At 35.1% G+C, this 72,089-nt stretch overlaps 3 protein-coding genes and 1 long non-coding RNA gene across 10 annotated transcripts; 1 reads left to right on the top strand and 3 right to left on the bottom strand.

Moving 5' to 3' along the window:
- Positions 1 to 18,964: 18,964 nt before the first annotated feature.
- On the bottom strand, positions 18,965 to 21,123 carry LOC127118760 (tobamovirus multiplication protein 2B). Its single transcript, XM_051049048.1, has 5 exons — positions 20,780 to 21,123; positions 20,543 to 20,608; positions 20,399 to 20,463; positions 19,735 to 19,825; positions 18,965 to 19,417 (listed from the first exon to the last, which is right to left on the bottom strand). The coding sequence occupies exons 1-5, from the start codon at positions 20,963 to 20,965 to the stop codon at positions 19,397 to 19,399; spliced, it is 429 nt and encodes a 142-aa protein (XP_050905005.1). The 5' UTR covers positions 20,966 to 21,123; the 3' UTR covers positions 18,965 to 19,396.
- Positions 21,124 to 35,398: 14,275 nt separating this feature from the next.
- LOC127118534 (uncharacterized) lies at positions 35,399 to 43,334 on the bottom strand. Of its 7 annotated transcripts, XR_007802267.1 has the most exons (3): positions 42,019 to 43,248; positions 37,097 to 37,263; positions 35,399 to 35,734 (listed from the first exon to the last, which is right to left on the bottom strand). It is a non-coding gene; the product is annotated as an uncharacterized LOC127118534 (long non-coding RNA). The 7 variants fall into 7 exon arrangements; XR_007802261.1 differs by lacking the exon at positions 37,097 to 37,263 and having other exon boundaries at positions 42,019 to 43,334; XR_007802291.1 differs by lacking the exons at positions 35,399 to 35,734; positions 37,097 to 37,263 and adding an exon at positions 37,643 to 37,943 and having other exon boundaries at positions 42,019 to 43,334.
- Positions 43,335 to 46,233: 2,899 nt separating this feature from the next.
- LOC127118439 (uncharacterized) lies at positions 46,234 to 47,143 on the bottom strand. Its single transcript, XM_051048675.1, has one exon. The coding sequence runs from the start codon at positions 46,916 to 46,918 to the stop codon at positions 46,463 to 46,465; it is 456 nt and encodes a 151-aa protein (XP_050904632.1). The 5' UTR covers positions 46,919 to 47,143; the 3' UTR covers positions 46,234 to 46,462.
- A 17,373-nt stretch (positions 47,144 to 64,516) lies between these two features.
- Positions 64,517 to 65,135, top strand: LOC127115339 (uncharacterized). The gene has a single exon (XM_051046915.1). The coding sequence runs from the start codon at positions 64,549 to 64,551 to the stop codon at positions 64,993 to 64,995; it is 447 nt and encodes a 148-aa protein (XP_050902872.1). The 5' UTR covers positions 64,517 to 64,548; the 3' UTR covers positions 64,996 to 65,135.
- Positions 65,136 to 72,089: the final 6,954 nt, after the last annotated feature.

Raw genomic sequence — 72,089 nt, 5'->3', positions numbered from 1 at the left:
AGTTGGGAGTTTACTCCGAATGGTACCACATGCATGACGAGTCGAGTCTCATTTGAGTTGCATTTGATGTTGTCATTGAGTATGATAATGAGTTGATAACTGCCGTTGCTGTATGTGTAATCTGATCTGGGTGATGAAACGTGTTAAATTACTTAGCATTACATGATGAATTATAATGCTTATTACATTGATTGAGAAACTCACCCTTACAGTTATTTTTCAGGTAACGAGCAATGAGTTGAGTAGAAGCTAATGCTTGGAGTCTAGTGTAGTCACTTTAGTGGGTCATGCTCTGATAGATGTAACATCGGGACGGGATGTTTTAATTGTTTATTGTCGGTTGTTGAACTATTTTTCATGTAATATGTTATACATTTTAATTGGTTGACATAAATTCTATCCGCTGCGTATTTATGGAATGTTTTATGGTTGATATAATAAAAGAGCATGACAGATGTTATTTTCGAAGATGTGACACCCTTGAATTGTGTATTTACTCTGATATATATATATATATTTGTTGTTGTTATTTTAATTAAATATTTGGGGTATTTTAGAAGGGTGTTACATTAGTGGTATCAGAGCAGGTCGGTCTGTCCGGCCAGTTGTCGTGTCGTTACTGTCTAACAATTAGGTATTATTACCAATCTAACTTTAAGTTGTGTTGTGTTGATAAGTTGAAATGGCTGGAAGGAATGACGCTGCAATGGCTGCCGCAATGCAAGCAATGGCACAAGCTGTGCAGAACTTGCCAAATGCTGGTGGAGATGCTGGATCACGTAGCTTGGCGACTTTTCAAAGAGAGAATCCGCCGGTGTTTAAAGGGAAGCATGATCCAGATGCAGCCTTGGGATGGTTGAAAGAAATTGAGAGAATCTTCCGTGTTATGGATTGCACTCCAGCTCAGAAGGTTCGGTATGGTACTCACATGCTAGCAGTCGAAGCTGATGACTGGTGGCTAGAGACTCACGAGAGGTTGACCGTGGCAGGTGAAGACATTACTTGGGATGTATTCCGTAGGGAATTCCTGAGAAAGTATTATCCGGAAGATGTCCGTGGTAAGAAGGAAATCGAGTTCCTTGAACTGAAGCAAGGAAACATGTCTGTCACTGATTATGCTGCAAAATTTGTGGAGTTGTCCAAATTTTATCCTCATTACACTGGTGCTGGTGCTGAATTTTCAAAGTGCATCAAGTTTGAGAACGGATTGCGCTCTGAGATTAAGAAGGCTGTTGGGTATCAGAAGATACGCATTTTTACTGAACTGGTTGATAGCTGCAGGATATTTGAGGAAGACAATAATGCTCATTACAAGATTGTCAGTGACCGCAAGGGAAAGCAACATCAAAACCGTGGCAAGCCGTATGATGCCCCAGTTGGAAAAGGGAAACAAGGAGCTGCTCCGGCTCAGAGGACTAGTAGGGGAGGTGCTCCTGCTGGTATAGTTTGCTTCAAATGTGGTCAGGCTGGTCATAAGAGTAATGTATGCACTGCTGAAGTAAAGAGATGTTTTCGTTGTGGTAAGACTGGCCATGCAATAGTTGATTGCAAGCACAAGGAAATGATTTGTTTTAATTGTGGCGAAGAAGGGCATATTGGAAGCCAGTGTCATAAGCCAAAGAAATCTCAGACTGGGAAGGTGTTCGCATTGACCGGAACTCAAACCTCCTGTGAGGACAGACTTATCCGAGGTACATGTTTCATAAATGGTACTCCTTTAATTACTATTATTGATACCGGTGCTACCCACTGTTTTATTTCTGCTAACTGTGCTCGAAGACTGGGTTTAAAATTGTCCGCTTTGGATGGTGAATTGATTGTTGAGACCCCAGCTAAGGGATCAGTAACTACTTCTATGGTATGTTTAAAATGTCCTTTGTCGATCTTCGATAAAGATTTCTATGTTGATTTAGTATGTTTGCAGTTGGATGGGATGGATGTAATTCTTGGTATGAACTGGTTAGAGTATAATTATGTTCATATAAATTGTCATCATAAGTCGGTGAGGTTTTCCACTCCTGAAGAGGAAGGAGTTGACTTATTACCTTTCAGAGAATTGCGAAAATTGATGAAAGAGGGAGCTCAGATGTTTTCTTTGATGGCGACATTGTCGGTTGAAAGTAAAGCTAAGATAGAGGAACTGTTAGTGGTGAAAGAATTCCCTGAAGTTTTTCCTGATGAAATTCCTAGTGTGCCGCCAGAGAGGGAAGTTGAATTTACTATTGATCTGGTACCTGGTACTAGGCCTGTTTCGATGGCACCGTATAGAATGTCGGCATCTGAATTGTATGAATTAAAGAAGCAACTGGAAGACTTACTTGAGAAGAAGTTTATAAGACCAAGTGTGTCGCCGTGGGGAGCTCCAGTGTTGCTAGTAAAGAAGAAAGAGGGTAGTATGAGGCTTTGTATTGATTATAGACAATTGAATAAAGTAACGATCAAGAATAAGTATCCACTGCCGAGGATAGATGATTTGATGGACCAATTAGTGGGTGCTTGTGTGTTCAGCAAAATTGATTTGAGATCGGGCTATCATCAGATCAGAGTGAAAGATGAAGACATCCAGAAGACAGCGTTCAGAACTCGGTATGGACATTATGAGTATTCTGTGATGCCTTTCGGTGTGACTAATGCACCGGGAGTATTTATGGAATACATGAATCGCATTTTCCATACTTATCTGGATCATTTTGTGGTAGTATTTATTGATGATATTTTGATTTACTCTAAGTCAGAAGGAGAGCACAAGGAACATTTGAGATTAGTATTGGAGGTTTTGAAAGATAAAAAATTGTATGCGAAGTTGTCCAAGTGTGAGTTTTGGTTAAGAGAAGTTAGTTTTCTCGGCCATGTAATTTCAGGAAAAGGTATTGCTGTAGATCCTTCCAAGGTAGAAGTTGTATTGCAATGGGAAACTCCTAAGTCGGTCACCAAGATTAGAAGCTTTTTGGGATTAGCTGGATATTATAGAAGATTTATCGAAGGATTTTCTAAGTTAGCACTCCCGTTGACTAAATTAACTTGCAAAGGAAAAGCTTTCGTGTGGGATGTTCAGTGCGAAGAGAGTTTTAATGAATTAAAGAGGAGATTGACGTCGGCGCCGGTTTTGACTTTGCCAAATCCGGGGGAACCGTTTATAATTTACTGTGATGCTTCATTGATGGGTTTGGGAGGTGTGCTCATGCAGAATAATAAAGTAATTGCTTATGCGTCGCGACAGTTGAGAATTCATGAAAAGAACTATCCTACGCATGATCTTGAACTTGCTGCTGTAGTGTTTGCGCTAAAACTTTGGAGGCATTACCTTTATGGTTCCAGATTCGAAGTTTTCAGCGATCATAAAAGTTTGAAGTATCTATTTGACCAGAAAGAGCTGAACATGAGACAACGTAGGTGGTTCGAATTGCTTAAGGATTATGATTTCGGTTTGAATTATCATCCAGGAAAAGCAAATGTTGTGGCCGATGCTTTAAGTAGAAAGACCTTGCATGTGTCAGCAATGATGATTAAGGAGTTGGAATTAATTGAGCAATTTCGGGATATGAGTTTGGTTTGCGAAGTAACACCGCAGAGTGTGATGCTGGAATGCTAAAGATTAATAATGATTTTATGGATAGTATCCGAGAGGCACAGAAGTTGGATGTGAAATTAGTAGATATCCTTAATCGTTGTGGTCAATCAGAGAAGAGTGACTTTAAGATTGATGCGAGAGGTATGCTGAAATTAGGGGAAAGAATTTGTATTCCTGATGACGCGATTTTGAAGAGAAGCATTCTAGAGGAGGGTCATAGAAGCAGTTTGAGTATTCATCCAGGAGCTACTAAAATGTATCAGGATTTAAAGAAATTATTTTGGTGGCCCGGAATGAAAGAAGATGTAGCTCGTTTTGTGTATGCGTGCTTAACTTGTCAGAAGTCGAAGATTGAGCATCAGAAGCCTGCTGGGTTGATGCAACCGTTGGAAGTTCCAGAATGGAAATGGGATAGCATTTCCATGGACTTTGTAACGGGGCTGCCTGCTACCTTACGAGGGCATGATTCGATTTGGGTGATCGTTGATAGGCTCACGAAGTCGGCTCACTTCATACCTATTAACATCACTTACCCAATTGCGAAGTTGGCAGAGATTTACATTCGAGTAGTTGTAAGGTTGCATGGTGTTCCTCTGTGTATTGTGTCGGACAGAGATCCGAGGTTTACGTCGGGATTTTGGAAAAGTTTGCAAGATTCATTGGGATCTAAGTTGAGGTTGAGTTCGGCATATCATCCTCAAACTGATGGCCAAACTGATGGCCAAACTGAGAGGACTATTCAGTCATTGGAAGATTTACTGAGAGCTTGTGTTCTTGAACAAGGAGGTTCATGGGACACTTATCTCCCATTGATCGAGTTCACATACAATAATAGTTACCATTCTAGTATCGGAATGGCGCCTTTTGAAGCATTATATGGTCGTAGATGTAGAACTCCGTTGTGTTGGCACGAATCTGGTGAGGGTGTAGTACTTGGACCAGAGTTAGTTCGAGAAACTACCGAGAAAGTGAAGTTTATCCGGGAGAAGATGAAAGCTTCTCAGAGTAGGCAGAAGAGTTACCATGACAAGCGGAAGAAGGATTTAGAATTTCAAGCTGGTGACCATGTGTTTTTGAGAGTCACGCCTGTGACCGGAGTTGGGAGGGCTTTGAAGTCTAAAAAGCTCACTCCTCGCTTCATTGGTCCGTATCAAATCTTAGAACGAGTTGGAAAAGTTGCTTATCGGGTGGCATTACCACCTAATCTTTCGAATTTGCATGATGTATTCCATGTGTCGCAGCTTCGGAAGTATATCTCAGATCCGTCTCATGTGGTTAGTATGGATGATGTGCAAGTGCGAGATAATTTAACAGTAGAGACAAAGCCTGTACGAGTTGAAGATCGTGAAACAAAGACTCTTCGAGGAAAAGAGATTGTGTTGGTTAAAGTCGTTTGGTTGGGAGCTGCGGGCGAAAGCATGACATGGGAACTTGAGAGTCGGATGAAGGAGTCTTATCCTGAGTTATTTGCTTGAGGTATGTTTTCGAGGACGAAAACTCTTTTAGTAGGGGAGAGTTGTAACACCCCGAATTAAATAAGAGGATTATTTAAATTAAGTTAATAATATATGTAATAATTTAATTAAATAAATTGAATTATTGGATTATTATTATTATTAATATTATTTGGAATAATTAGTGGAAAATATATAAGTTGGATTGTGGAAAAAGGGTTTCATTGTTGGTAAAGAGTTTTCACGTGAAACAGAGCAAACGGCTGAAAGGTGAAAAGTGGAGAAAGGGCAAAGAGGGAGAGCTAGAGAGCAACGGTCGAAGAACGGAAAAGCTTGAAGCTCAGAGATTGCCGGATTATATCAGGTAAGGGGGGTTTATCATCGTTTAATGGGTATTATAGATTAACATGTCATGGGTAGTGATAAGCCGTTAAATTGACCCTAATTGGGATTGTTGGTGCTGAAAATTGTGATGAATAAGTTGTGTTAAACCTGAAATTAAATCGGTAATTGGATGAGTAGTGTTTTCCCGAACGTGTAGCTTTTTACGGAAATTGAATCGGAGGTCCGGAAGTCCTCCAACAGCGGAAAATGCGGAAACTCTGCATTCTGCCTTGTGTTAGCGCAGGAACTGCTGTTTTGTCTGCGTTAACCGGTTAACCCAGGGCGTTAACCGGTTAACACTGTTGTATTTTGTGAAAATGTGCTGTTTTGCCTGCGTTAACCGGTTAACCCAGGGCGTTAACCGGTTAACATTGTTGCGTTTTGCCAGAAAATGTATTTTTACCTGCGTTAACCGGTTAACCCAGGGCGTTAACCGGTTAACACTGTTGGAAATCAGAAAAATTGATATTTTCATGTTGTGAACCTAATTGGCGATTGGTTTAGTATAATTACTTGTGATGAGTAATTTTGTTGGATTGATGTTATAAAATGTTGATCCAAATATGTTGATAAGTTGTATTAAAGTTGTTGAAAATATTGAGTTGTAGGCTTGATGAGCCAAAGTTGATTATTAGTTGATTTTGTTGAAAACGTTGTTGTGTTGATATTATTATTATGTTGTTGACAGTTTAAAGTCGTGTATGCCATGTACATTCATATGCATTAAGTCGGAGCTTTGCTCACACCACGTTGGCCTGGATTGGCAAAATTTTAAGTTGAAAGTTGAAGGCTTATGCCTTGATGCCCACTAAAATGGCAATGATTTAAGTTGGGAGTTTACTCCGAATGGTACCACATGCATGACGAGTCGAGTCTCATTTGAGTTGCATTTGATGTTGTCATTGAGTATGATAATGAGTTGATAACTGCCGTTGCTGTATGTGTAATCTGATCTGGGTGATGAAACGTGTTAAATTACTTAGCATTACATGATGAATTATAATGCTTATTACATTGATTGAGAAACTCACCCTTACAGTTATTTTTCAGGTAACGAGCAATGAGTTGAGTAGAAGCTAATGCTTGGAGTCTAGTGTAGTCACTTTAGTGGGTCATGCTCTGATAGATGTAACATCGGGACGGGATGTTTTAATTGTTTATTGTCGGTTGTTGAACTATTTTTCATGTAATATGTTATACATTTTAATTGGTTGACATAAATTCTATCCGCTGCGTATTTATGGAATGTTTTATGGTTGATATAATAAAGAGCATGACAGATGTTATTTTCGAAGATGTGACACCCTTGAATTGTGTATTTACTCTGATATATATATAATATTTGTTGTTGTTATTTTAATAAATATTTGGGGTATTTTAGAAGGGTGTTACATTAGTGGTATCAGAGCAGGTCGGTCTGTCCGGCCAGTTGTCGTGTCGTTACTGTCTAACAATTAGGTATTATTACCAATCTAACTTTAAGTTGTGTTGTGTTGATAAGTTGAAATGGCTGGAAGGAATGACGCTGCAATGGCTGCCGCAATGCAAGCAATGGCACAAGCTGTGCAGAACTTGCCAAATGCTGGTGGAGATGCTGGATCACGTAGCTTGGCGACTTTTCAAAGAGAGAATCCGCCGGTGTTTAAAGGGAAGCATGATCCAGATGCAGCCTTGGGATGGTTGAAAGAAATTGAGAGAATCTTCCGTGTTATGGATTGCACTCCAGCTCAGAAGGTTCGGTATGGTACTCACATGCTAGCAGTCGAAGCTGATGACTGGTGGCTAGAGACTCACGAGAGGTTGACCGTGGCAGGTGAAGACATTACTTGGGATGTATTCCGTAGGGAATTCCTGAGAAAGTATTATCCGGAAGATGTCCGTGGTAAGAAGGAAATCGAGTTCCTTGAACTGAAGCAAGGAAACATGTCTGTCACTGATTATGCTGCAAAATTTGTGGAGTTGTCCAAATTTTATCCTCATTACACTGGTGCTGGTGCTGAATTTTCAAAGTGCATCAAGTTTGAGAACGGATTGCGCTCTGAGATTAAGAAGGCTGTTGGGTATCAGAAGATACGCATTTTTACTGAACTGGTTGATAGCTGTAGGATATTTGAGGAAGACAATAATGCTCATTACAAGATTGTCAGTGACCGCAAGGGAAAGCAACATCAAAACCGTGGCAAGCCGTATGATGCCCCAGTTGGAAAAGGGAAACAAGGAGCTGCTCCGGCTCAGAGGACTAGTAGGGGAGGTGCTCCTACTGGTATAGTTTGCTTCAAATGTGGTCAGGCTGGTCATAAGAGTAATGTATGCACTGCTGAAGTAAAGAGATGTTTTCGTTGTGGTAAGACTGGCCATGCAATAGTTGATTGCAAGCACAAGGAAATGATTTGTTTTAATTGTGGCGAAGAAGGGCATATTGGAAGCCAGTGTCATAAGCCAAAGAAATCTCAGACTGGGAAGGTGTTCGCATTGACCGGAACTCAAACCTCCTGTGAGGACAGACTTATCCGAGGTACATGTTTCATAAATGGTACTCCTTTAATTACTATTATTGATACCGGTGCTACCCACTGTTTTATTTCTGCTAACTGTGCTCGAAGACTGGGTTTAAAATTGTCCGCTTTGGATGGTGAATTGATTGTTGAGACCCCAGCTAAGGGATCAGTAACTACTTCTATGGTATGTTTAAAATGTCCTTTGTCGATCTTCGATAAAGATTTCTATGTTGATTTAGTATGTTTGCAGTTGGATGGGATGGATGTAATTCTTGGTATGAACTGGTTAGAGTATAATTATGTTCATATAAATTGTCATCATAAGTCGGTGAGGTTTTCCACTCCTGAAGAGGAAGGAGTTGACTTATTACCTTTCAGAGAATTGCGAAAATTGATGAAAGAGGGAGCTCAGATGTTTTCTTTGATGGCGACATTGTCGGTTGAAAGTAAAGCTAAGATAGAGGAACTGTTAGTGGTGAAAGAATTCCCTGAAGTTTTTCCTGATGAAATTCCTAGTGTGCCGCCAGAGAGGGAAGTTGAATTTACTATTGATCTGGTACCTGGTACTAGGCCTGTTTCGATGGCACCGTATAGAATGTCGGCATCTGAATTGTATGAATTAAAGAAGCAACTGGAAGACTTACTTGAGAAGAAGTTTATAAGACCAAGTGTGTCGCCGTGGGGAGCTCCAGTGTTGCTAGTAAAGAAGAAAGAGGGTAGTATGAGGCTTTGTATTGATTATAGACAATTGAATAAAGTAACGATCAAGAATAAGTATCCACTGCCGAGGATAGATGATTTGATGGACCAATTAGTGGGTGCTTGTGTGTTCAGCAAAATTGATTTGAGATCGGGCTATCATCAGATCAGAGTGAAAGATGAAGACATCCAGAAGACAGCGTTCAGAACTCGGTATGGACATTATGAGTATTCTGTGATGCCTTTCGGTGTGACTAATGCACCGGGAGTATTTATGGAATACATGAATCGCATTTTCCATACTTATCTGGATCATTTTGTGGTAGTATTTATTGATGATATTTTGATTTACTCTAAGTCAGAAGGAGAGCACAAGGAACATTTGAGATTAGTATTGGAGGTTTTGAAAGATAAAAAATTGTATGCGAAGTTGTCCAAGTGTGAGTTTTGGTTAAGAGAAGTCAGTTTTCTCGGCCATGTAATTTCAGGAAAAGGTATTGCTGTAGATCCTTCCAAGGTAGAAGCTGTATTGCAATGGGAAACTCCTAAGTCGGTCACCAAGATTAGAAGCTTTTTGGGATTAGCTGGATATTATAGAAGATTTATCGAAGGATTTTCTAAGTTAGCACTCCCGTTGACTAAATTAACTTGCAAAGGAAAAGCTTTCGTGTGGGATGTTCAGTGCGAAGAGAGTTTTAATGAATTAAAGAGGAGATTGACGTCGGCGCCGGTTTTGACTTTGCCAAATCCGGGGGAACCGTTTATAATTTACTGTGATGCTTCATTGATGGGTTTGGGAGGTGTGCTCATGCAGAATAATAAAGTAATTGCTTATGCGTCGCGACAGTTGAGAATTCATGAAAAGAACTATCCTACGCATGATCTTGAACTTGCTGCTGTAGTGTTTGCGCTAAAACTTTGGAGGCATTACCTTTATGGTTCCAGATTCGAAGTTTTCAGCGATCATAAAAGTTTGAAGTATCTATTTGACCAGAAAGAGCTGAACATGAGACAACGTAGGTGGTTCGAATTGCTTAAGGATTATGATTTCGGTTTGAATTATCATCCAGGAAAAGCAAATGTTGTGGCCGATGCTTTAAGTAGAAAGACCTTGCATGTGTCAGCAATGATGATTAAGGAGTTGGAATTAATTGAGCAATTTCGGGATATGAGTTTGGTTTGCGAAGTAACACCGCAGAGTGTGATGCTGGGAATGCTAAAGATTAATAATGATTTTATGGATAGTATCCGAGAGGCACAGAAGTTGGATGTGAAATTAGTAGATATCCTTAATCGTTGTGGTCAATCAGAGAAGAGTGACTTTAAGATTGATGCGAGAGGTGTGCTGAAATTAGGGGAAAGAATTTGTATTCCTGATGACGCGATTTTGAAGAGAAGCATTCTAGAGGAGGGTCATAGAAGCAGTTTGAGTATTCATCCAGGAGCTACTAAAATGTATCAGGATTTAAAGAAATTATTTTGGTGGCCCGGAATGAAAGAAGATGTAGCTCGTTTTGTGTATGCGTGCTTAACTTGTCAGAAGTCGAAGATTGAGCATCAGAAGCCTGCTGGGTTGATGCAACCGTTGGAAGTTCCAGAATGGAAATGGGATAGCATTTCCATGGACTTTGTAACGGGGCTGCCTGCTACCTTACGAGGGCATGATTCGATTTGGGTGATCGTTGATAGGCTCACGAAGTCGGCTCACTTCATACCTATTAACATCACTTACCCAATTGCGAAGTTGGCAGAGATTTACATTCGAGTAGTTGTAAGGTTGCATGGTGTTCCTCTGTGTATTGTGTCGGACAGAGATCCGAGGTTTACGTCGGGATTTTGGAAAAGTTTGCAAGATTCGTTGGGATCTAAGTTGAGGTTGAGTTCGGCATATCATCCTCAAACTGATGGCCAAACTGAGAGGACTATTCAGTCATTGGAAGATTTACTGAGAGCTTGTGTTCTTGAACAAGGAGGTTCATGGGACACTTATCTCCCATTGATCGAGTTCACATACAATAATAGTTACCATTCTAGTATCGGAATGGCGCCTTTTGAAGCATTATATGGTCGTAGATGTAGAACTCCGTTGTGTTGGCACGAATCTGGTGAGGGTGTAGTACTTGGACCAGAGTTAGTTCGAGAAACTACCGAGAAAGTGAAGTTTATCCGGGAGAAGATGAAAGCTTCTCAGAGTAGGCAGAAGAGTTACCATGACAAGCGGAAGAAGGATTTAGAATTTCAAGCTGGTGACCATGTGTTTTTGAGAGTCACGCCTGTGACCGGAGTTGGGAGGGCTTTGAAGTCTAAAAAGCTCACTCCTCGCTTCATTGGTCCGTATCAAATCTTAGAACGAGTTGGAAAAGTTGCTTATCGGGTGGCATTACCACCTAATCTTTCGAATTTGCATGATGTATTCCATGTGTCGCAGCTTCGGAAGTATATCTCAGATCCGTCTCATGTGGTTAGTATGGATGATGTGCAAGTGCGAGATAATTTAACAGTAGAGACAAAGCCTGTACGAGTTGAAGATCGTGAAACAAAGACTCTTCGAGGAAAAGAGATTGTGTTGGTTAAAGTCGTTTGGTTGGGAGCTGCGGGCGAAAGCATGACATGGGAACTTGAGAGTCGGATGAAGGAGTCTTATCCGGAGTTATTTGCTTGAGGTATGTTTTCGAGGACGAAAACTCTTTTAGTAGGGGAGAGTTGTAACACCCCGAATTAAATAAGAGGATTATTTAAATTAAGTTAATAATATATGTAATAATTTAATTAAATAAATTGAATTATTGGATTATTATTATTATTAATATTATTTGGAATAATTAGTGGAAAATATATAAGTTGGATTGTGGAAAAAGGGTTTCATTGTTGGTAAAGAGTTTTCACGTGAAACAGAGCAAACGGCTGAAAGGTGAAAAGTGGAGAAAGGGCAAAGAGGGAGAGCTAGAGAGCAACGGTCGAAGAACGGAAAAGCTTGAAGCTCAGAGATTGCCGGATTATATCAGGTAAGGGGGGTTTATCATCGTTTAATGGGTATTATAGATTAACATGTCATGGGTAGTGATAAGCCGTTAAATTGACCCTAATTGGGATTGTTGGTGCTGAAAATTGTGATGAATAAGTTGTGTTAAACCTGAAATTAAATCGGTAATTGGATGAGTAGTGTTTTCCCGAACGTGTAGCTTTTTACGGAAATTGAATCGGAGGTCCGGAAGTCCTCCAACAGCGGAAAATGCGGAAACTCTGCATTCTGCCTTGTGTTAGCGCAGGAACTGCTGTTTTGTCTGCGTTAACCGGTTAACCCAGGGCGTTAACCGGTTAACACTGTTGTATTTTGTGAAAATGTGCTGTTTTGCCTGCGTTAACCGGTTAACCCAGGGCGTTAACCGGTTAACATTGTTGCGTTTTGCCAGAAAATGTATTTTTACCTGCGTTAACCGGTTAACCCAGGGCGTTAACCGGTTAACACTGTTGGAAATCAGAAAAATTGATATTTTCATGTTGTGAACCTAATTGGCGATTGGTTTAGTATAATTACTTGTGATGAGTAATTTTGTTGGATTGATGTTATAAAATGTTGATCCAAATATGTTGATAAGTTGTATTAAAGTTGTTGAAAATATTGAGTTGTAGGCTTGATGAGCCAAAGTTGATTATTAGTTGATTTTTGTTGAAAACGTTGTTGTGTTGATATTATTATTATGTTGTTGACAGTTTAAAGTCGTGTATGCCATGTACATTCATATGCATTAAGTCGGAGCTTTGCTCACACCACGTTGGCCTGGATTGGCAAAATTTTAAGTTGAAAGTTGAAGGCTTATGCCTTGATGCCCACTAAAATGGCAATGATTTAAGTTGGGAGTTTACTCCGAATGGTACCACATGCATGACGAGTCGAGTCTCATTTGAGTTGTATTTGATGTTGTCATTGAGTATGATAATGAGTTGATAACTGCCGTTGCTGTATGTGTAATCTGATCTGGGTGATGAAACGTGTTAAATTACTTAGCATTACATGATGAATTATAATGCTTATTACATTGATTGAGAAACTCACCCTTACAGTTATTTTTCAGGTAACGAGCAATGAGTTGAGTAGAAGCTAATGCTTGGAGTCTAGTGTAGTCACTTTAGTGGGTCATGCTCTGATAGATGTAACATCGGGACGGGATGTTTTAATTGTTTATTGTCGGTTGTTGAACTATTTTTCATGTAATATGTTATACATTTTAATTGGTTGACATAAATTCTATCCGCTGCGTATTTATGGAATGTTTTATGGTTGATATAATAAAAGAGCATGACAGATGTTATTTTCGAAGATGTGACACCCTTGAATTGTGTATTTACTCTGATATATATATATATATTTGTTGTTGTTATTTTAATTAAATATTTGGGGTATTTTAGAAGGGTGTTACATGAAGCACTATTGTCCGCTTGTCACATAATGAACATGATTCCTTTAAAAACAACTGGTATTTCTCCATATGAGAAATGGAAAGGAAGACCACCAAGTATTGGTTATTTCAGAGTGTGGGGGTGTGTAGCTTATTACAAGAACATGGATCCCAAAAGGACAAAATTGGATCCTCGAGGAATCAGATGTGCCTTCATAGGATATGCACCAAATAGCAAAGCATACAGACTTCTAAATCTAGAGTCTAATGTAATTGTTGAATCCAGAGATGTGGAATTCTTTGAAAATCTCATCACAAAGGATAAGGGACCTGAAAATCCCACAATTGAAGAATCTCGTGACAAAGATTCGACACGAATTGTTGAAACACAATCAGAACCAAGAAGAAGCAAAAGGGCACGAAAAACTAAGGATCTAGGACCAGATGAAATCAATTCCCAACTCATTTCTCTTTATTTAGTTGAAGGAAATAGCAAGAATTATGTTCATAAAATTCCTATTATTCTTCAAGTAGAAGATGATCCTAAAACATACAAGGAAGCAGTGGCTTCTAGGGACGCTTATTTTTGGAAAGATGCTATCTAAGATGAAATGGATTCAATTATGTCAAATCATACTTAGGAACTAGTTGATCTTCCGAAGGGATCAAGGCCCATTGGATGCAAGTGGGTGTTTAGAAAAAAGTATCATAGTAACGGTACATTAAACACCTACAAGGCTAGACTAGTAGCAAAAGGATTTAGACAAAGGAAAGGTGTCGATTAGTTTGACACATATGCACCGGTAGCAAAAACTACGACAATTAGAATCCTGTTTGCACTAGCTTCCTTGAATAACCTTATTGTTCATCAAATGGATGTTAAAACAGCATTCCTAAACAGAGATCTCGATGAGGAGATCTACATGGAGCAACCGGAAGGCTTCATGCTTCCTGGAAATGAACAAAAGGTATGCAAACTTATTAAATCTCTATACGGTTTAAAACAGGCACCAAAATAATTGCATCAAAAATTTGACACCGCCATAATTTCAAATGGGTTTGTTCCAAACTCTTGTGACAAATGCTTGTACACAAAGGTGCGCGGAAGTGTTGTGATATTTCTATGTATATATGTTGATGACATGTTGATTATCAGCAATGAAATGAATGGAATATTAGAAACAAGAATTTTTTTACTTCCACATTCAAGATGAAAGATCTTGGACTAGTTGACACTATACTAGGGATCAAAGTAAAACAAAATAGTGGGGGTTATGAACTTAATCAAACACATTATATTGAGAAAATGTTGGAAAAGTTCAAACACCTAAACTTTAAGGAAGTAAACACTCCATTCGATCCTAGTGTCAAACTTCAAAAGAACAATGGGAGAACCGTGGCACAACTGGAATATGCAAGTGCAATTGGATGTCTAATGTACTTAATGCAATGCACCAAAGTTGTAACACCCCGATAAAAATAAGATAATTATTTAATTTAAGTTAATATTATATTTATTAATTTAATTAAATAATTGGAATTATTGGATTATTATTATTATTATTATTGGAATAATATAATTTGGAGTTGGTATATAAGTTGGAAATAAGAAAAAGAGTCCCATTTGGTAAAGGAAGGGTTTCACGTGAAAAACAGAGAAGCGGCTGAAAAGAGGAAAAGGGCAAAGAGACAGAGCAAGAGGAAGAAGGTTGGAGAAGAGAAAAACTTGAAGCTTAAAGATTCGCCGGATTAACTCAGGTAAGGGGGGTTTATCGTCGTTTAATGGGTATTATGGGTTAATATGTAATGGGTAGTGATGAACCGTTGATTTGACCCTAATTGGAATGTTGAATGCTGAAAAATTGTGTTGGATAATTTGTGTTAAAACTGAAATTGAATCTGTAATTGGATGGGTAGTGATTTTCCGAAAACGTAGCTTCTTACGGAATTGGAATCGGAGGTCCGGAAGTCCTCCAACGGCGGAAAATGCGGAGAATTCTGCATTCTGCTTCGTGTTAGCGCAGGAACAGCTTTCTGTCTTGCGTTAACCGGTTAACCCAGGGTGTTAACCGGTTAACACTGTTATGAATTGTGAAAAATTGTTGTTTCGTCTGCGTTAACCGGTTAACCCAGGGTGTTAACCGGTTAACACTGTTGTGATTTGTGAAAATTACTGTTCTGTTTGCGTTAACCGGTTAACCCAGGGCGTTAACCGGTTAATACTGTTGAGTTTTGCCAGAAAGCGTGTTCTGTCCTGCGTTAACCGGTTAACCCAGGGCGTTAACCGGTTAACACTGTTGGAAATTGGAAAAATTTATATTTTAATGTTGTGAACATAATTGGGAATTGGCCTATATCGGTGTGATATATAGTAGGGATTATTTCCCGTTGTTTTGAGTAGGATAGGTGTTAGTAGAGTGTGCTAATACTGTGACTGAATTATTTGGCATGACATAATATGATTATGTGATAAATATGCTGATGATGTGTGAAAATATGCATAATGTTGTGAATGTATATATTATGTATGTAATTGTGGATGAACTGTTTTATGGCTTAGAGTGTGAGCATATGTCCATTGTGGATTGTTGTTGATGTTGCATGCTAGGTGATTTGGCATAGCATAATGTGGCCTTTATGGTGGTAGCTAATTCCCATGGTGAGGAATTAGTGATGTTAGTCATTTTGGACTGTTGTTGATGTTTGCATGCTAGGTGATTAGCGTGCATAGCATGGCCCTTGGGGTGGTAGCTAATTCCCATGGTGAGGAATTAGTGATGTGAGTCACTAGGTCTCAAATGAGTGGGACTAGTGAGCTTGGTAGCCGTACCTGGATTTGGTCGGTGAAGTTGAACTATATGTTCACGAATAGTCGGTACCGCATGCATGGAGTCTCATTGCATAATGTATGTATGGCGTATAATATGAATGGATGTATTCCAATATTATACGTGTGTTTTGTGTTGGTGTTGAGTATGAATTGAGATTATACGTATGCTTTATGTTGGTGTTGAGTATGATGTTTGAGTTGATGTGCCGTTACTGAATGTGTGTTATGATTAGGGTGATGAAATGTGTTAAATTACTTAACATTGCATGATATTTTATAATGCTTATTATATCGATTGAGGAACTCACCCTTACAACTATTTTTCAGGTAACGAGCAGTGATTGAGTAGGAGCTAGTGCTTGGAGTCTAGTGTAGTTCCTTAGTGGGTCATGCTCTGGTAGATGTAACATCGGGATGGGATGTTTTAAATGTTTTATTGTTGGTTGTGAACCAGTTTACATGTAATATGCTACATGTTTTGCATGATTGATTAAATCTCTATCCGCTGCGTATTGTGCAAATGCTTTATGTTTTGAATTAATAAAAGAGCATGACAGTTATCATGGTGAATGGTGTGAAGTAATTGTGTGACACCCTTAATTGCATATTTACTCTGATTGATATATGTTGTTATTTTAATTAAACTTTTGGGGTTTTTTTAGAAGGGTGTTACACCAAACCTGACATAGCTTTTGCAGTTAGTAAGATGAGTAGATTTACTAGCAATCCAAATGATGAACATTGGAAGGCCATAACTAGGATTTTCGGATATTTGTTAAAGACCAAAAATCTTGGCCTTCATTATGGTAAGTTTCCTGCCATACTAGAAGGATATACCGACGCAAGTTGGATATCAAGTGTTGGAGATTATAAATCTACAACTGGGTGGATATTCACATTAGCTGGAGGTGCGATTTCTTGGAAACGCAAGAAACAAACATGCATTACTCTCTCAACCATGGAATCAGAGTTTGTGGCTCTTGCGTCTGCTGGACAAGAAGCAGAATGGTTGAGGGACCTCTTATTGGAGGTTCCGTTAGCTAAAGACAATGTTGCAAAAGTATTGATACATTATGATAGTCAAGCCACTCTGGCTAGAGCGTTCAGTGAAGTGTATAATGGAAAGTCTAGACACATAGGTCTTAGACACTCTCTCGTGAGAAAAATGATAAAGGATGGGATCATTTCACTAACATATATACAAACAAGCTATAATTTGGCTGATCCATTTACTAAACCACTGGCCAAAGATTTAGTAAAGACTACCTCGAAAGGTATGGGATTAAAACTCCTTGAATAAGGGTTCCGACAATGATAACAACCCAATTTGAAGTTAACACATCTTAACCTAAGATTCAATGGGTAACAATAAGTCATTGATTCAGAAGGTTATGCAACATTCCGCGATAATGTTGACGATTACAAACTGAGGGTTGAGTTTTCAAAGAAACTCTTAATGAAGTTCTATATCAAGGAGGATACGTATCTCAAGAAATAGATACGAATTGAACTTCACCTATATGAACTTCAAGATGGTGCCGTTTTAAGGTGAGAGTTGGAGTTTCTCTCATGAAAAGTTCATGAAAACAGGAAAAGCACATGGTCATAAATAGTGTTAGGCGAGATATGTAGACGAAGAACCTCTAAAAGTGTGTGTATAGCAACGCCGGTCTGATCACATGGGATAATGGTTCAAAGCATAGCTACCTAACGTTCCGATTAGGCTTTGCGTTGTCTTTACTAAGGTTAAGTTCAAATCGAAAGATACCTAACTGTATTACCACTTTTGCTTTCTATATTCTGGAATTGTATTTGTCATTATTAGAATAAGTGGGGGATTGTTGTAATTTATTAAATACAAGTGTGTTCCAAAATGACAAATGGTGGAAGTGAGTTAATGCTAATAAATGCATGAGATAACTCTTCATGAATTTTGAATTTTGAATTTTGAATTTTGAATTCGGAGATTGTAACTCTTCATGAGATGTTGCAAAAGCGAAACCATGCAACTGTTGGTGAAACATGCTGCATGCCAACCATTATGATTATTGGAAAAGGACATTGTTTCACCAAGGGTCGCTACCTTGTGAAACAATATCAACATGGCCTATAAAAGCATAAATCCGGATTCAGAATAAAACACACAAAATCCGAAAATCCTCTAAATAATTCCAGACGCTCTTCGCTGCATTCGGGTTTTCGCCGGTCTTGCGCAAACTCGATAAGGCTGAATTATTCTGGGTATTCCTGCATCAGAACTCTAAGACAATCGAGAGTGCTTGAAACACTATAAGGAAAGTGTTGCGTTCACGATTCAAGCCTGGATCCCTTTAATCTTTCCGAAATTTCTAACATATGTGTGGTTACTAACTAGAAGTTAGTTGATTAGTTAGTAATATGATCCTATATAAATGATTTAGCATGTGTTTGTATTAACAACCAAGTATATCATTTGGAAATAAACTCTCAATCGACTCTAATTTAATTTTAATCCTCACTAATTTCATTTATTCTCTTTATGTTCATTATGCTCATTATTCAATCAAAAGATAAATCAGATGAAGGTGACATATGAAGGATTAAGGTTAATAGTGATATTCGATGAAGGACATATTAGTAATCATTGGTTCAAGATCAGTCGATCCTGATTTCAATATGAGCTTGTAATCTGGATGGTTTGATTTGAATTTAACCGTAACCGATGCGCTGTGTGTGGATTTGCTAACAACCACCTATCCATCCAAATCCTTTGTTTTCTTGGTTGTATGGTTGCAATCAAATAAAACTCATTGAAACAAGGATCATCCGATAACTTGTCTTCAAATAGCAGGATCTAAGATCTTGGCAGGGCTATATCCATTATGAATACATGATAAAATGAATCAAAACATGCCATGGCTCGAGAATTTAAAGTTTTCAATAGCAGAGTTATGTATTGCATTCGCTATACAGAAACAGTTTAAATGTCAAGGGATTGAATCACAAAGCATCTTCATGATCATTGAACTTGGCACTTATTCCTTCCTTCTCTGTATAACAGTGACATATTAAACATTGGGATACAGACATTTATGCTGTCTTAGAGGTGAGTGGCTGCTCTCTGCTCTCGAAAGGGTAAATTGCTCAAGTAAAAAGGAAATTGATTTCAATAAATATGCATCATTTGCACAAAATGAATGGCAAAAGTTCAATTCATCAATATTGAAAAACCAAAAACTACAAACTAAAATTGTGTACACACACATATGTTCACAGTTGTTTTCCATCAATCAGCTAATAGCCTGCCCTTGAACCCCTTGAACCCATTGAACAATGTTCCCAGTCTGAAAATTTGGCCCATTGTCATAACTCAATATTGACAGCTTTCTACAGTTGAATAATCATTTACGTTATCGGAAGGTAGGACAGCACTTTGTTATTTGATTTGCAGACAGACAAGAGAACATAGCTGCTATAATAAAGTCAAGGATGATCAATCGAAAGCTTCTGAAAATTCTGCACGAACTGATCAGAGGTCAAACTTGCAAACAATGAAAGTTCCATTATTAAGTCCCCTGCGATTAGTTTTCTGGTTCATGCTCCTGATAGGGGGAAACAAATAGAAAATGAGCAGTCGTGCTTAGCACCAATTCATTATTAAAAGTTGATCTCACACACATGGTTTTCTTAAAAAAAGTGCCCTTCCATTATTTCTTCTATGACAGATAGATATTGTTTCATTATCGACAACATTAGATTTAGATGAACAACAAATACTTTGCATGTTAAACCCTCCTGACAGCTTCTTGTTCCCAGATTTACCCAATTATAACACATAAATACTCTATATTGAACCTCAATTTCAATCATAAGGCAAATATTCATAACAACATCAGCAACAAACCTGTTATATCCATACCTTATCAAGAACATGAGTCCGGGATAGTGAACTAAGCTGGCTACTTTCCATATTTGCAAGTAACTGAACTACAGTCTTCAGTTGTGGAACACTACAAAAAATTTCAACTCACATCAGCCATTTTAAGAAAATGACATATCATACGCTGATACAAAATTAAAAGAAAAAACTGCAGCACCTTCCAATCAGTTTTGTGAGATAGCAGCTATAGCTTAGCAGAATTTAGTATAGTGTTTTCAAATACCAAAATATAGAGGTGTTATAGTCTTATAGTTTAACACAATCCAAACAAACCGTTATCTTCCGTGATCCGCAACTAACAACACTGCTTCCCGTCGGCAGCCACAATACAATACATATTCAAGATGAACATAACAATTTTAGCACTAAATTAAAGCCCATTCATAATCATAACCTCTATAGCCCCGAACTTCTGAAAAAAGATGTGTATGTGTGTGTCGGTGTCCAAAACCGACACCACACTTATGATTGCATTTAATTTATTCATTTTTTCAAATTATTACCAGTGTTGAAGTGTCAATGTCGGTGTCGTGTTTCTAGTGTTCGTGCTTCATAGATCATAACACTTCAACTGCAGCTTCGGTTCAAAATATGCATATATATGATGAATCATTAATCAATTAGAGAAGAAAAAGATTCTAACTTTTGTAATCCATTTTCCATATGTGCATCCAAAGAAGATATTACCCGAGGCAACTGCTCTAAAACCTGTGCAACAAAACATACACTTTACACAGACTTAAAACATTTTCTCAAATTCACAACCACCATACACTAATCTAATTACCTGTTCTGTGTTCTTGATAGTGGAAACCTTTGCCAATAGGTTCTTGGGAAGCTTAACAAGTTTAGCCTACAAAATACTCAAAACTCAAAACCCTAAAACCAAACAGCAACTATATCACCAACCACATGTGCTAATAGGATCACACCAAACATCAATTTTCAGTTAAAATCCATTGGAAACAGAATCAATTTCTCTTTCTGTTAATTTTGAATGAAATTGAGGAAGAGAAGAAAGTACCTGAGAAGGAGAAGACTGTTGCATGAGGTGAAGAAGGTTTGATGTGGATTGCACCGTCTGCGATATTTGTTCGGCTACTACGGCCTTTGCCGAGCCATCGCCGCCGCGGGCTTCGCCTTGCGTCGCCATAGGTCGCCACAACGGCCTTCTTCTGTTTGCGGTTGGATCTTGTCGTCGTCGTTCCATTTTTTCATTCCTTTTATTTCTCACTGCTGCTATTTACTTTTTTTTACTGCTCACACTGTAATTGTATATTTTTTCATTCCTTTTATTTTGTTTTTACCTTTCAAAAAGAAAAAAAGAACTTAATCCAACTAGATGATTCAATATGTTGAACCTTGCTTTACTTAGTAAATTGAAAAAGGAGAAAATCTTTCTTCATACCTTATAAATTTGAGGATGCATTTGGTTTTAAAAGATTCTTTTATAAAATCAAATAAATATTTATTTTTATAAAATCAAATAAATTGTGTGACATTCAATTAAAACAATTTATTCATTATGTTTGTGACGACAAAAATTCTACAAATTTGATTTTACTTATTCTTATTTTTTTCTCGATTCAACATAATAATATTTGACTAAAAAATGATATTTATGACATGCGTCATAACCTTTTTGTTGCAAGAGTCTAGTGAATTTGGAGAAAAAAGGTTTTTTCTCCTCTTCTTGACTATGTGTTTTATATCATGGGTTTTGATGATCTTTTTTCTAAAACCAATTTTACACTTGTTGTTAAACCCCATCCACCCATGAATCTTCGCCAATCGTACCGCCACTTTCACCAACCGTTACCCGCCTCTGAAGTCTTTTGCCTAAGCCCTTAGGGGTGTTTGCGACATACCGATTTCTCAACTTCCCCATCCGGTCATCAAAGGAGACCGCCCCTCAATCACTATCCCAGAAGAGGAATATTTAGCGGGGCTCAATGAATGTAAGAACAACCTCCATGAACAGGTTCTTTAGCCTAAAGGTTCTTCACCTCTTATAGTTGTAGCGCTTTGTTCAAAACTCTCTCAAATTTGGTCTGATATAAAAAATTAGGGAGTTTTGTCACTTGGAAAGGGGTATTATGAGTTCACCTTTTCAAATGTTGAAGACATGAGAGGAGTTAGAGCTTGTAGGTGTTTAATTGGTTGCATTATATGGTAAAACACTAGCTGGATTCTAATGTCTTGACTGATGTCATGACATGGTGTGTATGTGTGACTGCATTGTAGGTTAGAATATCTAACTGTACTCTAATGTCTTGACTGATGTCATGACTCACTGAGTAGTTACTGCAGGATTAGCTAATACAGGATTTATTGAATGTCAAACTGGATGTTGTGACATTCATCCCTGTCAGCAGATACTAAGAAATAGAACAGCTGGTGTTCTGTTAGAACTTAGTATCTATTTCCAGTCTGGTTATCAAGGAAATACCAGACCTGGCATAAGGCCTACTGACTGAATGTCAAACTGGATGTTATGACATTCATCATGGACAGCATATACTGAACAATAGACAGAGTGGTGTTCTGCTATACTTCAGCATGTTTCTTAGTCTGTTCGTCAAGAGGATAACAGAACTGACTTAAGGCCAAATGTGTAAATGTCAATTTGGATACTTTGACATTTATTAATGTAAGTTGTTACTGTAGTATGGTCTCTTTGGTCATATACAGGTCAGCAAAATTGTACAGTCTGTTTTCTGGAAAAACAGACTTAGCATATGATCCTTGATGTCAAGCTGAATGTCGTGACATTCATTCCTGACAGCATATGCTATATTATAGGTTGTTCAGTTTTCTGTTTCAGCTTTTTCTCAGGCTATTCTTCAGGGATTCAACAGCTGAGAGAAAATCCAGGAAATTAACAACCAAGCTACATTTAATGAACCTAACAAATAGCCTATTTTTTAGTAACCTAGATGTGGAATTTAGGGGAACTCGCGTGACCTTAAATTCAGGAGAATACAAGTGCAAAGGCCCAAAGTACTGCAATATAAAAGGAAGTCGTTCCTTCATTCAGAACTGGGGATTTTGAGGCGTGAAGATTTAGTGTGTCCATCATACTTCACTGCTGTATTTTTGTGAGTCTTGTATTAGACATATCTTGTAAGCCAAGCCATTATCACGTAGATGATTGCTTTGGCATAGGGTGTTCATTGAGTTGTAAGTGTTGTGTCGCTCAAAGCTTTTAAGCGTGAGTGCTGTGTATCTTGATTAAAGCTGTTAAGCACAATCAAGAATTGTTTGAAGTGTGACTTCAAAATTGTCTTTAATATTGATTAAAGGTAGTAATCACTGAGGTGATTGAGGGGGAGTGAGTAGGAACTCTGATCTTAGAGTAAGATTGAAATTGCATTGGGTAGGGATTAAGTGACGAGTTGTAAACGGGTGAGTTTAGCTTTGAATTAATACTACTGATAGTGGATTTCCTCCCTGGCTTGGTAGCCCCCAGATGTAGGTCATGTTGGACTGAACTGGGTAAACAATTACTTGTGTTATTTACTGCACTTACTTTTAAGTTCTGCATAATTCTTGTCTGTGCAGAATTGGATGTCATAACAACCCGTGTGACATCTAAAGTCTGATAACTAGAATTTCAATTGGTATCAGAGCAGGCACCCTGCCTGTTAATATCTGGGTGAGATCTAGGGAAGTTACTTTCTAGTACCATGGACAAGGATATAGGACACTCAAATAGACCACCCATGTTGGATGGCTCTAACTATGATGACTGGAAGCCTCGTATGATAGCCTTCTTAAGGTCTCTAGATAGCAAAGTCTGGAGAGCTGTCAACAAAGGATGGGAACATCCAACAAAGACAGGTGAAGATGGAGTCAGTGTGCAGATTCCTGAAGAAGAGTGGGACAAGGAGCAAGAGGCATTAGCTCTTGGAAATTCCAAGGCCTTGAATGCATTGTTCAATGGAATCAGTAAGAACATCTTCAGACTGGTGCACCACTGTGAACTAGCTAAGGAAGTTTGGGATACCCTCAAGGTAACTCATGAAGGTACTTCCAAGGTAAAGATGTCCAAACTTCAAATGCTGACCACCAAGTTTGAAAATCTGAGGATGAAAGAGGATGAGACTATTCATGACTTTCACATGAATATTCTTGAAATTGCAAACACCTCTGGTGGACTAGGTGAGAAAATGGCTGAAGAGAAACTTGTAAGAAAGATTCTCAGGTCCTTACCTAAGAGATTTGCTATGAAGGTCACAGCCATAGAGGGGGCGCAGGACATCTGCAATATGAAGGTGGATGAACTAATTGGCTCTCTCCAAACCTTTGAAATGGGCTTGGGTGAGAATGCTGAAAAGAAGAACAAAAGTGTAGCTTTTGTATCTAATGCTGAAGAGGAGTCAGAAGCAGGATACACTGGAGGTGATGAAAGCATATCAGAAGCCTTAGCTATGCTTGGGAGACAGTTCAACAAGTTCTTGAAGAAGATTGATCAAAGAGGTAGACCTAATGTCAAGAACATCCCGTCTGACATTAAGAAAAGATCAACTTCTGAAGAGAAGTTCAACCACGGCAAGGGAATCCAGTGTCATGGTTGTGAAGGGTATGGACACGTCAGAGCTGAATGCCTTACTTACCTCAAAATGCAAAATAAGGGGCTAGCTATCACATGGTCTGAAGGAGATTCTGAAAGTGAATCTGAAGGAGAATCTGCTAAACATGTTACTGCACTAACCAGTGTTTGTGCCACTGATGATGACTCAAGTGCAGATGAACTGACCTTTGATGAACTTGCTACAGCTTATAAGAAGCTGTGTGTCACCAGTACAGAAGTACGTGTACAAGGAGAAAAGCAGAAGAAACTCATCAAGGAGCTGGAAGATGAGAAACTGAAGCATCTGACGGCCATAGAGGATCTAAATGGTGAGATAACCCTGCTGACCTCCAAGCTGAATCAGATGACTAAATCCATCAGAATGATGAATAAAGGAACTGACACCTTGGAAGAGATCCTAAAGGTAGGACAGAAGTCTGGAACCACATCTGGTTTAGGCTTTGGGAAAAGATCCTCAGCTGAACGCAAACGCCCAAAGGCTAAAGTTCAGAAATTCAAAGGGAAGTCACATCCAATGTCTCAACATCGGGCAACCAGGATGACTAATCATCAGAAGAGGAAATTCCAGAAATGGAAATGTCACCACTGTGGTAGGCTTGGGCATATAAAAGCCTTCTGCTACAGGCTTCATGGTTACCCGAACCAAGTCCCTCATGTCAGACCTAAGCATAAGACATTTAGGCACCATGTCTCCAACAAGAAGCGACAATGGTATGCTAGGTTAGCCCACACAGCTCTAAGAGCTTCTACCAAAGAAGACTGGTACTTTGACAGTGGATGCTCAAGACATATGACTGGTATGGAAAATCTATTGGCAGATATCCAACCTCACACTACCAGCTATGTGACCTTTGGTGATGGTGCGAAAGGAAAAATAAAAGGTGTGGGTAAGCTGGACTGCTCTGGAGTTCCAAAACTGAATAATGTGTTGTTAGTAAGAGGACTAACTGCAAACCTCATCAGCATAAGCCAACTGTGTGATCAAGGGTACTATGTTCAGTTTACTAAGGAGCTATGTATTGTGACGAATGGTGACAATCAGGAAGTTATAAGAGGATCTAGGTCCAAAGATAACTGCTATCTGTGGGAACCTAAAGTCTCAAACTTATCCACAATATGCTCTTCAGTCAAGGAAGAACAGGAGGTGAAGCTGTGGCATAGACGCCTTGGACATCTCCACTTACGGGGAATGAAGAAGATCATATCCAAGGAAGCAGTCAGAGGAATTCCAAAGCTGCTCATTGATGAAGGAAGAGTCTATGGAGAATGCCAGGTGGGCAAGCAAACCAAGATGTCACATCCGAAGCTGGGACATCCTACTACTTCCAGAGTTCTGGAACTGCTGCACATGGACTTAATGAGACCTATGCAGGTTGAAAGTCTGGGGGGAAAGAGATATGCCTACGTGGTGGTTGATGACCATTCCAGATACACGTGGATAAGTTTCATCAGAGAGAAGTCAGATACATTTGATGTCTTCAAAGACCTGTGCATCAGACTCCAAAGGGAAAAGGACAGCTGTGTTGTCCGAATTAGGAGTGATCATGGTACGGAATTCAAGAATTCCAAGTTTGATGAGTTTTGCTCGTCTGAAGGAATAAGTCATGAATTCTCTTCCCCTATAAATCCCCAGCAGAATGGGATAGTTGAAAGGAAGAATAGAACTATCCAAGAATCTGCCAGAGCTATGATTCATGCAAAGAAGCTCCCTATGCACTTTTGGGCTGAAGCTATGAATACCGCGTGCTATGTTCACAACAGAGTCACCTTGAGAAAAGGAACCTCCTCCACTCTGTATGAAATATGGAAAGGCAGAAAACCCACTGTGAAGTACTTTCATATCTTTGGAAGTAAATGCTACATTCTCACAGATCGTGAACAGAGAAGGAAACTGGATCCCAAAAGTGATGAAGGTATATTTCTAGGATACTCCACTAACAGCAGGGCGTACAGAGTGTTCAACTACAGGACCAATGTCCTGATGGAATCCATAAATGTTATTGTGGATGATAAAGAGGAAGGAATCGATGTCATAGAGGATGTTGCAACATTCCCTGACAGTTCAACAGACAGTCCAGTCAAGTCTGAAGAAGTACAGGAACCTCCTCCTGAATGTGAAGTAGATGCAACCACCAAAATGCCATCTATCAGAATTCAGAAAGATCACCCTAAGGATCTTATCATAGGGGATCCCAATAGTGGTGTGACTACCAGGTCAAGGGGAATGAGCTCAAATTCTTGTTTTGTTTCCAAGGTTGAACCCAAGAATGTGAAAGAAGCCCTGACTGACGAATACTGGATCAATGCCATGCAAGGGGAACTTGAGCAGTTCAAAAGGAATGAAGTATGGGAGCTAGTTCCAAGACCTGAGGGGACCAACATCATTGGCACCAAGTGGATCTACAAAAACAAGTCTGATGAGAAAGGAGTAATTACTAGGAATAAAGCAAGACTAGTAGCTCAAGGATACACTCAAGTTGAAGGGGTTGATTTTGATGAGACGTTTGCTCCTGTGGCTAGGCTTGAGTCCGTCAGATTGCTGTTAGGTATATCATGCATTCTGAAGTTTAAACTGTTCCAAATGGATGTGAAGAGTGCATTCTTGAATGGCTACTTGAATGAAGAAGTCTATGTGGAACAACCTAAAGGGTTCTGTGATCCTAACCAACCTAAGCATGTATACAAGTTGAGGAAAGCCTTGTATGGGTTGAAGCAAGCACCTAGAGCATGGTATGAAAGGTTGACCGAATTTCTGACCTCTAATGGATACAGAAAAGGTGGAATAGATAAAACCTTGTTTGTGAAGGATGAAGACGGCAAAATCATGATTGCTCAAATCTATGTGGATGATATAGTCTTTGGTGGTATGTCAGAACAAATGGTGACACATTTTGTTCAACAAATGCAATCTGAGTTTGAAATGAGTCTGGTTGGGGAACTAACCTACTTTCTTGGAATGCAAGTCAACCAAATGGAGGACTCTATGTTTCTCTCCCAAAGCAAGTATGCCAAAAACATAGTTAAGAAGTTTGGTATGGATAATGCTAGGCACAAGAGGACTCCTGCTCCTACTCATCTGAAGTTAACCAAAGATGATGGAGGGCCTAGTGTTGATCAATGCTTGTACAGAAGCATGATAGGCAGTCTATTATACCTAACTGCAAGTAGACCTGACATTTCTTATACAGTTGGAGTATGTGCTAGATACCAAGCAGAGCCTAAAGTGAGCCACTTGAATCAAGTCAAAAGGATTCTCAAGTACATCAATGGGACTTGTGACTACGGGATGCTGTACTCACATGGGTCTGAGCCTGTCCTATCTGGGTACTGTGATGCTGACTGGGCTGGGAGTGCTGATGACAGAAAAAGCACATCAGGAGGATGTTTCTTCTTGGGAGACAATCTCATATCTTGGTTCAGCAAGAAGCAGAATTGTGTATCTCTGTCCACTGCAGAGGCTGAATACATAGCTGCCGGAAGCAGTTGTTCCCAACTGGTTTAGATGAAACAGATGCTCACTGAGTACAATGTCACTCAAAATGTCATGACATTGTTCTGTGATAATCTCAGTGCCATCAATATCTCCAAGAATCCCATCCAACACAGTAGGACCAAGCATATTGACATTAGACATCACTTCATCAGAGATCTGGTGGAAGACAAGGTGATCACCTTGGAACATGTAGCCACTGAACTTCAACTGGCTGACATATTTACAAAGGCTCTGGATGCTACTCAGTTTGAAAACTTAAGGGGCAAACTGGGAATATGTCTCTCTGAGAAACTTATAGCAACCACTGATGTATTATTTAATATCTCTGCATGTTAAACAATTGAAACTGTGCTCTGATTGGTCAATAGATCACAACTATGCCACGTACAACAAGTGTGGCAACAAGAGGGTAAGGAGACACCCTAACGTGAGAAGGCCTATGCACCTGCAGGAATTCAAGGATGCGGTTCATGCAGGAGTGGTTCTGGATGTCAGAAACAAAGTCATGGCATCCGACATGGCTGTACCTACAGTAAAGCAAAAGTGGGTGATTACTTGATCAAAGATGTGAAGCAAGATCAAGTGGGTGCTAACTTGGTTGAAACTGTGAAGTAAAACCAAGTCTGTAATTCTGTCATTTTTTTTCTGTTTATGGTGTTGGCTTTGGCAACATTTTTGACAAAAAGGGGGAGTAACAGGTGATACCCCAGACAACAGATTGGTCTGTTAAAACAGACTTTCATGACAGATTCGAAGATTCCCTCCCCTGCAGCTGATGTGTGTAGAAGTTTTTATTTAACTTCTGTATGTGTGCTGTTATGTGAAGTTTTATTTAACTTCCATCTGTGTGAGTGTGCTGCCACTCTGAGTGTATTAGCTAGGTCTATTTCCTGCTAGATGTGTGATTCCGCTGCTATGAACTCTGTTATGGGGATCAAAGTGTTTTAGCCAAAAATTTGCCAAAGGGGGAGTTTGTAGGTGTTTAATTGGCTGCATTATATGGTAAAACACTAGCTGGATTCTAATGTCTTGACTGATGTCATGACATGGTGTGTATGTGTGACTGCATTGTAGGTTAGAATATCTAACTGTACTCTGATGTCTTGACTGATGTCATGACTCACTGAGTAGTTACTGCAGGATTAGCTAATACAGGATTTATTGAATGTCAAACTGGATGTTGTGACATTCATCCCTGTCAGCAGATACTAAGAAATAGAACAGCTGGTGTTCTGTTAGAACTTAGTATCTATTTCCAGTCTGGTTATCAAGGAAATACCAGACCTGGCATAAGGCCTACTGACTGAATGTCAAACTGGATGTTATGACATTCATCATGGACAGCATATACTGAACAATAGACAGAGTGGTGTTCTGCTATACTTCAGCATGTTTCTTAGTCTGTTCGTCAAGAGGATAACAGAACTGACTTAAGGCCAAATGTGTAAATGTCAATTTGGATACTTTGACATTTATTAATGTAAGTTGTTACTGTAGTATGGTCTCTTTGGTCATATACAGGTCAGCAAAATTGTACAGTCTGTTTTCTGGAAAAACAGACTTAGCATATGATCCTTGATGTCAAGCTGAATATCGTGACATTCATTCCTGACAGCATATGCTATATTGTAGGTTGTTCAGTTTTCTGTTTCAGCTTTTTCTCAGGCTATTCTTCAGGGATTCAACAGCTGAGAGAAAATCCAGGAAATTAACAACCAAGCTACATTTAATGAACCTAACAAATAGCCTATTTTTTAGTAACCTAGATGTAGAATTTAGGGGAACTCGCGTGACCTTAAATTCAGGAGAATACAAGTGCAAAGGCCCAAAGTACTGCAATATAAAAGGAAGTCGTTCCTTCATTCAGAACTGGGGATTTTGAGGCGTGAAGATTTAGTGTGTCCATCATACTTCACTGCTGTATTTTTGTGAGTCTTGTATTAGACATATCTTGTAAGCCAAGCCATTATCACGTAGATGATTGTTTTGGCATAGGGTGTTCATTGAGTTGTAAGTGTTGTGTCGCTCAAAGCTTTTAAGCGTGAGTGCTGTGTATCTTGATTAAAGCTGTTAAGCACAATCAAGAATTGTTTGAAGTGTGACTTCAAAATTGTCTTTAATATTGATTAAAGGTATTAATCACTGAGGTGATTGAGGGGGAGTGAGTAGGAACTCTGATCTTAGAGTAAGATTGAAATTGCATTGGGTAGGGATTAAGTGACGAGTTGTAAACGGGTGAGTTTAGCTTTGAATTAATACTACTGATAGTGGATTTCCTCCCTGGCTTGGTAGCCCCCAGATGTAGGTCATGTTGGACTGAACTGGGTAAACAATTACTTGTGCTATTTACTGCACTTACTTTTAAGTTCTGCATAATTCTTGTCTGTGCAGAATTGGATGTCATAACAACCCGTGTGACATCTAAAGTCTGATAACTAAAATTTCAGAGCTAAACGTCCGATTAGCTTAAGCCCATGTTCGTTGAAGTTATTTGCTTGGTCGAAGAATTTCAACCCCTCTTCACAACATCATACCTCTGCTCAGGTTTGGGTTAGATTTTTCGGTTTATCTCAGGAATATTTGAGGTCTCGTATCCAATTCGCCATAGTCAACTCTGTTGGTACACCCTGTATCGATGTTGCATCTTCTAAATATAGAGTTGACAAAAATTTAGGATAATTTGTTCGCGTATTGATACATATGGATCTTACTCAGCCTATCAATTACAACGTTCTCGTCGAAAGGGAAGGTTTTTCTTTTTTCTCTGAAATTGAATATGAAAACTTACCTGATTTCTGCTTCCACTATAAGAAAATTAGACATGATGTGCAACATTACAAGCTCTTGAAGAAACCCACAATCCAACAGATACCAAAAACTAAAGTGGCATATGTGTCACAACCTTCTTCTAAATCATATGAAGAACCAATGAGGCCCATCATCGATGGCGTTAATCACAATCCTAACAACCATGAAACGAGATAGGATGGTCCAATTTTGGTGGTAAACTTAGAGGCTGATCCGATTAATATATCTTTAGAGCATACCTTGATTCCTCAAAACCCCATAAACTTTGTCTCACAATCAATTATTGAGTCGGAGTCTCAACTATCTACCTTTGTGGATGTCACTTAAGTAGAAATAGGCAGTGAAACACTTGTTGCAAATGCGGTTTTCCTTAACAATTCTTGGACTATTCTTGAGGTAATTAGTGAGAAACCAACTCAGAAAGGTGTGTTTTCCTCAGCCCTAACCAAACTTAAAACGAAACAGTCGGCTAGACAAAAACAACTGTACACTATCGGGTCTCACGCAGGACTCAAAAATCTTGCATCATAAAATACATATATTGGAACATTGAGTGGTTAATACTCCTTCAAAATTTATTCATAAAATTACAGGATCCAAATTTCATTTTTATATAGAGCCCAAAATAGATTTTTCTAAGCTTCCTAATAATTATTTAATATACTAATTTATCATCTATTTAATTATAATGATTTAACTAAAAGAATACTAATTTTTCTCATTTTTAATATATTATTCTAAAACAAAATTTAACAATATATCTTTCTATAAAAAGAAAAAAATACAGTAGATCAACTCATAAAAAATAATGTTTTATATTTTATTATAATTTAAATGATAAATTAATATGATAAATATTTCATTATAATTTATAAATAATATCTAAATTTATATTAAAAAAGTAAAATTAAATAAAAAAATTATTTAGAGTTTATGAGTGGACAAACAATTATTATTTATATTCATAATAAATTAATTAAGAGCAAATCTTGACTTATAATAACTTTAATTTGTAGTGTAACGCTTGAATTCAAGTCCATTTATTCCAAAACAATGGATGTTGCTGCCAAGCTGCTATACATATTTCTTATTTTAATTAAACAAAATATATTTATATTAATGTTTGTATTAATAAACCTTGTTACCTACGGTTTAAGGTCCCTATTTTTTAGAGGTCTTATGTTATTGGTCGGATTGCATGGGTTCAAATTGGTTTTGATTTTATTAGGGGTGTACGTAGGTTGGATTGAATCGGGTTTGGCCTAATCTTTTATCCAACCCGTTCAAACTTTAATGGGTTGGGTCCGTCGTCCAACCCGCAATTTCATTATTAAAATCGACCCGAACCGACACGTTCATTAATGAGTTGGGTTGGGTTCGCGGGTTGGATTTCAATTAAAAATATACATTTTTTATGATTCTTTTTGTCAATTTTAAAAAAATGTAACATAATTCAATACAATCATAATCATTTATAACATTTGAATTTAATTAAACACGTCTTATAATGTCTAATAAAATTGATCAATACGACATAACACTTTATAATAGTATAAAATTCAACAATACATATTATTTCCATAAAATACATATATCGGAAAGGATACAAAAGAAAATAGTAAGAAACAACATTTAATCTTAGAATGACGTAAACTCAATTGTCTAGTAGTACTATTGGTGGATAATAATTATTTTTTAAAACAATTATGGTTATTAGTGAGATATGAATTTTATATTTTTATTTAAAATAATAATAAAAATAATAAGAAATTATCAAAGTCACATTAATGGGTTGGGTCAACGGGTCCGTGGGTTGCAAAACTCAAACCTGATACCCGAACCAAAACTATACGGGGTTGTTGTGGGTTGGGTTCGATATACCCGTAAATGAATTGGTTCGGATAATTTATGAATTGGGTTGAGTTGATCAGCTGGTTCGTGGGTCGACCCGCACTCATGAACACCCCTAAATTTTATAGTTGTCACTCATTAGAGTTTAATCATTAAATTAAAAGAAGAGAAAATAAAGAAATAAAATAACATTGTGAATATTCATATGCATTAAAGATACCTATTACACTTTAAATACTAAGTCACTTAATAGATTTAGATACTAATGGATCAAGGCACACTTGAAGGAAATTCAAACAACATTAATAATAAATCATAAAAATTTAAATTATTATTTAAAGATACAACTCCTCAATCATAACTTTTTTTTGGATAATTCTCCTGGGCATATTAAACATGTTATCACTATTTCTCAATCCATTAATAACCTTGTCCTCAAGATTACGGATCAAAGAAGAGATTTTTAGGTTAAAAGTTATGGACCATTTGAAAGGCCCAACAGGTAGGCCTATAAGATGATAAAGTAAGGGTTTTGATGTTGTAATACGAGATGACGAAATATGGTTGGTTTTAATGGTGTTAGAATAGATGGTGATATGGATTTGTTGGGATTAGAATGAACATGTGAGATGAGTTTGTTGGATTTTTCATTTTGGTGGGGTCTGGTTTGTGTAGCATTGTGTGTTTATTGGAGAGGGTGAGAAATTAGGATTTCAATTTTAGGTTGATGGATTAGTTGGGATATAAAGAGGAGTTGATGGTTGTTAGAAAGATGGGGTTTAAGTATTGTAGAGTCAACTATAGAAGTAGTATGGTGCATAAGTGTAATAATAGGATGTGGTGAAGTAATGGTAGGTTGTTGAAAAGTAATAGTAGGGTTATTGATAGGTGCAAGATTTTTGGTTTTCTCTTTTAGATGGTTGCAAAGTGTGTTGACTTGAGGAATGATAGATGGATCATCCAATTGGAATATCAACAAATGACTCTTTTATAAAAGAGTTGATTATAACATTTCATATTTCCCATGTATATTTCAATATTTGTATAGGTTCGATCATTTTTTTTTTCTTCATCCTTGATTTGTTTATTTCTCAAGATTTTCTTAATTTTAGATCACACATATTTTAGTATATAATATTAACACAGTAAAATATATGATGTAGTTGATATTTTGCAACAGGATTCATCACAGAAGGATCATTATAAATGACATTCACATATGACATATTTTGAATCTTTCAACTTACTGCGACACATTTCTAGAGCTCAAGTGACATTATCCTTCTTTACAAATTTTAAAAAATCAAAGTCAATTGAATCTATATAGAAGTAACACTTATAATTTCACGCAAATGTAACTTGTATTTGTTGATCTTTTACGTTAAATCAATTATAAATACATTGGAAAATATGTTAAACAACTTGATGGATTCATGATGTGTCATATCTCGAATATATTTTCCATCCTCACACTTTATACCTAAAAACATAATAATGTGCATTCAACCGTTTCAATAAATATTGCATTTTAGATAGGGGTGTTCAAAACCAAACCAACCCAATAGAAAACCGCAAACCAAACCAAATCAAACTGAAACCGCAAAAAATCGCATTTGGTTCAGATGCGTTTGAGTCATTTTTTAACAAAACTGCATGGTTTGTTTTGGTTTGTGGTTTGTATTTTGCAAACCGAACTAAACCAAACCAAACCGCATTATGTTACCATCTAAACTTCACTTATCCCACATCCAATCCAAAACTCAAACCTAGTATGTCTTAACCTTACAATTACAAACGATTTTCTCTTACTCACACTTACGGTTTCAATTTCAACCTTCTTAAATCTCTCCTAATAGTACCGCACATTCTTTTCGTCTTCTTTGCCATGTACATTTCACCTTTTCTACTCGAATATGTCATCTCTTATGTTTTTTCTTTTTCATATTTTATATTATTGTTTTATCTTCTAATTACATTTTTATCGCACATTTCTTCTCAATCTCGCATCTCTTATGTTTTTTTTTCATCTTCTCTAATCTCTCTTCTCATATGTTTTTTTATGTTTTATTATAATGTTTTTGAAATTATTTTATACTACTATTTTATATATATTTTTTATTCCACTTTTTCCTAATCTAATTTTTTGTATATTGAATGAGAAGTTTTTCTCTAAATTTAATGAGTTTTGATGTTATTTACTAATGTATGAATGACTAAACACAAAGTTACGTTGTTCTCTATAGGTGTATGTATGGCTAAATAAAAATATTGTAAAAAATCGAACCAACTGAACCAATCAAAACCGCATTGATTTGGTTTGGTTTGGTTTTATTTCTAAAAGTCAACCGAACCAAACCGAACCACATGCTTTTTTCTCTTGCGGTTCGGATGATTTTTATGGTCAAAACCGTCCAAACCGCACCACGAACACCCCTAATTTTAGATCTTGAACCCTTTACCGTCTTGTTATTTTTGGATTTAATCAAGTTCATTGTCATCTTAATAATAATTTTATCCTCATCAAAATTTAAACTTATGGCAATAGGATGGTACACTGCACAATTTAAAAGGACATTTACATTTTCTTGTTCCAATGTAAGTCATTATAGCAAATGTTGGTCTTATATCCCTGGTTCCAATGTAACACATCGTAGCAAATGTCGGTCATCTATCAAAACCAGTAATTGGTTTTAAAAAAATCACTATTAATTTTTTGAAAGGGTACATTTCTTAACAAGAGAATAAAGATTCATCACTTCGCACAATTCAAATGGGGAAGGTTCAATTCATCAAAATTTAAAAACCAAAATAAATAAATAAAACAAGCTGAAAATTTGAACCCATAATATGTTGGGAGTTGTTATCCCCACCAATTAATAGCCTGACCCTTGAACTCATTGAACATATTGCACATTATCATAACTCATAATATTAACAGCTTTCTACAGTGGAATCACCATTTACATTATTAGAAAGTAGAACAGCACTTTGTTATTTGATTTGCAGAAATACACAAGAAGACACATCTGCTACTATGTAATCAAAGATAATCAGTAAGCTTCCACAAATTCTGCAGGAATTGATCAGAGGTGAAACTCCCAAACAACGAATCCATTCTCTGATATTGGTTTCTTGGTTCATGATCTTGATAGAGGAAAAGAAGTGAAAATGATCAGTCACAGGCAGCACCAAATTCATTCTCAAAGTTGACCTCGCACACAAGCTTTTCATATCTGCCATATTAAAAAAATTGACATATCATTCAGAGATACAAAATTAAAAGAAGAAAAAAACTGCAATTCCTTCCAATCAATGCCGTCAAATAGTGGCTATACCACTGCATATGAAAGGATTGAAAATCCAACATATGATACTTTTGTTTAGATCTTTGCTCGACATGAAAATATGTCTCCATCTTTTTTATTTTGACACAATATGTTTCCATCTTATAACTCCTAAACTTTCATAACACGTTGTCAAAGTTTCAAACTTAAACTCATACAATGACTAATGTACATAGTAGATGTTTGTAAAAAATATTCAAAATACTGAATTTAAATCAACAGAAATGGGAAGTTCAATATTTATTCACTTTAAGTTAACCATGTGACTAGGTTGACGACTCTTATAAGTCTTACTAATCATGTGATTGAAGTCAAAATAATAACAGACAAAAACATTGGCAATGTGATCTAGTGGCCGTTCAAGATCATATAGAGACTATTTCCAACTATTGTTTCTTTTGCTATTGGTTTATACTAGCCAAAAAAAGTCTTTAGCTAGGACAACTCAAGGGGTGGCCATTTCTAGAGTGAAGAACATATATGGTCTAAAGATTTACTACATATAAAAAAAGACATCCGGTGAGTACATCGACAAATGTTGTCTTTAAAGAAGTTTTCCATAACATTAATTAGGTATTTGAACTCTCAAATTTGTTTACATTCTAAATTTAATATTCTATAAATCTTTATCATATTGAACATCTAACATGTCTTGACACAAAATGTCCAACAAAAAATCATTTTTTGCATAATGTAATTTATGCCAACACATTTACCTAATTGGTTTATTATATCTTCAAACATATGCAACATCGTCTCCTGATTTTGTGCAAGAAATTTTGTGAAGTGTTGGAAGCAAATTAGAATCAAACATCGGTTAAATTGTTCAAGTTGGTGTGGGTTGAATAAAGATCGACAACTTCTGTCTACTTATATTCAACTACATCAAATTGTACTTGAGTGAGTCTTATACATAGAACTCATGATGCTTTCAATGAATTTATCAGTTTTTTGTTTGAAATTAAATTGCAAAGGTCATGCTAAAGCCTCTACTAATATGTTTAGAACTATATTATTGAGATTTTAAAAACGCTTGTTTATGTTGAGTATTCAACCAAATTTGAATTTCATGGCATTTGAAAATAAGTTTATCAAGTTGAGCAAATAACTCATACCCGTGTGGATGCACCGGCTTTTAACTAGTCATTCTAAATGTTAAATTGATACATACCACCGTGTTAAACTTCTTAACAGGTGCAAGATGCACAATTTCAACTCAGAAACTTGTAAGTAAAATCTATTGGAACTTACAAAAATCATGGTAATAGTAACACATTCACTTAATGAGTTTATACTAAGCTCCTAGCTGATCTCATCCTTGAGAGAAATACACTTTTTTTTCTTCTCATTTTCAAACTAACATTGAACTCATTTCCAAGTGGATCACATAAGGGTTAAGACACTAGCTTTAGTGTATCCTACATTTTAAACAATATCATAACATACATTAACAAATAAAACAATAAGATCAATGAAGCTTAATCTTTTTAATCAATGAGAAGATTAAGATTAAACAATGAGAAGATTTAATGGAAAATTAAACCCTTTGATCTTAATCGTTTTTGTAAATAGTTCTGGTATGTAGTAGAAAATAGTAGGATACGAAGATTGAAAAGCTTCCATGCTCATTTTTCTTAGGCAGAATTCCATGTTGGAAATTGTTTTGCAATATTAGTTCCAAAATGACAAAAGAGTTAAATAGCATTTAATGCTTTGAATTCAATTTTTTAGTTATTGTTTTGTTTGAATTTTGAATTCAATTTTCATATCTTTTCATGAAATAGTGTCATATATGAAACATTGTGTTTTATGGTGAAATGGTGTTGTTTCATCAAAGGTTGCAAACTTTTGAAACAACATCCATATCTCCTATAAATATATGATTCTATTCAGAAAAATAAAAACAAGAACTAAAACGTATTTCTCTTCCAAATTCCAGAAAAACCTTCCTTGCATTTCGGGTTCTTCACTTGTCTTGTGCAGACTCGAAATAAGGCTGACATTATCCTGAGTGTTCTTGCATTTTCCAACTCTAAGACATAATAAAAGAGTGCTTGAAATACTTTTAAGGAAAGTGATTCTCAATCACGATTCAGTCCTGGATCCATTTAATTTTACCGAACTTACTAACAATCTTAAAAGTATTTGAATAATGGCAACCGGGACTTATATTTCAAGCATCAAAGAATAAACAGTCATGTCATGGACACATTCTGAATACAAGAAGATTTTACATCATGAATACGAGTACGTTTTTATTATTTCTTATAGAAATTAGAACATTGTGAAAATCATAATATCAATATCCTAAATATAAAAGAAAAAGAATTTATCGGTTAATATCATACCAAAGTTCATGATTTTATGATTTTCGATAATGCATAAATAATATGAAAATATTTTGAATTAATTGATATTAATATATGATTATATGAACCTTTTATAAATATACCATGCTTAAAAAGATTTAGTAATAGTATGGTATATGTTGTAAATCATTTATGCCATACTGTTTGAAACATATCCCGCCATGCATCTGCGTATTTGATGATATTCTTTTATAATATTAATGACTATATTTTAGTTTAATTATCAGACAGAATTTTATGTATCATATGTTTGGATATGAATTTTAATTGATATGGTGTATGGTGTTATGAATGTTCACGTATTGTAATCCGTTAACTATCTATGTGCATATGTGTTATATATATTACACTATACATAATATTAAATTAAGAAAGTTATGTTAAGTAATGTATGTACCACGATCCAATAATAAATGTTCTGGAGTGTATATGTTAAGCTTTGGATATTGAATAATAATTGGTGATACATGTACGTAATATATGAATGTGATTTATTAAAATGCAGAACTCTATTTTTTTTGTATAGCATGATTATAATTACACATATAATATAATGATTATCCGAAAATGGATCATGACTTATAAAGACTTCTGAATTTAGAGTCTAATTTCACTATTGAATCATGAGATGTGGAATTTTGAGAACTTTATCACAGAGGATAAGAATTTTGAGATTTCCACAAAAGAAGAATCTCGTGAGGAAGGTTCTCCACGGATTGGAAAAACACAAACTGAAAGTTCGTCACTAATGAAGAATCTTGTGAGGAAGATTCTTCATGGATTTGTTGAAAATAACTCGAACTTAGAATAATCAAGAGAGACCGAAAGACTAAGGATCGAGCACCGAACAAAATTGATAGTCAATTTATTTCTTTGATCTAATTTAAGGAAATAGTAAGAATTTTGTTCGTAAGATTCCTATTACTCTTGTTTAGAAGGAAGTATCATAGTGTGATGGTACACTGAACACCTACAAGTCTAGATTAATGACCAATGGTGTTTTTAACAAAAGAAGGTATTTATCATTTGATACATATGCACTAGTGTAGCAAGGGCAACAAAATTAGTGCATCGTTTGCATTAGCTTCTTTGCATAACCGTATAGTTCCTAAAATGAATGTCAAAATAACATTCATAAATAGAAATCTCGATGAGGGGATTTACATGGAGCTGCTAGAAGGTTATGTCGAAATGAACAAAAGGTGGGCAAGTTTGAGAAATCCTTGTATCGAATTCAAACAAGCACCGAAACAATGACATCAAAAGTTTGACAATGTCATAGTAAGATTCACCAATTAATTAGGGGAGACACACAACTTAAGAGGAGACAATATTTTGTCATCATCAAAAGGGGGGAGATTGTGAGGAATAAATCTTATATCTAGTTTAATTTTGATGAAGACAAAGATTATCAAAGGAGAAAAGGTTCAAAAGGTTCATGCACATCAATGATGAAGTTGACTAAGAAAGTTGAACATAGAATTCAAGTGAAGATTTGAGACAAGTGAACATAACTAAGGTACTCGTTGAAATTTATACTAATTTAAATTGCTCATAATTTCATTTCTCACTTCATCTAAAAACCTTCTTACATCATCATGCATGATTATCTAAAAATATTATTCATCTAATTCTTGTTACAAGTGTTTGTACACAAAGTTGTGTGAGAATATTGTGATATTCACTCGTATTCATATTGATTATATGATTGATCATTAGTAACAAGATGAATGGAATTTTAGAAACAAAGAGGTTTCAAACTTTCATATTCAAGATGAATGGTCTTGGACTAGTTGACACATTTTTGGGGATTAAAGTAAAGTGAAATAGTGGGGGTTATGAACTTAGTCAAACCCACTATATTGAGAAAATGCTTGATAAGTTTAAACATCTAAACTTTAAGGAAGTAACCACTCCATTTGATCATGCCAACAAACTTCAAAAGAATAATGGAAGATCAGTGGCTCAATTGGAATATGCAAGTGCAATAGGGTGTCTAATGTACCTAATGCAATGTACCAGACCCGACATATCATTTGCAGTCAGTAAAATGAGTCGATTTACTAGTAATCCAAGTAATGAACATTGGAAGGCAATTACAAGGATTTTTGGCTATCTACTGAAAACCAAGGACCTTGGTCTTCACTATGGAAGGTTCCCTGCCATATTAGAAGGATACACTGATGCGAGTTGGATATCTAATATTGGAGACCATAAATCTACAACTGGATGGATATTTACACTTGCTGGTGGAGCAATTTCTTGGAAGAGCAAGAAACAAACATGCATTACACTTTCGACCATGGAATCAGAGTTCGTGGCTCTCGCTTCCGCCGGTCAAGAAGCGGAATGGTTGAGGGATCTTCTGTTGGAAGTTCCATTGGCTAAAGACAATGTCTCAAAAGTGATGATACAGTTGCGATAGCCAAGCCACATTAGCAAGAGCATTCAGCGAAGTGTATAATGGAAAGTCTAGACATATAGGACTTAGACATTCGTTCGTAAGAAAATTGATTAAGGATGGAATCATTTCACTCACCTACATACGAACATGCTATAACTTAGCAGATCCGTTTACTAAGCCACTGGCCAGAGACTTAGTACGAACAACCTCGAGAGGAATGGGGTTGAAACTCCTTAAATAAAAGTTCCGACAACGGCAGCAACCCAATCTTATGTTAACAAAACATTAACTTCAAGATTCAATGGGTAACAACAAGTCGTTGAATTGGATGTAAGTCAAGAATTTGGGAAATAAGGTTGACTGTGTTGAATTGAGGGTTGAGGTTTCCAAAACCTCTTAATGAAGTTCATTAACGAAGAAGAGTATCTATTGGAAAGGATGCTATATGAACCTCACCTATGTGAATTTTGAGATGGTGCCGTCTCAAAGTGAGAGTTGGAGTTTCTCTCATGAAAAATTCATGAAAAGGATAGCATATGGCCATAAATAAGTGCTAAGCGAGATATGTAAAGGAAGAACCTTTAAAGAGTGTGTGTAAGGTAACGCCGGTCTGATCCCATGGATTAATGGTTTAAAAGCTTTGCTACCAAATATTCCGATTAAACTTTGCGTTATCCTCACTAAGGTTAAGTTTAAAATCGAAAGATACCTAACTGTATTAACACTTTTATATTTCACTATCTGGAATGATTTTTGTCATTATTAGAACTAGTGGGGGATTGTTGGAAATTGTTTTGCAATATTAGTTCCAAAATGACAAAAGAGTTAAATAGCATTTAATGCTTTGAATTCAATTTTTTAGTTATTGTTTTGTTTGAATTTTGAATTCAATTTTCATATCTTTTCATGAAATAGTGTCATATATGAAACATTGTGTTTTATGGTGAAATGGTGTTGTTTCATCAAAGGTTGCAAACTTTTGAAACAACATCCATATCTCCTATAAATATATGATTCTATTCAGAAAAATAAAAACAAGAACTAAAACGTATTTCTCTTCCAAATTCCAGAAAAACCTTCCTTGCATTTCGGGTTCTTCACTTGTCTTGTGCAGACTCGAAATAAGGCTGACATTATCCTGAGTGTTCTTGCATTTTCCAACTCTAAGACATAATAAAAGAGTGCTTGAAATACTTTTAAGGAAAGTGATTCTCAATCACGATTCAGTCCTGGATCCATTTAATTTTACCGAACTTACTAACATTCCAAACTCAAATGCTGACAGCAATGTGAAAGAAAATGTGTCATGACTTACGAAGAATAATCATTATGAATGACTCTTGTGCTGAAAACATTAACACTAAATCTTCCTAAAAACAGAATAGTAAGGGAAAACTCACATCTTCAAGTGTGCCATCACAAGTCATAAAACTGCATCAAGAATGGGTAGCTAAATTGAAAAGGATTGCAATACTCAAACTACAATGCTCACGATCGGTTCAATGGTGGTCGACGACAATGTTCCCTTGAAGGTAGAAGAAGTTCACAATCTTCCTTGTCTTTATTGCTAAGACGGTGACCTGATTAATGTTGACAAAACCAAATAACAACAAATAGGTTAAGTTTTAAGGCACACTCCACTTTTCCTTTTTTTCTTTCAAACCAGCACGGAGTACGGACCAAATCGCCATGATGAGGAGGCCATGAAATTTCTACTTCCTAGAAAACAAAGTATGTATCATTGAAGTTTCTATCAAAGTGGTACTCCATCGCAAGGTTTTAAAAACAGTCTATTGCCGTGAAAACGGCCGCGACAAAACGGTATCAAAAAGCGTCAATACCACTACGGTTATTGACCATTTTTATGATAAAGAACAAATTGTGGTCAATTCACATCGCGACAACCACAATCAGCGTCGCAACACCTGTACCAATCAAAATCGCGGGCGAAACGCAATAGCGAGAGTTACTTAAAACCTTGCTCTATAGAACTTGCCTATCCTTATATCAAAAGCATCTCTTATCAAAACTAAAACGCATCATAAACTTTGATTACATGTTGATTGTATAAGCAACAACATGGACAGCGAACAAATCAGTGAGCAGTTAAGTATGTAATCACAGAGACACAATCCAGGGTTCCCAGCACAGCCACAATATATAATAAGGCTGCACCAAGAGAATAAATCACCAGATGTGTCAAACCATACATCAGAAGTACCTGCTATATTCATCATTTTCTTATCTGTCCATGCATATAAACTATACCGTTAAAGCTACAAAAGCTAACCCTAGCAAAAAAAAATTGAATTTGGGGGAAAAGGATAATAAATTGATGAAGTGGCAAAGAAAGTATCAGATGAGTAAGGTGAAAATCAAATCCTGGAAAAAGAAAACTACCATCAGCGGAAAGCTGGGCAATTGTTACAACAGGATCTTCAACATGAATCTTCATTTCTTTCTTTGCACACACTTTTCATAATCGAAACAAAACAAAGAGGTGTGATCTGTTGTGTTTCCAGATCTGAATGCTTTCGCATACTGTCAGTGTTCTTCCGCCAGATCTGAAAATATATACGAAATGATTTTATTTGATATTAATTTTAAATAAAAGTTATATAGGATGGTAATAGTAGAAAGTTAGATGAAAGATAATAGTAGTGATTTTAATAGAAATTATTATAAATTATTATAAGTAATTATATAAATTATTTAAGGATAAATATAAAAAAACAAGCTACAAACAAAATTAAAATTTTCTTTTATATATTGTTATAGGTAATGATTTAAGAATAATCTTAAGTATTGTAATGTTGCTTCTTTGAGATTATATGAAAAAAAATTGAGAAATTTATTTTATATTTTTCTTCTTTTGCAATTTTGATTAGTCTTAGCCTTAGTGAGTTTTATCACGGGAGCTTTCAATCTTTGAATTCATGCCTCCTAAACCTACAAACCTACCCCTATATATTATGGAAGATGATGTTCAAACTGCACACCGAATACTCTCAACCAAACTCAATAGCAAATGAATGAACGATTTGACAAAACAAATGTAGATATGGAACAGTATATGGGGTAAATTAACACTAGAATGGATAATGAAAAGCAAATTCCTGGCTCTAGATGAGTTCGTCATGAATATTCTCACAAAGTTAAAGACTCATAATGAACAACAACAAACTACCAATGTTCAAAGACTCTAGATAAGTTCATCATGAATATTCTCACAAAGTTAAAGACTCATAATGAACAACAATAAACTACCAATGTTCAAACAACAACAAGCTCATCAGGTATCATGCATAACCCTTCATATGTCCTTATGATTACAACCTTTGGTAACCCTACTTTCACTCATGTCAACACCCCTCACCCGCTTTGCAAGTTTTTCCAACAACCCCCATCAACCCCATGTTACTGCTGCAATGTGACACACAACCGACATCACTTCCTCAACTACCATTGCAAACACACAAAATTATAATATTACAATGTTTCAACAATATACCCTACCCCAAATTCATCAAATTCATCAACTACCCTATTTCCGAACCTCTAAATTGGAACTTGCTATGTTTGATGGTTCAAAATCATTAGAATGGTTATTTCAAGCCGGTCAATTTTTAAAATTTTATCAATTACCACTAGAAAATAGATTATCCTTGATTTTATTTTTACATGAAAGGTGATGCTTTGTGCTGGTTTAAATGGATGCACCAAAATCAATTTTTGCTAGATTGGTATTCTTTTAGAAAAGATTTGGAGTTATGATATGTGAATCACCAAGCTAAATTGTTTAAGCTGAAACAAGAAGGTTCATTTGTTGATTACCAAGCCAAATTAGAAAAATTGGGAAATCAAGCTATTGGTTTATCCAGGGACTGAGGCACATGCATCGGTATGGGGCATGTGCCCCCACTATATATATTAATCAAAACAATATATTTAACTAAAATAGTATATTTTAATTTAATTGAAATATTATTACTATGAATATATTGTTAAAAATTATGTGAAAATTATAAAGTATATGAATATTTGTACTGTTCGAAATTAATCTGAGTTTTTTATTTTCAATATCAATAATTAAATTAAAATATGTCAGATTAGATATACTCTAATAATTTTTTTTGTATAATTTCAAAATATTTTTTCCATAAATCTTTTTAAAAAATTGATTTACAGGATTTTATATTAATATTATGATCTCATAAAAAAATGCATACAAAATAAATATTTCCCTACGAGCTCCGGGCTCGAGCATACCCTTTTATTTCATTTTGCCCTGTGGAGCTCTGTGCTACGGAAACTCATGCATGCCCTTTGAGCTTCGTGCTCAGGCAAATCATTCATGCCCTATATACTTCGTGCTTATACAACCTCATTTCTTCCTTATAAGCTTTGTGCTTAGGCAAAACCTTTTTTTTTAGGTTTTGATTCCTAGATCTAGGAAAAATCCTACAATTCTGCATTGGCCACACCATCTACTGGTTAACGCTACACACTCTTTGGTTCAGACACACCTATTTTATGGGTTCAAAAAATGCATTCCTGGTCCAAAAATACTTTCAGCACATCCAAGCAACTCTTTCCTTTTTCTTCAATTCAAGTAACTCTTTCTTTTCTTTTTATCACACCAATTTTTTCAAAACAATTTTCTTTGCTTTTCATAAAATAATCGTTTTAATTTGTTCCTAAGCAGACAGACTAAAAGCTTAGAGCACCCAAACGAGGGTTAAAATCAGCTAACGTCTACACACTTCTAGGATACGATTATAACTGTTCCCTAAAATCAACCAACAAATCCGTATTTTCTACCACGAACTTTGGAGCTCTGATTTTCTTATTGCACTATGAGAATACGTAGACATAAGATTTCAAAATATTGACGAGCACACTAATTAATAAACTTATATTTTTCCCCTTATTAAGATCATTCGCAAGCAACCTTTAGATATAACATCTATTCGCGCAAAGAATAATCAAAATCGTTCCTGTTGAGTACAACAGATGTGAGGGGTGCTAATACATCCCCTTGCATAACCGACATTCTTATCTGTTTCTCTTTCCCTTGGATTTTATCGATATTTTCCCTTTTCTTCGAGAATAAATAAAATTCGGTGGAGATTCTATTTTATCTTCGTATGTGAGACGCAATTAGATATTTTTCGCAGCGCGACATAAATATAAATATATGTGATCTCATAGTCCAAATTAAGAAGAGATGTTAAACATATTTGTTCTTGGTTAAGCATATCAACTATTACTAATTTTATAAGTAACAATTTCTCCATTGTAACTTTTACTTAACTTTCTTCGTTTGTTTCTAGTTTGTTAAGAAAGTTGGTTAGGCTGGTTAATTAACTTCCTATTGATCTCTCCATATCTGTAAATCACTGGTATACGATTTTAGGCAAAATATCAATACTGGGTGGGTACCTACCTGGTAGTTGTCCATGTATTTTTTTTTTCTTTTTTGTTTGGTATGCATGTTGGTGAATGATTAATACACAAACCCAAAAAAAAACATAATTTTTTCTTTGATCCACACAATTCAAACTTTTTTTATTGAGTCCAATTTAAGTTTTTTAATTTATTTATAAAAGTAAAAATAAAAAATTAAATTTTATAAAGACTTACACTCTTGCATACATATGCAGCTGCTCTGCAACTTTCAGGTTTAACCATTTGATTCTAAATTATTGATACTTTTTCAAGAGTGATTTTCTTTTTATGTTAATGAGTAGATATTGATTTTTTTGAATATAACTACAAAACATTAAATGATGAAATTAATTACAAAACATGACTATAGTCTATATCCATGAGCAATATGACAAATCAATGAACCAAACCCATCTCATAATTATCTTGCCAAAATGAATTGTAACCATGTTCTTCTTCCATATTAAACCCATCATCACAAACCATTAAATGATCAACCATCACATCCTTCTCATCTCCAAAACACTCCCAACTCCCATCATCAAATTGGAAGGATGGTATCAAATCCATATCAACCCATTCAACCCCAAACTCATCCACTTGTCCTATGTTGCATGATTCATTGTAACTTTCTTCAAAAGTGCTCTTCATTTGTAGTAACTCTATGCTTGTTGAATCATCATGATCACTCATCTTGCTTTCACTAATTTCAGCCTCAAAAGATCTTATCAAGCTATCTAATCTTTCATCATCATTTTCATCACATGGTAACTCTTCCATTAGTGTCATGAGAAGATTATCACCCTTGATTTTTACATCATAAGCCAAAGTTTCACAACCTTGTGAAGCCATTTGTTAAATAATATTAAATTTGTTTAATTTATTATAACCTTGAAGAAGAGAAAAGGATGAACAATAATAGAGAATGAGAAGAAAAAAAAGCTTAAGATGAATGAATTGATTGTAAATGAGGGAAGTTTGGGTTTATATAGACACTGCCACGTCACTTCATGAAGGGGACATATTACATCCATCATGGCCTAGAGAGTCATGTGCATCACATGGATATGGAAGATCATGTTGCATAGCAACTTAGCATATGGCATAAATAAATACTAAAAAAAGTTGAATTTGTGGAATATAATAAATTAGAAATATGGAGATAATGTGGCAATAAGGATGGTTCGTAGTAAGCAAGATATTGTGGAAATCTTTAGAAACTGACCCCAAAACCTCAGTTGGGGGTTGGGTGGGACAAGGAAACATTAAAAAACAAAGCTCTCAGTCACTCAAATGTCAAGTTGCAATAATACAACAGGATTAATAGTACTGTTGTCTTGAAATTAACTTTATTGCACCGCTTTTCTCATCTATTGTTTGTTTTAAATCTTGTGTAACTTTTCATGATTTTTTGATTTGTGTAACTTTTCATGATTTTTAAGTAATAGTAGCAATAATAATAATAATAATAATAATAATAATAATAATAATAATAATAATAATAATAATAATAATAATAATAATAATAATAAAACTAGTTAAGAACTTTCTCATATATAATTTGTTTCAAAAAAATAAATAATAATAATAATAATAATAATAATAATAAAAATAATAGTAATAATAATAATAATAAAACATACTTAACTACTTTCACTATAAAAAATTATCTATTTATTTTACTAACCTTTACATAAAAACCACGCTAATTTTCTATTCAATCCGCCTCAAAATTTTCAACATAAATTGAATACAATTATAAAAATTAATATTAATATAAAATGTCATTAACACGGTAATTGATTCTCGTCCTTATTTTAGAATTAAATGCTTTATTTTTAATTTACTTTTTATTTTCATTATCGAGCCAAAAACACGTTCTCCCTTCTGGATCTCCCACTTTTAACTATCTCGAGAAAACAACACGCGGCGGATTCTTTCTTCAAAATTCTAAATCATCGTCGCACCTTCTCCTCATCTCTCCATCTTCAACCACATTTTCTCCTTTTCAAAAATACAACTTTGATTTCATTTACGATTCTAACATTTATCTCTCAAATTTTTTAAGGATTATCGTAAACCCTAAAATTTTGTCATCGGTTAGAATCTCCATTACATACTCATCTCTAATAGTGAGTTGAGTTCTTTAAATCTTCATTAGAATCTCGTTTTGATTTTCAGGTAAAGGAAAGGAAGCAATGGATTGTATAACTTATAGAAGGATGGAAGAAAACTTAAGGTTCGTTGATTTTTTGAATCTAAATTTTGAGCATCAGAGGATATTACACTTTAGACGTAACAAATATTATGACCAACTAGAGTATTATGGCCAGTCTATAGTTCACACTACGACCGTAAAAATCCTAGTATTAGACTGAATTTTCATTTTCTTCCATTTTTCTTTGGACACCTCTAAGCGCAATTTTTATTACCATATATATATATATATATATATATATATATATATATATATATATATATATATATATATATATATATATATATATATATATATATATATAACTCAGAACAACACAAACTTTTACATACAATTTTATTCTTAAGTAAAGTTTAGTTTTCTCTGTATCTTCTTTTTGCAACTTTTTATTTTCTTGTTGTTGTTAAACTCTCTATGGAGCAATCTTGTTCATATTGTTATTATGTCTATATTCATGTCTATTATCATGTATGATTTAATCCTAAGCATATTTGAGTCGATTTTCTTAGGATTTGGGATATTAGGATTGTCCAAATGAGAGACCTCGTGTAGGTTTTCTAATGAATTTCATGTAACAAGAACTTCCATTTGTTTCAATTTTATGTTTTGAATTATTAAGTTTGCTACGAAAGTAGGAACTGTTTAGAAATCAACTATATAGTGAAAGAGTATAGTATGGCTTGAAACTTTTGGACAGTTGAATGTGAGGTGACGAAAAATATCTCAGGATCAATTGGGAAAAGCTTTACCATTTTAAAATAACTATATTTTAAATTATTATAAATAAACTAGATATGCTCGAAAGTAGATAACTTATTATTTTATTACAAGGTAATGTGTTAACAAAAATAAGCATTGCCGGCAATTTCTATTTATTTCTATAAATGAGTTTCTTGTTATTTATTGGAATCAATACATGCATAAGTAATTCTATGACGTGATTCATTTTCCTTAACCCATTTATAAATTCTTAAATACCAAGTTCAATTATTCTCAAAACAATCCTCTTAGATAAACACAAGATTATTAGAATTTGGAAATTGAACTGGTCTTTGAGGATCAATAGCTTTTTACTACTTTAATATAGTCATATGCAACGTGTTACTATTATATATATATATATATATATAATATATATTATATATATATATATTATTATATATATATATATATATGAATCTCTTTAGATCTCTCATATTCACTTTTCGAAAACTCTCTTGAATATTGATTCTTCAAATATTCTTCGGGATGTTGATTCAAAGGATCATTCATTTACCATAATAGTTCTTTCAAACGAAAAACTCGGTGTTGATCTTTAAATAACTTCTTCGAGTAGTCTTTTTGACGAGGATGATGAAGATTTTCCAAACGTTCTTGAATTAATTTCTTCAACTTCTAGAAATTGGATTATCTCTTTGAATTTCAACATAATTACCTCCTTTATAGATTTTTCCTGAATTTCAACTCAAAATTTTCTATCTTTCAAATCAATTATTGGATCATATTTTTTTACAACAATTATGGAGCATGAGATATTTGTTAGATATAACCTTTCTAAAAAAAATTCCAAGAATCATTATATCTTATGTTCATTCTATCTTATCGGATATCGAGAAAATCTCCATGGATCATTTCAAATGTGTCTCATTCTTCATTAGCAAAATTATAATTAAAAATAGAAAGATACTCTCTAGTGCATAAAACACTCATCATCAAGTACTTAACTTTAAAATCAAGTTTGATTTTTTTCTCTTACCATCTTCGGTCCAAATATTATCTGATTTGTTCACTACTTTATTCTAAATGCAATAAGTAGGAATAAATGAACAATTAATAAGAAAAATATATATTTAAAAATCATTAGCTTCAATACAAAAATTCATTATAGCTTTCCATAAGTAAAACCTTTTACCATAAAATGTGCAAAACTACAAATAATACATTTTATGACGAAACTTTCACCTCACTCAACAAAAAATCGAGGTGTAAATCATAGACGCGTCACATTTTAATTTATTTTTCATGACGTCCTTTGATACATTATTTGTATAACTGAGGTTATATCCCCTTTGCATCTGAGGTGATATGGGGTTATTTGTAGTATTGGTCATTCATATATTCATCAACTTCAACTCTATGGGTCGCATGTCTTTTTTTTGTCATTTCACCATGTCAATATCCATTTCGTGTAATTTGAAATAATTATATCACAACCTAAATGATTGAATATATCTATCTTCCTTTGGATATTTTTGTGTATTTCAACATTTTTTACGAGGACAATAAAAAATCCAATTATTGTCAAGAATTGTTTTTTTTGTTGCAAATTCAAGAAATTGAATAACTCAATTCTCAAGAAATTATACACAACCAACAACAATGAATATTCCATCTCAATAAAACAACAACACTAAACAACAATTACAAATACTTGAAAAACAACACAAAATTATACCCTAAGTCTAAAAAACCACAACAACAACAACAACACTGACGATGACAATGACAATGACAACTTCAACAACAACATTGCTGGTATAGTAATGAAGAAAGTTTTCCATACCGGAAACGTGATGAGAGAGTCAAAGAAATGCGTTGGTTTGAGTTTCAATTTTCCTTATTCGAGCTTCCTTCCTCATTTTTTACTTCGTTCGACTTGGAGAAGATGAATAATGGTGTTTCAGTTTGTTGGTGGAGAAGATGGATAAGTGTTTCGTTCGTTAGGCGGAGAAAATGAAGAATGGGGTTTCCTTTCGTTTGTTAGGATGCAAAAAATTTATAGGAGTTGGCAAAAGTGAATGAGTGTTAACATTCTGATGTTGGAATATAATATTGTTTAGAGTTTATATCTCGGTTGATAGCAAACACCGAGGTAAAATAATTGAGGTAAAAGTTTGGTTATATTTTAATTAAATAAAATATTAAGCAGCATTTCATGTTGGTTGGATAAACAACATATGGAAAAATGGTTTATATTATAGTTACAATTTTAATAAAATAAGGGCGTCATTTTGATTCTAAATAAAGCACAAAGTTGCAGGAGTTGGGAATCGAAGCTCAAACTCTGATCTATATTTTTTGTCAGTTTTTAAAAAAACTGAGGGATAAGATTTAATTAAAATAAAATAAAATGACGCATTCTAGGGCATTCAACCTTGATTTTTAATTAGATGAGGTGAAATCTTTGTCATGAAATGTATTATTTGTAGTAGTGAATCACTTACAATTGAGGGATATGCCCTAAATTGAGGGACTCACCTTTATCCGAGGGACCTTCCCTTAGCCACAAAGTTCAACTCAAGGGAATATTAATACACTTTGCCCTTTACAAGTACTCGTGCTTGAGAGATAGTGTAGTGATATATTTTTAAGGGCCCTCCAATAGGGCGAGACATGACCTTCATTGGACGTTCGCTTAATGAGGCATTGCCCAAGGCATGTCCTTTATGTGGCACAAGGATTTCCCTAAGGGAAGATGTGGATATTTCTGTTTATCCAATCCTTAACTTCATGTGCAGAATCATGGCATGACTCCCGAGGAAATAGGCAGTCAACAGTTCCCCTCAGATGCCTCAAGAGTAGTTGTTGAGAAAATTGTAAGTAGGATTTGTTGTGCGTATATATGTTATGTGTTATTTGAATTGCTTTGATAACAATATATCATCATGTTGTGTAGGATATGTTGGTTGCGGAGGCCTATGAAGGTTCCTTTGTTCAAGAACCATAACATGATATACACATAGAAGCAATGAGAACAGATGAGCATGGTGGGCGTGTTCGTGGTGTTAGAGAAGGCGTCGGCCTAAGATTATTCTATGATTTATCCAGAAAAGTACCAAATAGACACAAAAAGAAAAGATTGGCCATTTTGAGAAGATGTTAGAAGAACAAAGGTTTTTTTTTGATGAAACGTTAGATGATGAGCGGAAAAAATGCAAGGAAGACAAGGAAAAGTTAGAAGAGATGTATGTGGTATGTGAGAATAGTGTTTTATCTGAAACGTATGATATATATTGTGTTGATTTTGTTTAATTTGTGTTTTAGTTATTATTATGATGTAGAGAATTAGTGAAACCATTCAATAATATACAAATGAAGATGATGATGATCAATTGCCTGAAAGAATTATTGTACGTGGTTCTAGCACAAAAGGAAATTGTTCACTCACCCCCTTCCAGATATCCATAATGACATATTTTATCCTTCCTTAAATGAAGTCAGGACATTGAACGAAGAACTCGTGGATGTTGTAGACCTAATTCCTCTTCAACTAGAACATTGTCCACTGACATAGGTCTTATATTCTGATCCTAAAGATATTAAGGATTTTCTCTTTGGAAATGAGTGGCTGGACGTAGGGATATTACAAGTTTGATGAATGTAAGTATATATTATTGAATATGTCATTATGGTATCGTTATAATTTTTGTATTTCATCACTTATTTTTTGAATTTTATTTAACCATTTAGGTAAATTCACCGTGTTATTATATAATTAAATAAATCAAATATTTATGGAATCTTGGATCCATTTAGTATTCGATGGACAAAGAATAATCAAAAATATATTGAAGATTACATTTCAGCACAGATAAGTGAGGCGGGAAAAGAATGTTACTTAGCACCATTTATCAATTTTTGACTAATTTTAAAATGACGGTTTATCTATTATATTTAGTTTCCATATTTTAGAAAATACTAATTATATATGCTCATGTTTATTCAGTGATTATTGACAATTGATCATCATATCTCTTAGGACGAATATGGTAATCACATTGTGTTCCTTACATTACCCACTTGAACTTGATATGAAACTTATTATTTCTAAGTAAGTTTATGTTTATGAGAATTTTAGTAATATTGTCTTTTTGACTTTGTAATTAGTTTAGCGCGTAATATGTTTAAATCATTTTTAGAGTTGTGCAGCGACACTATTAGAAAAAAAACTCGCATTTATCGCGCCTAATGTAAATGGATTACTTATGACATTCATTTATCGCGCCTAATGTAAATGGATTACTTATATGCATGTGTGGTTATATATTAATGAAATCCTTAAATTTGTAGACGAGGAGGCAACCAAAGGGATACGAGTGTGGGTATTATGTCATAAAACACATGTTAAATATTGTCTCTGTCGGCATTGTTGATTCTTGGGAACAAGTATATATTATATATGTCATGAAATGTTTACAATAACATACTAATGTTTAAGTTTGCTATTATTTCAAATCATGTGATATTTAATTTTCTACACTTTTTTATATAGACATTATCGACACTACACCATTCTCCACCGGCGTTTTGCTTCAATTCTCTTAAGCCAAAGGGTGATCAAACGTGATTTGGTAATATATGTTTGATATATTTTTGAGATTGGTGTAAATAGTTTTTTTTTGTTTGATGTAAATGATATTTTTGGATTTTGATGTAAATAATATATTTGACTTTTGATTTAAATAATATTTAGGTAAAAAAAATACATGTACAAATGAGGGTATATATGGAATAATATAAAAAAATCACATTGTGTTCCTTACATTACCCACTTGAACTTGATATGAAACTTATTATTTCTAAGTAAGTTTATGTTTATGAGAATTTTAGTAATATTGTCTTTTTGACTTTGTAATTAGTTTAGCGCGTAATATGTTTAAATCATTTTTAGAGTTGTGCAGCGACACTATTAGAAAAAAAACTCGCATTTATCGCGCCTAATGTAAATGGATTACTTATGACATTCATTTATCGCGCCTAATGTAAATGGATTACTTATATGCATGTGTGGTTATATATTAATGAAATCCTTAAATTTGTAGACGAGGAGGCAACCAAAGGGATACGAGTGTGGGTATTATGTCATAAAACACATGTTAAATATTGTCTCTGTCGGCATTGTTGATTCTTGGGAACAAGTATATATTATATATGTCATGAAATGTTTACAATAACATACTAATGTTTAAGTTTGCTATTATTTCAAATCATGTGATATTTAATTTTCTACACTTTTTTATATAGACATTATCGACACTACACCATTCTCCACCGGCGTTTTGCTTCAATTCTCTTAAGCCAAAGGGTGATCAAACGTGATTTGGTAATATATGTTTGATATATTTTTGAGATTGGTGTAAATAGTTTTTTTTTGTTTGATGTAAATGATATTTTTGGATTTTGATGTAAATAATATATTTGACTTTTGATTTAAATAATATTTAGGTAAAAAAAATACATGTACAAATGAGGGTATATATGGAATAATATAAAAAAATCACATTGTGTTCCTTACATTACCCACTTGAACTTGATATGAAACTTATTATTTCTAAGTAAGTTTATGTTTATGAGAATTTTAGTAATATTGTCTTTTTGACTTTGTAATTAGTTTAGCGCGTAATATGTTTAAATCATTTTTAGAGTTGTGCAGCGACACTATTAGAAAAAAAACTCGCATTTATCGCGCCTAATGTAAATGGATTACTTATGACATTCATTTATCGCGCCTAATGTAAATGGATTACTTATATGCATGTGTGGTTATATATTAATGAAATCCTTAAATTTGTAGACGAGGAGGCAACCAAAGGGATACGAGTGTGGGTATTATGTCATAAAACACATGTTAAATATTGTCTCTGTCGGCATTGTTGATTCTTGGGAACAAGTATATATTATATATGTCATGAAATGTTTACAATAACATACTAATGTTTAAGTTTGCTATTATTTCAAATCATGTGATATTTAATTTTCTACACTTTTTTATATAGACATTATCGACACTACACCATTCTCCACCGGCGTTTTGCTTCAATTCTCTTAAGCCAAAGGGTGATCAAACGTGATTTGGTAATATATGTTTGATATATTTTTGAGATTGGTGTAAATAGTTTTTTTTTGTTTGATGTAAATGATATTTTTGGATTTTGATGTAAATAATATATTTGACTTTTGATTTAAATAATATTTAGGTAAAAAAAATACATGTACAAATGAGGGTATATATGGAATAATATAAAAAAATTAAAAAATTATTTCACCATGGTTGATTCAAAGGAACGTGGTGAAATGTAACGCGACAAATATAGTATAACATACAAATGATGGGAATAGAACTCATGATCTATAACTATTTAACAACGATTATTTACAATAATCGCGATGATAGGTATCAGGCTACCTAATATATCACAACGATCACACACCTGTGGTGATAAATAGCGAATTTACAACCACATCACACTTCACCACAGTTGGTCATACGTGATGATTTACCTTGTACAACCGTGACTGTTCTTGAATTTGTTACAAAATAGCTACCACTTTAGCTACAGATAAGTTACGAATTTGTATGGGCTAAAATATGATGTTGATCTTAGTCACGTGGCATGTCACATCAACATCTTTGTCACGCTGACACTACTATGTATAAGTCCAATCATCAAAAAAAATTCACGTAGCGTGTCAAATCAATTTCTGTTAACGAATGTTGACATAAAGAATCAAAAGTGTAGACAAAAAATATTAGAAGAATTTAAAAAAAAAAATATTAGAAGAATTTAAAAAAAAATAAAAATAAAAATTTAAAATAAATTTAAAATATTTAAAAGAATCACTAACACATTTAATTCAAAATAAAATTATAAAGATTAATCACAAAATTTATCCAAAATAAAATTATAAAATGAATCACAAAATTGTGTAAGAATGAAGTCTCATTTCCATGTGTACCTACCCTACCCTACTTAGAAACAAGAAAATTAAAAATTCTTCCTCTCTAAACAAGAAACATAGCATAAACACACAAAATCAAATCTACCAAACAAACATGAAGCCACATATATCCATGTGTACCTACCTACCCTTACCCTACTTAGAAACAACGTCCTATTATTATGTGACGCATCTTCTGTGGAGCTTTCCCAATAGATTTGAACTCCACACCAATTATTTTGTTACCATCATTCTAAACCACTAAACGTGATATTATCAATCTACATGCTAGAGTATAATTTAAAAGAGGCATAGTATTGGCACTAACCACTCCATTATAAAATAATGGAGTCATACAAGTGAATCACTAACGACAGATATTAAAACAACTATTTTTATCATTATTTTGTTGATACACATTATTTTAAAATATTTTCAAATTAATTATTTATATAATCTTTTTATCACTATATTATATTATGTAAGAATTTTGAAGTTCAAACAGATAAATCTTTTTTACAAAATTAAATATTTTTAGATGTTCTATCAATTGGGTCAAATTTTAAATGATTGGATTTATAATTATAATTCAATTCAGTTAATTGTAGTTCATTTCATTTGTTAAACTATATGATTTATTTATTATCGGTAAAGAGTAATTTAATCATTTGACAAAAGTTGGATTCTATAATTCAATTCAATTTTATTAAAAAACAGTTTAAAGAAGCATGTAATGTGATCAAAATTAATGGAAAAGAAATTGAAAATTGTTGAAATTTGATACGAAATCGAAAGTGACATGATCCACGATAACTCCACCAATGGATCTTTTATGATAAAAGTACGTAGTTGAGTGGGGAATTGGATTCTTGATTCCAATTAGAATATAATAATACAATAGACAGAAACTATATGTTAAGTGCATAATCTCCACTTAACAAAGCAACTATTATTTGGTTCCTTATCAGCAACGATCCGTCGCAATAACGTTTCCAAATGTACCTTTTTGTAAAAAGTTGAGGTTCAACATGATTTAAAAAGTTGAGATATTCTCAATAGCTAAGGTATTTATTGGATTTAATTGTAAAGACTAATATTTGATGATAATCGAACAAAATTCGAAACCCTCCTAATCCATTTAAAATTACATTGACGAGAAATTTAATAGAATGTGGACACGAATGTGAGTTTTCTTTATTATTTAAAGTATGGAGTGCGTGGGGTGATGGTAGAGGTGAGATGGTGTCTTGTTGATATCTAAGAATGATAAAATGAGTTTGGTTTGTTCGGTAGGTTTGTTTTACTTGTATTTTATTTTGTTAATTTTTGCGGGCATAAACATTAATATAAGTTTTGTGTGTAATGCTCATGGGTCAATCCCGCCCCAGTATCACTTTTAGTGGAAGACATGTCAAAGTTTTAGACTCTCACTCTTAAGTATGTCTATCCCGCACAACCCTATTTTCTTACTTGTGGGGTAGACATGCTCATTTGACATCCCTATTGATATATATCATTCATCTGTCTTCAAATCGTTTCATTGTAAATTATATATTGTTTCATTAAAGAATTAAAAAAAATCCAATGAAATAAAGTCTTGGTGTTGTGGGATAAACTTTCGAAATGATAGAGAGGAGATAGATCTGTAAGGTTAACACTTTAATAGTCAAGTTAATAATTAAGTAAAAAGTCATATGAAAGTGTAAATGAATTAAATATCTAAAATGTTACGATGCGGTCTTGATATAAAATAGACGATTAAAACCGTCCACATGTGATTCAGCGCTCACACAAGTTTTCGTTCGATTAGATTTCAATGGAGAGAGATGTGATAAAAGGTGTAATCATTTGTCCTTGGTAGACAGAGGTGAGGGTCCACATTTCCCGTGAATGTTTCTCTTCAACACTTGTTACTGAGCCTTCTTCGTAGGACTTGCAGATAACCAATAATTGTTGCCCCAATCACTTGTTCCTACGTCATAAGACGAAGGCATTGTCGGCTTGGTCTTTAGTTCGAACTATGGTGGAAAAAATATAAGAGTTTTGATGAGACATTGGTGTCTTTGGGAGAGGTGCATTAAATGTTTCCCTCATGATTAACAACGTTTCACAGGTACATCACAACATATGCCCCTACGTCTGATGGTAATAGTTCCTTCTAATACTAGGGTATTTGAGTGCTTTTCAACAACATGCAATGAAAATTGATCGTTGGTGTTGTTGTTCGTGCTTCCCAACAATGAGGGTCACATAGTTCATCTCTCTTGGAAGATATATAAAGAGGTATGTGGTTACCATGTTCCCCTTTTCACCATTTGCAAACCATTAAAAGCTTTATTCTCGAGTCTGCAACCTCTTATATTGTCACCAATCTCCTCTCATTGGCCATTAATTAGTGTTTGCGCCACCTCTCTGAGTTTATCTTTTCAAGATAACGACTGAGTGTGAAATTTCTCTTATTTCTACACTTGCTTACTTCATTAGGATTTTTTGGGGAGTCATGGGTTTTTTGTCTTTGTTGTTTTATGCGTTGGTGAATTCTTTTGCTATATATGATTTTGGTGAGGGTGCAACATTTTCCTTTGTGTTGATCATGTGTTCTTCTCATGACCATTTTTTCAATATGCTTCAGAGCTTCTTTTTACATTGATATCTCTCAATTCATAGTCTGTAAGGTGTCAAGAGAGAACTTTTCAGCATGGATGGATTAAGAGACATTGACTAATGTTTCTTCCCCTGTGGGTGATAGGGGCCTATATAATGCTTTTATTGAAGTGGATCCTTCCTAATATCCGGGTGTGCTTCCTCCAAAAGGGACACGAGGATTTTCAACAAGTACGACAAGTGTGTCGTCCTTCTCCAAGAATGTTTATTTTCTTTTATAGGTTTCTTCCTCCTCTTCAATGACTTTGAAGTGGACGTTCTAAACCATCGGGTAATTGCCCCTTCACAACTACACTTGGTGAGTTTGACTTACTTCAAAGTCTTCAAATACTAGTGTGAATACAATAAAGGTGTTCCATATTTGATGTTATTCTTTCATTTCTTTAAGGCCCAATTGAGTTTTGCCGATTCACCTTGCGGTCAAGGTATGATATCCCTTAAGTAGACTACCAAGATGTTTGAGTTTTATTCAGAGATCGTGAAAAAATTCAAGAATTGGTACTACCTAGTTATCCCTCTTACCGAGGTGGATCATGTTAACTTTGTAATATAGAATTTGAGTTGCCTTATCAATGTTTAGATAAGTTCTCCAAGTTCTGGTGCTAGATCCATCTCTTGGAGGATGTTGGGTCTTATGTATCATACCCCAATTTTAATCTTGAATCATTGAATCAATACATACATCATAGAATTCACATTATAGGTATATCATAACAAGCATTTCATCTTGCATAATGCTTAAAATGTCGACCAAAATAAATTTTTAGATCTACAAATAGATCGGTTGAATCAATTTTCAAATGTACGTAAAATTAGCGGACATAATTTTTTGGAATTGAGCTTACAAACGTCAATTTTATTAATCTATCATTCACGTAGTTTAACCTGACGTGCTCGTTTTATTTATTCGACTACTTTTTCAGTCGCATTTTAAACAGATTGAGCCTTTTAATCGGTCATTTTTTATTTCAAAATTTGACCAAAACCTGTATGTTTTCGAGAAGTTTATTTTAAGTTTATCCTTTTGATGCATTCAGTTTAATTTTTCGAGTATTTTTGTGCCCGACTTTTATTCATTTTGAGTCTTTTTATTTTTATCCTTTAGTCAATATGTTCATAAAAAGTAAATAGAATTTACTTTGTAATCCTTCTGATTTTATTTTGATTATTTGAAATTGTTTGAATTTTATTTGATTATTTTGTTTTAAATCATTTTTGAACTCTAAATGTGCACCAAGGGTATTATGGGTATTAAATAGAATTCTTAAAACCCTATCTTCACGCTATATAAATCACCATTGGCCATGAGAAGAAAGGAGAGACCAATCCCAAGACACAAAAACAAGCTGCACCATTTGTCTATCTCTCAATTTCATAAAACCAAATATCCATTAGACAACACAACGACACCCTATACACAAAAGTTGTCCATCCTTATTTTGGACAAGAAAAAACCTAGACTAACACACAAAAACTAAGAGCGACGCCTACTCCAATTTCTCTCTCTCTCTCTCTCTCTCAGTGTGAAATTCAAAGAAAAAGTAAAAAGATAGAAAAAATGTGTAGGAGGATGTACCCCATCTTCTTCATGTAGCCACCCAACACATGTTTTTCCATACAAAAATCTTCCTCAATAACCAAAAACACTCAGTAGAAGCGCAACCCCATTAATGACCAGTCTCTCTTATTTCTCAATAAAAATCACGAATATAAAAAAGAGCAAGAGAGGGAAAGGATTGGGTGCAGTGCTCAAAGGGTGGAAACAAAGAGATTTTCTTTATTCCATTCATCTTGGTGTTGTTCATAAAAGAACCTCTTCTTTCATCAATGTAACAACACAACTACACCAAAACCAACCTACACAAATCGCGAACACTAAACACCTTCAACTCCCACCTATGAACAACTCCTCTATAACTGAACTCCCTCACTCACGACAATAACACAACCTCAATCATCCACATTATTCACTGTCTCTCATATACCACCCCGACCCACTATATTCACCTATAACACATCATAACCGAAATACACACACTTAACACCCACCATTGAAACCACCTCAACTTACTCTCCAAAGCTACAATAAACCAAACTCCGCCATGAAGCTTCCAAACGCAAACACATTGTCCATACGATAACAACACCACATGCCCTTTCTGAATGAGAAACACAATGTGGCTGCCACTGTCTCACCGCCAGATTCGCCGTCTTTTTGCACCCTCAGATCCGTTACATTGGGTACCATACTGGAATAATGGGGCACTCCATCAAGGAATGCAGGAGTTTTAAGCTCAAGTTACAAAGGTTAATAGACATAAAATCACCAGCACTCAAGGAAGAAGGCTCAGGTGCACATATCTTAATTTCTGATCCAGATAATGAGAAAGGAAAGGGACCTCTGAAACCCCTTAAGGTCTTCTATCACAAGGAAAACGTCAAGTATGTGGCTAACGAGGTATTGTTGTTTTCTTACGAGAGCATCGAGATACCATATTAGAATTCCAATGTCATAACCCGCACCAACATAAGCAAAGAAGAGGTATGAGATAGATCAGAAAAGGCCGCATCCGATGATGGTGACAAAGGAAAAGAATTTGAAGATCGTCATGTCAATTGCGATAAGCTTGCTGGCCCCAACCTTCAAGTGGATAAAAATGAGCAGCTAGTAATGCCCATAGTGCCATGCCAACAACCACTACCTCTTGGTATTCAGTGCCAACAACCATGGTTTGCTCCTCATCCAAATCAATGATCCACATGCCAAAGATATCGAAATCAACATCAGAATCAACCTAGGCCTCAAAATAGCTTGGAAAGAAGAAGGCTCCCCTTGATCCAATTCCCATGACATACACTGAGCTCTATCATTCCTTACCGCAAAAGGGACATGTGGTTCCAAGGCCTCTGAGACCTTCACCTGATCCTTTACCTCCATGGTACAATCCAAATGCTCATTGTCCTTTCCATAAGGATGCTCCCAGACATAATTTAGATGGATGTTATGCTTTTAAGCATAGAGTGCAGGAGTTGGTCGACAACAAGATCTTGAGCTTCAAAGATAGGGGCCTGAATGTTGGAAACACCCCTCTTCTAGGACATGAAGAGTGATGCATGAATCAAGCTTAAGAAGCAAATTCCCTAAAGCTAGCATTCATTTGGTTATTTCAGCATTTCCTTTTGTAACTTCTTTGCATGTTGATTGTTTATTTGATTTTAAAGCATTGTTGTTTTCTTTGAATTGATAAGATTAATGAAATGTTTATGCATCTTTTGAATTAATCCATTCGTATTCACTCATTTTTCAGCATCTTTTGAAATTTTATTTAAATTTTTATGCATCTTTTAAATTAATCCATTCATATTCAACATTTCCTTTTTCATTAATGAAATGCTTATGTATTTATTCACTCACACTAGAGCGTATTAAAGGTTCTCTTAAATTAGGAGTATCGTGTCTGCTAAAGCTTTTGAGTTTTGTCACTGTACCAAATTGTATACACTACTTAGTAGGTTAGTTGCTCCTTGCATGCCTAGGTTGGATTGCAGTTGTTAAGTGTTTAAGAACATTTCGTGTCCAAGCATTATCAGATGTGAATGAGGTTGTTGTGAAAGTTTCTTTGGAAAAGTTGTTGCACAAATTGGAAGAACGAAAAAAGCCTTGAGAACATTCCGCGATCAATTCTTGGAGGAGCAAGATCTTTTTACGCGGTAGCAGATGGAAAATTCACTAGAACTAGATTATTCTCTACCGGAGGGAGAGGCGAAGCTTTGTATCTTCATCCGCCGCAACAACGACGTGAGATATCGAGTAACCTTCAATGTCACCATGGATTCAAGAGTTCATTATCTGACCTGTTTGAGAAAGATCAATGTTTCACGAGAGGATTGACGATGATCCGTCCTCAGTGAATAAACAATGTTCTTTATAGAGAAGTGGCGGGAATCAAGAGTCGATTTCCATTAAAGACATCAATGTTTAATTAAAGAACTAGAAATGTGTGGTGAAGTAATGAACTAAAGTTTTTGCATAATTGAATAAGCTTTTGGTACAACAAAGAAGAGGTAGATCTGCAAACTTAAAAGTATTATGAGAGTGAGAATGAATTGGATACCTGAAATGACACGATGTGTTCTTTATATAGAATGAGCGGTTAAAACTATTTGTGTGTGGTTAATGCGGATTGTCCTTCAATTATTTAATAATAATTATTTTAATTTATTATATAATTATTATTTATTATATTAATTATAATAAAAACAATATTTTGATTTTATTATTTTATGTATAGGACAGGACATATGCAAGAAAGAGATGAAGATCAAAGAGAGATGTTCTCATTTCTCTCTAGAAATTTCCCCCAACTCTTTAGAGTTTGGTGACCGTCTCCCATCTTTATAGTGGTACCCTCTCCCACCTTTATAGTGGTCACCTTCTCCTCTATTGAGAGGACTACCCACTCCTTTTAACCACATCAACACACTCTTACAAAAACAAAATCACTCATTGGTTACTCCCTTTCTCCACTACGAACCACCGTCAACCTTCTCTTTATGTTGATGCGTCCGCCACTGAAGCCACCACCATTAAGAAATGAGGAGTTTGTAATGGAAGGTTTTCACATATCAAGCTTAACAATAGTGAATGCATCTCTCTCACGTGTAGCTGCTTTTCCACCTCCGATACCGGCAACCATTTATCCATCTTCAAAATCGTCATGAATAATGTACACCTTGCAGTTATTTCCTATGTCAGATTTGTTTACTTTTGTTTATGTTTATGTGTTTTTTATTTTGTGTTTTTGTCTTTCGGAGTCTAAGTTTGCACTCATCGTGTTTGATAAAATGCCTTAAAAGGTATTTTGTGTGTTAGAGTAGCGTCTGCATTGTCTCTATTCATCAGTTAATCTTTAAACATTCGATAAAAATTGGCAATATTGAGACCAAAGATAGTCAGAATGCGCAAACATAAGTCAAAGAAATCATCCACAATTGAATTTGTAAAAAGACCATAAATTATCTTTTCTATCTTGCCATTGATCGTGTTCGTAAGAGAATGGATGACTGGATGATAATTTGTTATTTCTGCTTCTAATTTGTTCATGTCATGTTAGCTTCCGAACACTTTATGTATAACGTTTTTTTATGACTACGTAGGTTTTTGTTTATAATTAACACAAAACTATTGTTGGAATAATGCCCTATTTTAAGTGTCTCATGAGATTTATATATTGTGTAATCTCTTAATCTAATAAATACATTACTTAAAAAAATGAAAATGAAAATGAAAATTCTAACTCTAATAAAAACAAATGTAAAACAGAAGAAAAAAAATCAGCATCTATCACAAATTGAGGTGGTAGAAGCAAAACTCGCCTCATTGTCATAGCTACATCTATGTTCTTTTTCTAACATATTTTTATTATATGTAAGGTTAATCATCATCACTTAATTAAATATTATTAAATGATTTAAACATCTTCCACTTTATCACATCATATCAGTCTACTTAGAATCAACTTAATTTAATGCTAAATTATTGATCCTTAGGTGGACATCTTGTCAACAGGTTTGAGATGCCCCACTAAGGGGCATTACAGTTAGCTAGTCTAATACCATAATTTATGCTCACATGGAACCATGCTTTATGTTGCTTCACAAATAGACATTAATGTGTCAAACCATTAATAATTTTTTCCATTACTAAGATTCTTATGTTGTCACAATTATACGAATCTTATTTCCACTTACATAATTTATTAATTATTCATGTGGTATAGTACCATTTAATTTCCTATATAAAGGGTCATTTCTTTACCTTTCAAACTCATTAAACTTTAAGAAAAAAAAAGTGTCAATTTTTTTTCTCATTGTAATAAGAATGTCTTCTTCACTTGAATTAGGAAATGATCAATTCTCGGAGGCTAATAATGTAATTCTCATGTCCTTGATGGAAGAAACACATGAATTTGAAGATGAATACTTTGGTGATGATAAACTTGTAAGTATGATTCAATCACTTGAAGCAGAGATTAGTGACACTCAAAATTATGACATGGGAGGATATATGGATGGTCAAGATTGTTCCACGTCATCATTCATTGGTTCTGATCATTGGATTGATATGGAATTGATCTCTTCCTCACCGTTTGATGAGGTGAATGTGAATGCATGGATCCCTCGTGAAAATGAGATGGAGCATGTGGAAATGGAATATGAAGATCAAAATTTCATTGATGATTTTCAAATGTGCTGTGGAGTTTTCATGGAACAACAACATAGAGAAACTTATAATTTGTCCCAAGTATCAAATGATGCAGTATTCTAAAATTAAGTAATTGTAACATTATTTATATAAAGAAAAATAAACAATCACTGAAATTGTCACAAATTTGTGAAGGCGAGGGTCCTAGAATACATGTAACAAACATGTTCATTTCAATTAATCACATTATACGTTAATGGTATTATTTAATGGCTTTGACATTCTTTTATTTTTTTCTTTAACTTAAATAGTTTTTTTGGTATCAGTATGTTAGTGTGTTTTTTATTTTGATTCCGATAGTTTTTTTATTGGCCTAGTCCCTATATCTCATTTTTGTGTTGTTTATAGTCCATAAAATTAAAATACGCAGGAAAATCCGTAGGAAATTTGATAATTTTCCTATGAATTTTGACTTTAGGGACTAAAACCAACCTAAAACTAGATAAAAACCCGCGCGATACGCGATCGTGAATTAATTTTTATTTGATTAATATTGAATTTAAATTATATATATATTTTTTGAAAAATATGGTTGCACAGTTATATTATAACATCTTATTATGAATTATAATATAGACAAAAATACGAATTAATCAAGAATAAAAATGAACATTTTATTTGAAAGAAAAAATATATGTTTGTAATTTGACTTTTATATCTAGAATTTAGTTTTTGTAAATTTTAATAATTCTAAAAGGTATTACTTGTGATCAGTTTTTATATTTTGATTCACATTTCTCTCTGACACTCATATGTGAGAAATCAATAATGTTATTCCAAAATAATATAACAACCCATTTTCAATACTCGTGAAAGATATGGTTAAAGAGTTATATTATAATATCTTATTATGAATTATAATATAGACAACAATATGAATTAATAAACAATAAAAATGAACATTTTACTTGAAAGAAAAATATATGTTTGTAAGTTGACAATTATATCTAAAACTTAGTTTTTGCAAATTAATAACTCTAAAAAATAATACTTGTGATCATTTTTTATACTTTGATTCTCATGTCTCTTTAACACTCATATGTGAGAAATCAATAAATTTATTGTTTATCTATACTTTATTTGTTCGTTGTAATATGAATAATATAATGATGATGTTTATCAATAAGATTGAAAAGTGTTGCATGCTCTATCATATTTTAATATGAATAAATAGTGACAAACCTTTGAAATTTGTGTAATAACTAATTTGATATTAAAGATAATAAAAAATATTTAATAGTTTTAGGATTCACACATCTCTTTTATTTTTAAAATTTGAGCAAATATAGTTAGTTAAAGTAATTGTTGGATTTTTAGATTATTTTATTCAAAATGGGTGTGAAATTATATAGAAAAAATATATTAAATTATTTTTCTCTCTATTTTTTTTATAATTAAAAATCATTTCAAGAAAAATAATAATGTTATATAAGATTTGAGCAAATAATATATATCAAAATTAAAAAATTGTTGTTGAGTTAATATGTTTTTGTTTTTGCCAAGGTTCGAATTCATGACTACAAAAAAAAATGTACTTTGACCTTTTGAAAAATAAAGGTGAATTTCTAGAGGTGCCACATAAGAATAATGATAATGTGTCAAATATTAAGTATGTGGCATATCATTTGTCGTGATATAGTTTGTCGCTTTGGATTTAATATATTATATAGAAGTGAGATATAGGGACTCAGACCAAAAAAACTAAATTACAAGAACCAAAACCAAAAACTCGCTAACTTACACAGACTAATAAACTATTTAAACCTTTTACTTTTAATTAGTATTTCTTTCGCTCTTGCTCCTTTGAGTCTTTTATGTAAGCAGGACAAAAAATATCTATGAACTATGTGCATTCATGTCATGAGTAAAAAGCATACTCTCTAATTTCATCACAAAAGATACATTACAATATAATCCTCAAGAAACTGAGACTCCTAAGTTATATATATATATATATATATATATATATATATATATATATATATATATATATATATATATATATATATATATATATATATATATATATATATATATATATATATATATATATATATATATATATGCACAATTTCAAAATCAAATCACTATTAATAATCTCATAAATAAAAAATTCATCACATCTGTCATACGGTGAACTGACTTGGGGTATTTTGCTTTTTATCGCAATGTCGCGGATAGCAAGAGTCGCCACCGACTTTTCTTTTATCCAATAAGGAAAGGTGGAAAAGAACAGGAAAGACCTCAATAGATTTTGGGTTCGGGAGATACATTATACAAAGGGAAGGTATTAGCACCCTTTGTATCCATGGTTATCCATGGGCTCTTAATTGTTGGATCACTTATATTTTTGTCTGAAAAGTGTTGGTGAATTGTTTAAAAATGTTTCGAAAAGAGAGTTTAACTTTGTAATGATCCTCGTATGAATGTATACAAAGTATTTATCTCGTTTGATTTTGAAAAACAGTTTAGAAAAATATAACTTGGTAATGATTCTAGTATGAATGTATACCAAGTGGTGATTTTCTAGGACTTGCAAAGTGTGAGGGGTGGAAAATGTTTTAGGTTATGATCCAGTAATTGAGAGTTATACCTTCCTAAGGTCGTTATGGGCATTTCCTATCCTTATGAGGGTAAAACTGTCCTTACTATTGAGAAGTAAGTAGTTTTATCCTTTGGATGTAAAATGGTCATTGTAGGGTCGTCGATAGGTCATTGAAGGCAACAGTTGTAAGGATACCTTAGCATTCGAAGGGACGATCATCATTTAACCGTAGGCTACACCGAGGGGTCATCGAGGGACAAAATTCGTATTTCCGAAGGCAACATCCGAGGGACCATGATTTATTTTATGATGATTTAACCGAAGGGTCTTTGCTAAGTGTATCCCTACATTCACGGGACACGACCGTTATACCGTAGGGTAACAAAAGAGAGGTCCAAGATCGCATATTAAAAGGCAAAGTTTTACAATTAATTAGATAGCCGTAGTCGATTAAGTAATTAGGTCCATATTAAAATCAGTACATTAAGATCAATTAAGCCATTAGGGTGGATCTTCACCAGGAAATTAATACATTAAAATCAATTGAGTAATTCAGGGTGAATCTCCATAAGGGTATCCCACACATAAAGTGGAATACATAGCCGGCCATTTCCTCGGGAATATGTAAACCTTTACACAATTCAGCACACGGGTTAGAGCATCAAAGTAAAGTATAATTGAAAATTGCACTACAACACAACAGTCATAATCTCAGGCCAAATGATGCAGAATTATAATAAGTCTTGGTTAGATAGGCATAAGGCAGAATAGAAAAGAAACAAAGCAGCCACTGTCCCGTTCGCCTCTGCTTCGCCTAACGAAGGCTCGGCGAAGGCTCGCTACAGGCTCGCTTAGCGATGTGCTAGCGAGCGGCCACGAGTTTGGATTTTGACGACAGCATGACCTCCGAAAACCTGAACTTTTATGGCATTTGATTATAGGAATAGCATGGACAAACATTCATGATATTCAAGCATAATTAAATTCGCATGTGAAATCAAATTACATATTCGAAACTTCAATCATGATGCTTTATGTATATAGAGATTACCGATTAAAAGCATAAAACAATAGTGATGCGCAAACCTGTTTGCAACTAAGCTGCTATGTTGGAGAGACTGATCACTGTTGGTATCGGATGGAGTTGGGCGGCGGTAGTTTCGGAGCGGAGGAGCGGCCTTCAGGGTTTCTTTGTTCGGAACTCTCTAAGGTAGCCTCCAGGGTTTCTGTGCCAGGGTTTCCGTCTGTCCTTGTCTGTGTTTTTTTCGTGACTGAAGCTTGGCTATTTATAATGCTCTTGTTGTGACCTAATGGGCTCAGAATGAAGCCCAGAAATTCTGATATTCGCAAGCTTTGCTAGGCGAAGGAGTTGCTCGCCTAGCGAGCAAGCTAGTTTGGGCCTTTTCTGGATCTGGTGCTTCGCTGGGGCGAGTGTCATAACGAGGGGTTCGCTAGGCGAAGGAATTGCTCGCCTAGCGAGCAGGCCAGTTTGGGCCATTTTCTGGATTGGGCCTGTTGTGAGCTGGGCTTTTGTTCCTTTAAGGTCAGTGTCTTGCAGAACAAGTTGGAGTGCTTCGAGAAATGTTTTGCAAGATTAATGGGCAAATTTTGGGGTATGACAGCTGCCCCTGTTCAATATTCTTGAACCGAGAAAGTTAGGATGGCATGTATGCCATTCGTGGTTTGGAGGTGGAAGATTATTGAACACTAGAATGCCCAAAAAATTTGCACTTGTCAATCAGGAGCTAGTCTTGATGGAGATGGGCTTAAAGATGCCATCCAGGGAATTTGATGATGAGAGCTTCAGAGTGCGTCGTACATTAGACGATATCTGAAGACATGGATGTCGTACCGGGTCATACGCTAGCCCGTATAGTGAGTTATCCATTATGCTGTCGACTTCGGTGGGGAGTCAGAGTGTGTTATACGCTGCTGGGGATAAGGGATCAGAATGGATCATACGCTAGACCGCATCTGAATACCAGAGTGAGTTGTTCATTGGGCGGATGACTTTGCTGAGGATGAAAAAAAAATCAGAATGGATCGTACGCTAGATCGTCTCTGAGTTGCAGAACGAAACCTCCATTAAGCGGGTGATTTCACTGGGAAGATCAGACCGGATCGTATGCGAGATCGTATCTGAGTTGAAGATCCAAATGGGTCTTATGCTAGACCGTATTGGAGTTGCAGGATGAGTCGTCCGTTAGGCTGTGTCTGATGATGAAAGGGGGTAGTCGTACGCTAGACTACACTTCAGAAATGTACCGTACACTAGGTAGCATCTGAGGAGATGAAGGTCTAACTGGGTCGTACATTAAACCGTATCTGAGCAGAATGAGCCGTCCATTAGGCTGAATCTGACGATGAAAGGGGTAGTCGTATGCTAGACTACACTTCAGAAATGTACCGTACACTAGGTAGCATCTGAGGAGATGAAGGTCTAACTGGGTCGTACATTAAACCGTATCTGAGCAGAATGAGCCGTCCATTAGGCTGAATCTGACGATGAAAGGGGTAGTCGTATGCTAGACTACACTTCAGAAATGTACCGTACACTAGGTAGCATCTGAGTGGATGAAGGTCTAACTGGGTCGTACATTAAACCGTATTTGAGTTGTTGAAGGTCAGAATGGATCGTACGCTAGATCGTATCTGAGTTGAAGGAGTCATATGTTGGGCTGAATCAGAATGAACCGTACGTTAGGCTGAATCTGATAGTATTTGTGTATGCTGTATTTGCGATAAATGTCTGGGATGAGCTTATAGATGCCATCGTTAGGAGGATGTCAGAATGAATGTTGACACGGAGTATATCTGAAAGATGTAGTTGAATCCTGAACGTAATTGATGAGGATGTCCGTCTGAATGGACCTTTGTTTTGACTGTATCAGGGGAATAATTATCCTAAAAAATAAAGTTAGCTTCATGCCATGTCATGATGCATGAGATGTTTTATGCTTTTGAAAATAACTGCGAACGATGTATGCATGCGTATGCTGTGAAATGATGTAATGAATGAATTATGCATCTGGAAAATTCTTCCCGAGGACTCCACTGGGGAAATAAACCTCAGTCTTCTGGTTGGAGATACTGGTATCGGTGATCCTTTCTTAGCTGGGGATACTTGATTCTGTCTGAGGGTAGAAATATTTAACAGAAGCCTGGCTGGGGGTGGAAGAGATGACCAATTTGTCTAGTAATGCCAATTGCTTTTGGGGAATAACTGGCTTTGCTGGGGAATAGAATTAGCAACGGATTCATTGGAAAGCATGGTTAGACCTTCTCCACGATCCTGAAGTCTCGTAGTGATTGCTATTTCTATTTTATGCATGCATTTTGGTACACATCGATCATATTCAAATGCACATATCAATTCAAAATAAATCAATGGACGTTTATGCAAACAAAACAGAAAAAGCATCTTTTTGGAAATAAAATTATATTGATTTGAAAGAGGGCCTATAAACAGACAATTTGTATACACGGAGACAAAAATCCTAGTAAGAGGAAATTGTCGAGGACATAAAGAAAAGCTATGAAGGAAAAGCCCTGTTGATTTTAATTCTACTACTGTCATTATGTCTTCAAGCGTCTCATCTCCTGCTGTCGGATAGAATTGATTGGCTTGTTCAGTCCCTTGAACTTGGATAAAGCTGTCTGAGAACGGGACATAGTCATACGCTTTTAATCCCTAATTTTTGCCTGGACCGCCTTTTCAGGTTTTCAATCCACCAGGATACCCCTTTTTGCCCAAGCCACCTTTTCAGGTTTTCGACTTGCCGGGTGCACATTTTTTTATGTTTATCCCTAATTTTTGCCCGAACCTTTTTGGTTTGCCGGGATGCCCTTACTTTTGCCTAGGTACGTCGACCTAGCAGGTCTCTTTTATGCGTAGTATTTTTTGACTATGTCTGCGTTCACGGGATGCGGGAAGTCTTCGCCGTCCATTGTAGCTAGTATCATGGCTCCACCAGAGAATACCTTCTTAACTACAAACGGCCCTTCGTACGTGGGAATCCATTTGCCTCTGGGATCACCCTGTGGTAGAATGATACGCTTTATTACCAAATCGCCAATTCGATATACCTGTCTCTTGACTCTTTTGTTAAATGCCTGGGTCATGCGCTTCTGATATATCTGTCCATGACACACAGCCGCAAGTCTCTTCTCATCGATCAAGTTTATCTGGTCGAGTCGAGTCTGAATCCATTCATCTTCATCTAAGCCCGCCTCTTTTATGATTCTTAGAGAGGGAATCTGGACTTCCACTGGTAAAACGACTTCCATTCCGTAGACTAAAGAGAAAGGAGTTGCTCCTGTCGAAGTGCGTACTGAAGTGCGATAACCGTGAAGAGCAAACGGTAACATCTCATGCCAGTCTTTGTACGTCACCGTCATCTTTTGTATGATCTTCTTGATATTCTTATTAGCAGCCTCCACGGCACCGTTCATCTTTGGCCGGTACGGAGAAGAGTTATGGTGTTTTATTTTGAACTGCGTGCAGAGTTCAGTAATCATCTTGTTATTCAAATTAGTACCATTGTCAGTAATAATTCTTTCAGGGATGCCATATCGACAAATGAGATTATTCTTGATGAATCGTGCCACCACA

The sequence above is a fragment of the Lathyrus oleraceus genome, chromosome 1, assembly GCF_024323335.1.
Source record: "Lathyrus oleraceus cultivar Zhongwan6 chromosome 1, CAAS_Psat_ZW6_1.0, whole genome shotgun sequence".
NCBI lineage: Eukaryota > Viridiplantae > Streptophyta > Magnoliopsida > Fabales > Fabaceae > Lathyrus > Lathyrus oleraceus.
The sequence above is the reverse complement of the archived record's forward strand: the minus strand, read 5'-3'. Positions and strand labels throughout refer to the sequence as shown.

What these genes read in the sequence shown, in the direction of transcription:
- LOC127118439 (XM_051048675.1), bottom strand. Translation starts at nt 46,918, where the DNA reads ATGGCTTCACAAGGTTGTGAAACTTTGGCTTATGATGTAAAAATCAAG.
- LOC127118760 (XM_051049048.1), bottom strand. Translation starts at nt 20,965, where the DNA reads ATGGAACGACGACGACAAGATCCAACCGCAAACAGAAGAAGGCCGTTG. An exon ending in AACAGTCTTCTCCTTCTCAG is followed by an intron (nt 20,609 to 20,779) that starts GTACTTTCTTCT and finishes AGTATTTTGTAG; the next exon opens with GCTAAACTTGTTAAGCTTCC. An exon ending in ATGGAAAATGGATTACAAAA is followed by an intron (nt 19,826 to 20,398) that starts GTTAGAATCTTT and finishes AATTTTTTGTAG; the next exon opens with TGTTCCACAACTGAAGACTG.
- LOC127115339 (XM_051046915.1), top strand. Translation starts at nt 64,549, where the DNA reads ATGTCTTCTTCACTTGAATTAGGAAATGATCAATTCTCGGAGGCTAAT.